The sequence below is a fragment of the Primulina huaijiensis genome, chromosome 1 (assembly GCF_012295235.1).
Source record: "Primulina huaijiensis isolate GDHJ02 chromosome 1, ASM1229523v2, whole genome shotgun sequence".
Lineage (NCBI taxonomy): Eukaryota > Viridiplantae > Streptophyta > Magnoliopsida > Lamiales > Gesneriaceae > Primulina > Primulina huaijiensis.
In genome coordinates this window covers 14,894,814-14,966,902 of record NC_133306.1, presented here as the reverse complement: position 1 = coordinate 14,966,902, position 72,089 = coordinate 14,894,814, and the positions used below count along the sequence as shown (strand labels likewise).

General features: G+C 36.3%; 2 protein-coding genes across 2 annotated transcripts; one reads left to right on the top strand and one right to left on the bottom strand.

The window, feature by feature from the left end:
* Positions 1–37,070: 37,070 nt before the first annotated feature.
* LOC140971553 (uncharacterized) lies at positions 37,071–38,196 on the bottom strand. The gene is made up of 2 exons (XM_073433872.1): positions 37,897–38,196; positions 37,071–37,244 (listed from the first exon to the last, which is right to left on the bottom strand). The coding sequence occupies exons 1-2, from the start codon at positions 38,194–38,196 to the stop codon at positions 37,071–37,073; spliced, it is 474 nt and encodes a 157-aa protein (XP_073289973.1).
* A 10,391-nt stretch (positions 38,197–48,587) lies between these two features.
* LOC140971545 (uncharacterized) lies at positions 48,588–49,139 on the top strand. The gene has a single exon (XM_073433862.1). It carries the CDS (start codon positions 48,588–48,590, stop codon positions 49,137–49,139), a length of 552 nt encoding a protein of 183 aa, XP_073289963.1.
* The last annotated feature ends 22,950 nt before the right edge of the window (positions 49,140–72,089 follow it).

Here is a 72,089-nt window from a genome sequence, read left to right as displayed (position 1 = left end):
TGATATTATTTTTGGTTGGGTGTTTAGGAAATATGGTTATTGGATATTTATGGTTTATTATGGTAATGGATATTTCATATAGTTTGATGGTTGAGATTATGTGTAATGGTAATGTTTATTAAAATGGTTAATATATGGTCATTGTTTATGGTTATTGTTTTGGTATTATGTTCATAGTTGGTGATGATTAAAGAAATGAATGGGTAGAATACAAAGTTGATTTTGAGCCAAATAGGAAATGGAAGTGCAGAAACGGTATGAAAAATATGGCAGTAGTTGTGGTTTTTAGCATAATATTTTATGTATTGATCCAATTGATGTGAGGCTACTTTCATTAGAAAGATAATATATAAGGCTATAACTTTCATGTTTTGAGTTTTGTTCAAATCATTAGAAAAAATGAGCCAAAAGTGGCCCGAAGTGTGTCGTGTGTTTCGTTGTTCATGCACTGACACATGTTGGGAGAATGAGCATACCGTTTTACTCAGACCTTCAAATGACATGAGGCTAATTGGAGATGCAAGAAAACACATAGGGCTACAACTTTCATGTTGACCACTTTTGCAAATACAGAAGCCAAAATGAGTTTTTTGGCAGAACGTGGCGCGCATATGCGCCAGAACTCGCGCATATGCGCCGGGTGCTGAAGTTTAATGTTTGGGCAGAAGGGGCCGCGCATATGCGCCTGGAAAGTCGCGCATATGCGCTCGGCAGCCTGTATGAAAAATAAAACACGTTTTTTATGGATTGGAAGTCTTTTATACCCATTTCTAGATACTTCCTCACACTTCTCATTTCTCTCTTTTCCTTTGATCGTTCCCAACCCTTTTCTCTCAAAGTTTTCTTTCCTTCATTTCTCTACTCTAAGTGCTAGGATTTTAGTTGAATTCCTAGTGGTTTTTACCTAATTCTCAAAGATTCAAGGTAAGAACTTTTATATTTCTTGGAATTGGAAGGGTTTGAAGTGATGAAGGGTTAAGTTGAATTCTTGAATTCTTGGATTTATGGTTATTATTATGTTTATTGTTGTAGGATTCATTCAAGATCACTTTAGCCATCATTTACTTGTTGGGTTGTACGTAGAAGCTTTCTTTCAAGTGCTCACATGATTTTATATGTATCAAGCCATGTTATTGCTAATTAGCTCCTTTCATTGGTATATAGTTGATCTATATATTGTTATATGTTCATTGTTCAAGCATTTCCATTGAATTCATTGATCAAGGAGCTAATACACCATTGTGCCTACCAAGTGTTTGTTTTAATGCCTCAATGAAATTTCCTATGATTAAAGCCAAGGAATGACAGTAATTCATGCATGTCATTGACCAATTTCATGATTATGAGTATCTCTCACAATTTTGATATATTTATATATCAAAGAGATACTATCTACAGGTCACAGAATTATCATTTTCTTTCCTTTAATTCATGTCATGAAATACCATCTATATTGCTTTGTTATCTATTGTTCATTGAAGATTGTATTATTAATTGTTTATTGCTATGGATTTATTGTCCATTGCCACTGATTCATTGTTCATTGCCATTGCTATAGTCATGTTTTAAGCCAATCCTATGTATATGTATTTGTTATGTACAGCTTTCTACTTACTGAGTTTTATCTCATTCCAGTTAATATCATGTGATGCAGGTGATAAAAAGGATTGAAGCGGATTGTCTGAGGCCGGAGAAGTCATATAAAAGGCAATGGGAAAGATTTTATTTGGTCATGTCACTTTTGTTTTTGGTTTAGTGAACATGTGAAGTTTTAAAATATCATGTATTTTGCTAAATGAATGATGGGAAAAAATTTATGTTGGCTTTTGGCTATGTGTTGAAGGATATGATTGTGAATGGTTATGTATATTAGTTTTGGACATGTTTATGAGGTACATGGTATATTGTTCTTTCCCTTTCAAATGTTAATGCTTCCGCGTATGTTTTTCTTTTTAAATTTAAATGTCACGAGAGTGGGTTGTTTCAATTGGTATCAGAGCGAAAGTTCTTTGGACCTTATATGACTTCTTCTACCTAGGACAATCCGGTATGTTTCAATTGGTATCAGCAGTTTGTTGTTCAGTTGGTACATATTCCAGTCTGACTGCTTTCTTCAGAGCATGATCTCTGATGAAATGATGCCTGACATCAATATGCTTGGTCCTTGAGTGAAAATCTAGATTGTATGTGATGAAAATTGTGCTTGTATTATCACAAAATATGGGAGACTCTTTTGTATCGACTCCATAATCTTTCACTTGTTGTTGAATCCAGAGCAGTTGGGCACAGTAGCTTCCAGCAGCAAGATATTCTGCTTTTGTTGTGGAAGTAGCTATGGATGTTTTCTTTTTGCTGAACCATGAGATCATTCTGTCTCCTAGAAACTGACATGATCCACTGTTGCTTTTACGATCTAGCTTACATCATGCATAATCTGCATCTGAATATCCAACTAAAATGAAAGAAGAGTCCTTAGCATTCCATAAGCCCACATTTTGTGTGCCTTTAAGATATTTTAAAATGCGTTTGACAGCAGTAAAATGCAATTGCTTAGGATCTGCCTGAAATCTAGCACACATAGAAACGGCAAATACTATATCAGGACGACTAGCAGTTAGGTATAATAATGAACGTATTAAACCTCTGTAAACTGTCGTTCAACTGATATTTCACCTTGATCATTGTCTAGTTTGATTGATGAACTCATGGGAGTGGTTGCAGCTAAACATGCTTCCATGCCAAATTTCTTAAGCAGTTCCTTTGTATATTTGGTCTGACTAATAAAAATATCAGTTTCCAGTTGCTTCACTTGCAGACCGAGGAAAAATGTCAGTTCACCCATCATACTCATCTCAAATTTTTCCGGTGTTAACTTGGCAAATTTCTCGCATAATTTGGGTTAGTTGACCCAAAAATAATATCATCAACATAAATTTGAACAAGTAAAATGTGATCATTCTTTGAAAATTTGAACAAGGTCTTATCAACTGATCCAACAGTAAAATCGTGATCTGTTAGGAATTTTGAAAGTGTTTCATACCAAGCTCTTGGAGCTTGTTTAAGAACATATAAGGCTTTTTTCAAATGATAAACATGATCGAGAAAAGTGATTGATAAAACCTGGTGGTTGTTCAAAATAAACTTCTTCCTGCAACTGACCATTCAGAAATGAATTCTTCACTTCCATCTGGTAGACTTTAAAATTCTTGAATAATGCATAGGCAAGGAACATTTTGATAGCTTCCAGTCTTGCAACTGATGCATAAGTTTCATCGTAGTCTAGTCCTTCTTCTTGCCTATATCCTTTTGCTACAAGTCTTGCTTTGTTGCGCACAGCTGAACCATCTTCGTTCAATTTGTTTCTGTACACCCATTTTGTACCTATAATAGTTTTTTAAACTGGTCTTTGAACTAAGTTCCAGACATTGTTATGGATGAACTGATTTAGCTCTTCTTCAACTGCATTTATCCAGTTAGGATCAGCAAGAGCTTCATCAGTTTTCTTATGTTCCAGTTGTGAAACGAAAGCTGAATGAATAAATAAATTAAAATTTTGATTTCAAGTTCTTACCGGATCAGATGGATTACCTATCCCCAGTTCTGGAGGATGTGATTTCTTCTATCTGTACTCAACATTTGTTGCGTTCATTTCATCAACTGCTTCAGTTGGCAACTGAATATTTTCTTCAGTTTCAGTTGGAGCTGCATCAGTTGGCAACTGAATATTTTCATATTGTTCTACCAACTGATTATCAGTAACAAGTTCCTGTTCAACTGATTGATCCATCACTTCTGGTTCGAGTGTTTGAAAGATGTTTCGATTAGTGTGATTCTCTTCTTCATCATCATCCTCCAAACTAATATCTGTAAGGCAATCAGCTAGCTCAACTAGATCAATTGGCTTATCAGTTAGCACAGATTCATCAAATACAACATGAATAGATTCTTCTACATTCAAAGTGCATTTGTTAAAAACTCTGTAATCTTTACTAACTGAAGAATAACCAAGAAATATTCCCTCTGCAGATTTAGCATCAAAAGCTTTTAAATGATTTTTGCCATTATCAAGAATAAAACATCTGCAGCCGAATATTTTGAAATATGAAACCACACTTTTGTGTCCATGCCTGATCTCATATGGTGTTTTCAAATGATTATTAATCATTAATCTGTTCTGAGTGTAACATGCAGGTTTTACTGCTTCTGCCCAAAACCTCTGAGAAATACAAGAATCAGCAAGCATTGTTCTATCAGCTTCCTTAAGGGTTCGATTTCTTCGCTCAGCTACACCATTTTGCTGAGGAGTTCTTGCTGCTAAGAACTCATGATTAATCCTAGTATTTTCTAAAAGTAGTGAAATATTTTGATTGAGGAATTCAGTCCCTCAATCAGACCTTATTCGATCAATTTCAATTGATTTTTCATTTAAAAGTCTTTTGAAAAGCTTAATCAGTTGTGCAGCATTTTGGTCTTTGGATTTGAGAAAAATAACCAAGTAAATCTTGAATAGTCATCCACGACTACTAAAGTGTATTTCATTCCCCCTAAGCTCATGACTGGTATAGGACCAAAAAGATCCATATGTAATATTTCTAAGGATCGGGAAGATGATTTACAACCCTTGTTTTTAAAAGATGATCTTACTTTCTTACCAAACTGACATGCTGAACAAATTTTATCTTTTGAAAAATCTATTTTGGGCAAACCAGTTACAAGATCATGATTACTCAGATAAGCAATAGATTTAAAGTTTAGGTGGTTCAACCTCTTATGCCACAACCAGTTCTTAGAAGATTTGGATGCTTTAAAACAAACTGGTGCATAAGGTTGTTCAGTCCAACTGACTTTGTATGTGTTTCCACAACGATTGCTAGTTAGTATGACCTCATTAGTTGAGTCTCTAACTGAACAAGTATGTCTGTCGAACTGAACTGAGAATTTATTGTCGCATAACTGACTGATGCTAATCAAGTTATACTTCAAATTCTCAACTTGTAAAGCATCTTGGATAGTAAAATTACCATGGATAAACTTACCCTTATCCACAGTTTTATCTTTGGAGTTGTCTCTAAAACTGATGCTTGGACCAGTGTATTTGATCAGTTGGGATAGCAAATTTGCATCTCCTGTCATATAACGCGAGCATCCACTATACAAATACCAGATTGAATCTTTGTGTGTACATGTCACCTGCAGTGACATACAATATATAATTTTGGTACCCACATCTATTTGGGTCCTAAACTGATTAGTCTTTTAGGAACCCAGACTTGGATCAGTCTAACTGACTTTCCAGTTGCTGTGTTCCATATGGTGTTTCTCGGCTTGTGTGTGCTTGGTGTATTGTATGCAGATGAATCAATATGAACTTTAGCTTTGTTCAACTGGTTGTTCAGCCAATATCTTTTTTGAACTGGCTTACTATTATAGTAATTGGAGTAGCCATTAGAATAGTTCATGTAAGGTCCAAAATTAAGTAGACGTAATCCAACTGCATACAAATCTAGGAATTTTGAAAAATGAGTAATTAATTATTTTAATTGTTTAATTAATTATGTGACATACATGCTTATATGTTAATTACGATTTTATTATCATCATGCATAAAATTGTATTTTTAAGGATTATTCAAGTGACGATCGAGGAACGGGGACCGAAGGCTGAAAAACCTAAAATATTTTTATTAAATAATTGTTTTTAATTAATTAAAATATGAGTGTTGCTTTTTCTTTTTTTTGAAAAATAAGGGGTTTTGAGGTGATTTTATACGCCGGGACGTAAATTTTATCGGTATTGGTTTTTCAAACAAAATACAAGCTTTCTAGCAATCCGANATTAAATAATTGTTTTTAATTAATTAAAATATGAGTGTTGCTTTTTCTTTTTTTTGAAAAATAAGGGGTTTTGAGGTGATTTTATACGCCGGGACGTAAATTTTATCGGTATTGGTTTTTCAAACAAAATACAAGCTTTCTAGCAATCCGACTAATAAATTCACAAATTTATTTTACCAAAACTTTGTAAATATTTTAATTATGTCATAATTAGACTAATGGGCCTAATTAGATGGCTTAATAGGCCTAATAAACCTTGAAGGCCATTAACTAATATTTAAAGTATTAAAAACCACAAAAAACCCTATTCTCCGAGCATAAACAATCGGCCACCTAGTTTTAAAATTCTGAAAATTCTCTCAAGCACCTCTCCACACACACGACACTTCACACGATACTTTGAGGAGCAATTCGTAAGGTTCAAGCACAAGCACAAGCCAAGGTGTCCCTCCGTTCTTCGTCGTCAACGGATTTTCAAGCGTAAATAACGCAAAGGCACGCCATAATTCTTTCTTTTCTCATCTTTCACACCATAGTAATTATTTAAAATTGTTTTGCATGAAAAACATGGCACACAAGATGGAATTTTCGTAACTACATGCATAGGTGTCTTAAACTTGTGTTTTTGCTTCCCAAAATCATGTTTTTATATTGTATAAGGGGCTGCCATGATTAGGACTTGGTTAAGGATGATTTTCATGAAATTTAAAGGCCTAGAACTCACACAAAATCGCAGCAAACAAGGAACAAACAAACTGGAACCGTAGGTTGGGTTTAGACAATAAGGGCCGTGAGTTGTATGTCTTCATGGGTGTGGTTTTGATGCATGGGGCTTAGGGGCTCGACCAGGTCTTGAGGAGGGCTGGTTTAGGTTGTGGCTAGGTCCTTGGTAGAGCCCTAGGGGACTAGGACTCGTGGTTCAGGCTGGGGAGGAGACCCCGCTGGATGGGACTCTCCTTGAGGAGTTTCTGGTGGCTGAGGGATTCCAGGGGATGTGTCTCGGTTGGGGCTGGGCTAGGTGGTCTGGGTGATGGCTTGGGACGGTCCAAAGTGGGTCAAGGACGCTAGGGCTCGTTGGGGGCTGCTGCAAAGAGTCCCATGCAAGTAGGACTCTCGCACATAAGGGGGCGCGCAGGTGCTGTCCATGTACAGCACCTTGCTGCTTGGTTCAGGGGCTCGGGCTGGGGGTGGCTCGGGTCTGGGCTTGGTCTAGGGATGGTCAGGGTTAGGTAGGTTCGGTGGTGGCTCGGATGGAGGTGTCATAGGCTATCTAGGAGTCCTAAAACTAAAGGGAACCTCACGCACACACAGCACATGCAATTGGGTTCAATGACAGCAGGCTTTTTGAGGGTTTAATGGCCGGTTCAGGGGCTTGGGCCGGGTCAGTAGGGTGCCTAGATGGGTTGGCTAGGGTTTGGTTCAAGGTGGCTCGGGCGTGGCTCGAGTAAATTAGGAGATGGCTCTGCGGGTTCGTTAGTGTGTCAAAAACGAAAATAATAAAGCTAAAATTGAATCCAAGGGTCCACGGGTGTGGCTCATGACTTGGAAGGGTAGAATAAATCATAAAAAGGTTACATTAAAAATTTGGGATCAAAATATTGAGTTTTGGATTTATTCGGGATTTACAAATGGGAAATTTATGGAAAGTTACAATCCCCACTGCGCCAGTCCCGACGGATCCAATATCCAATAAATACATCTATTCATTTCACCCTTTCAATCGCCGCACGAAACGTTAATTAACGAGTTAATTGAAACGCCTAGTTTTAGGCTCTATAAAATTATGAATAATTAGGTTTAAGCTTAAATAATTATTATAAGTCAAAGTTTTTAATTTGGGAATTTTATATTAAGGTTTGGGTTAATTCGTGATTAAAGTGCATTAATATGTCACATTTAAAGATTAATTTAAAAGTCATCGATTTAAGCCAAATAAAATTATGGAAAAATTCATGTAAGCTTAAATAATTATTTGGGACATGTTAGAGTCAATGAATTCAAGAAAAAGTCAAAAACGAGGAATTTTACGTCTAGGGGTAAAACGGTCTTTTTACACCTAGAAATTAGTAAACGTCATGGCAGTGCCCTAAATGCTATTTTTATGATATTATGATTAGTTTTAAATGTTTATGAAATGTTCATGATTAAATTATGATTTTTAAATGTCTAAGGGATTTTTATGATTTAAAGAAGATATTTAAAATACATGTTGCATGCTTGGTTTCAAAAAGGAAAAAAATGTAAAGGCTATTCATGATTTTTCTAAAGTAATGAGCATGAAAAATGTTGAAGGAAGTGAATTGATTGTGACTAATTCGTTAATGGTGGGGATATCGTGAGGGTTATGGTTTCAGTGGGAGCCCGACGATCGTGTTTCCATCATTGCGAATATGTGGTAATAGTTATGTGGTAACGGATTTGTGTTAACGATAAAAATGGGAATTTCGTGAGGGGAAAAGACCCTAGAGGGAGCCCATTTATGGGAGAAGGCCCCAGAGAGAACCCCGACGATCGTATTTCTATTCGAATCATGATAGGCCAAGGCTCAGTTGACCGGTGAGAGTGTTGCTGATGTCCCCGCCGCCCAGTACTGTGGTTACATGTAGATGGATCCATCGACTCTTATGATCATGATCAGGAAAGTCACAATTAACGATCTGAATTCAACACAGGAAAAGGAAAAGGAAAGAGGAAAAAGAAAAATGTTTATGATCATGTTAAAATGTTTTTATGTCATGATAAGGAAAAAATGAAAAAGAGTAAGATTTATTTATGCATGTCATGAAATGTTATTTTTACCTAAAAGTATTTTCACTGTTGCATGTGGTTTAAATGTATTATTTGTTATAAAGATTATGGTGTGTTGAGTCTTTAGACTTACTAGGTGTGATGGATGCAGGTGAGTTTGAGGGAGGTCTTGACGGATGAACTGACTGGACTTAAGGTGCACACAACCCGAGGACCAGCGCTTCTACTTAGTCCCGCACTTATGACTTATGAATCATGATTTATAATTAAAGATTTTAAGACTAGTTATTTATGCTTTTTGAGAGATTTTTGAGAGGTTTAGTATGAGCTATTCTTTTCAATTTATTGCTTTTTAGAGTTGGTAAAACAGTAGACGATTTCATTTTTATGACTATTTCATTGATTTCTAAAAATGCTAGTTGGTTGATGTTTTATTTTAAAGAGAAAAATATTTTATAAAAATACTTTGTAAAGGCCGAAAATCATAGAGGAAAAAAAATTTTCTAGTACTTTTAAGGCAATAAAATGGGCAGGACGTTTCAGTTCAGGTATTTATTCCTGAACTTTTTGGTGACTGACTTTGTGGGTAAGTTGAAATTTTTGGACCAATACCATACCTTCTAGTCTTGTTCTGATTTTCAATAGGCTTTACAACTGGTTTACTTAGCTCAGGTTGTTCTTGTACCACATCTGATCTTACAAAGTGAATATATTTCCCTTTTCTCATGTTCAGCTTTGGCTGATTATCACTAGTGGAAGTTTCATCTTGGTTGCTGAACCTTAAACCAGTTTTATCAGGAACTGATTTTTGTTTATTTTGTATTTCAAGCTAATGCAACAGATGATATGTTCCAAGCTTGAATAAGCTCGGTTTGTTTTGAATTATCAAGCATCAACTGCTGATTCATTGATTGATTCTTGCTTCTTCAGCATTGAGCTCAACAATCTCCTGTTTAAGACTCAACAAATCAACTGTTTCATCAGGTTCAGTTTTATTATCTTTGGGATCAGTTTGCTTTGCTATGGCCTTCTCAAAAGATAAGGCAAGCTTGTGATACTTATTAACCATGTCATGAAGTGTAGAAATATGTTCATCTCGTGTGAAGTCAGTTGAGTTAAAGTCGAATACCTGTTGACTAATTGACTCCACTTCTGTGTCATCAGCCATTAAACACTTGACTTCCTCCTTATCATCACTGGAGAAGCTCAAACTCTCAGGTTCTGACTCCTCACTGTCAGTTTCTGCCCACTTTGATTTGCTTTCCTCAGCTAGAAGCACCTCATGTTTCTTTCAGAATGATTTTTTTATCATCCTTGGTTCTTCTTTTTTTTTTTCAGTTGGGCCTCTACTATCTTTCTTTGGCTTAGGACAGTCAGCAATAAAATGACAAGATTTGCTACCGTTGTAGCAAGCATTTGGTTCATCCTTTGAGTTGCTTCTCTTGTATTTTCTTTGAAAGTTTCCTTGGCTTTTTCTCATGAATCTTCCAAACTTTTTGACAAACAATGAAATTGCGTCATTACTCAGCTGATCAGCAGATTCGTCAACTGAACCATTTGGTTCAAGTTTGACAGTAGTTAATGTAGTTGTTGCAGCTTGTGTAGAAGGTTCTCCTTCTCTGGTTTGTAGTTCAAACTCGTAGGCCTTTAGATCAGCAAAAAAATCATGAAGTTCGACCATTTTAAGGTCCTTTGATTCTCTCATTGCCATAGTCTTGACATCCCATTCTTTGGGAATACCTCTGACCACTTTCAATGCCACCTCTTTGTTTGAATACACATTTCCAAGTGCATTCAGCTCGTTTACAATACCACTGATCCTTTCATAATATTCATGCATGGATTCACGAACTTTAATCTTTTTATTATCGAATTTTTGAACAACAACTGATAATTTATTCTCCTTGGTTTGCTCATTGCCTTCGCATAGCTGAATCAGTTTCTCCAATATCTCTTTAGCAGTTTTGCACATTTTGATATTGCTGAAAGTGACTTTATCCAGCGTTTTGTATATGATGTCCTTAGCCACATTGTCCAGGTTGGATTTCCTCTTGTCTTCAGTTGTCCATTCCTCTCTTGGTTTTGCAATACGTTGTGGTGCCCTTTCAGTTAGGACAACAGCTGTATTAGCTTTTAAAATTATCATGGGTCCGTTAGTGATAACGTACCACATTTCATCGTCTTGTGCAGCTAAATGAGCCTGCATTTTGATTTTCCAATCATCGAAGTCTTTTTTGGAAAACATAAGAATCTTGTTGAATGAAGACATGGTAATCAGTTTAGTGTATAAAAATATTTAAGTACAAGATTCAACTGCTTTGATACCACTTGATAGGATCGGTTATGAGGTGAAAGAGTGTTTACAAGGGGGATTGAATAAACACTTAACAATTTTTACAGCTATGTCAAATATTGTGTCAGTTTAGTGATAAACTGATACTCGGGAATCTTGTCAGTCGATATCAGTCAGTTAACAAGTAATGTGCGGAAATAAACTGACTGAAAGATAGAATATAAACTGAAATAAGAACACAAAGATTTTATGGACGTTCGGAGATTTCAATCACTCCTACGTCACCCCCTTCTATCACAAGGATAGGATTTTTAATAAAAGACTTTGATCGATATAAATAATTGCAAAGACTCACTTCAGTCTGGGACTTAACACTGCCAAACTGAAACTCTTAGTTTACAAAGATTTAGCACAACTGATCTCTTTAAAATCAAGTTTTACAACAGCAAAGGTTTGTTCTAGAAAGGTCGAAGTATAGCATGAGTGCTATCAGTAAATACGATAAGTGTGAGCTTTGAATCTTAGTATATTTCAACAGAGTGATTGCAAATCAGTCGGATGGATGTTTTGTTGCTTCTTCTCTACTATTTATAGGCTTCTCTTCAAACGATAACAATTAATATAATTTGAATATTTTTTATCCATTTTTTGCCACGTCAACATTCCTCTGACATTAGTACAATGCAGCTTTTTCTGAAATACGGCACTCCCACTATTAGTTGCAGTCTGCTTTGTACTGTTGTCGGTTGAACGTCCTTATTCTTGACGTTTTCAGTTGAAAGATCAGCTGATAAGAAATAGTTGAAAAGCTTACAATTGTTTGTAGCAACTGATCAGTCAGTTGTCTGCGTAGTTCAATCCAGATGGTTTAGTTGCCCTTGAATATCTTCGCATTAATCTACAGTTAAGGCAACTGTCAGTTAACATATTTTGATAAGTTACCGCGACTCTTCTAGATCAGTTAGTTCGATCTAATAAACGTTCAGTTTGTCAAAACACCGAAATTTAGTTTCCTACACTCCCTCTCAGGAACTGAATTAAAAACTCACCCTAAAAAATATAATCGATTACGCGTTTAATGAAGTTTTAGCATCATTCAAGCAGTTTAGACAACAAATCTTAATGTAGCAGTTCAGTTACATGAAAGCTGACCGGGTAAACATGATGTTTATTTAATCAAATACGCGTCCCTTGTATCATACATTTCTGTACACCAGAAATGTAAGGGAAATTTCTACTACAATAGCAAACTTTTAATAACATCAAATATCAGTTAATTTCTACATAATAGAACTGAATATACTAACAACTGGTCGCCTTTAATGCTTTGAATGCTGCATCGATCTTGAGTCTCTTTGCCAAAAGAGTAGCTAATTTGACTTGAACTTGATCTCTTTGTTGGCTAACTGGTTGAGCCGACTCAAAACTTGACTCAACTGATGCTGAACCTCATGGATCATCTACTTTGATCTGATATGGAAATGAAGCGTTGGTATACATGAAATGTCCACTACTCGTTTTTTTTTTTAAAGTACTACAAATTTTTTTTTTAACTTCCCTACCATTCGGCCGAACCATCTAAAATACATAAAAATATTTTTGACATCATTTTTCAAATAAAGCAACAAACTATTATTTGAAATCAAAGGAAATAGTTTAAACACAAAACCAAACCTAAAAAACAATAATTTGAAAAATATAGCCAATATTATCACTTCTCAAAAATCTCTCAAAGCATAAATAAAAAGTCGTAAAATCTTTAACGTAAATCGTAAGTGCAGAAAAATAGAAGCGCTGGTCCTCGGGTCATGTGCACCTTCAGTCCAGCAAAGTCAACCATCAAGATCTCCAACATCATTATTATCCAACTCACCCGCATCAACCACACCTAGTGAGTCTAAAGACTCAACACACCATAATATTGATAACAGCATAATACATATAAAGATCACACACAACAGTGAAAAATACATGTACTTAAAATAACATTTCATGAAGATGCATAAACTTGGACATAAACACTTTCACAAACATTTTCATATCATCATCAACATGCACATATTCATATTATCATCAACATATTCATATACATATTCCATTTTCCTTTCGTTGAATTCAGATCGTTAATTGTGACTTTCGTGTTCGTCTACATATTGGGCGATGGATCCATCTACATGTAACCACAGTACTGGGCGGCAGGGACATCATCGACACTCTCACCTCTCAACTGAGCCTTTTGCCTACGTATTAATATAACATATTGTGTACATGGAAATACGATCGTCGGGCTCCCACTGAGACATTCTCCTTCACGATATCTCCAACATATCATCTTATTAATCACAATTACTTCACTTCCTTCAACGTTTCGTATTTTCATTACTTTATAAAAATTAAACATGCATGTAACGTTTTCCCTTTAAACCAAGCATGCAACATATCTTTTAACGTTATCGTTTCATCGTAAAAACCCATAAACATTTTAAAAATCATATTTTAACATATAAAAATTCATAAACATATAAAATAATCATATTAGCATATAAAACAGCTTTCAGGACACTGCCATGACATTTACTAATTTTCGGGTGTAAAATTACCGTTTTTCCCCTAGACTAAATATTTCACGTTTTTGACATTCTCTTAATTTCAACGACTCTAACATGTCCCAAATAATTATTTAAGCTTAAATTAATTTTTCCATAATTCTATTTAGCCTAAATACTAGCTTTTTTTTATTAATCCTTAATTATTTGTTTTTATTGTGTTTTAATCCCGAATTAATTCAAATTTTAATATAAAATTCCCAAATTCAAAAATTAGGCTTTTTATAATTATTTGACCCTCGTGAACCATGACTCGATCCCCATGAGCCATGTTTCGATTTAATTTCCAAAAAGAAAACCCTAGTCCCTCGACCCAAGCCCACCTCCATGATTTTCTAGAGCCAAGATCGAGCCACCCCGAGCCGAACTCTTCCCAAAATCTCTATGGACCCTACTGGACCTTCTGGACCCCTAGTACCTAGCCCTAACTCACACCGAAGCTCCCTGCACCATACAAGTGCCGCGACAGAGAACCCTTCTAACACTAAGACACTTGCAACTCGACTAGGACCCTTGCCCTCCAGCCAACACCTATCACAGCCTCTTGTGAGCCCTCTCAAGACCCTACAGACCTAGCCTCGTCCCTGGCCCCAGCCGCGAAGCTCCATGCCATGCTGCTACTCTCCAGTGGCTTGGGGAAGAGTCCTTGTGTGCTTGGACTCTTCCCTAGCCATCTAACTAGAGTCCTAGCGTGGCTAGGACTCCTCTCCTGACCCAACCACGTCCTAGCCTAGCCTTGGTCAAGCCAAAACCAAGCCATGCATTGGTTCACCCCATAAACCGAACCTTGATATTTAAATCATGCAACTTTGATACCAGCTTGTTCTATTCTTGTGTACAGCCTTTTCGTGAGTGATCTAGGGCCTTATAAATTTTGTAAAACAATCCCCTTTCAATTCCTAATCATGGCAGCCCCTTAGGTACATGAAATTCCTGATTTTTGGATCAAATATCATGTTTTAAAACCCATGTTAATGCATTAAACGAAAATAAATAAAAGGATTACTTGTTTATCATTCAAAACATATTCAAGTTCTTAATAGGGTGTGATAGATGAGAAAATTGAAGAAATATTGTGTGTCTTTGCGTGTTTAACGCACGAATAACCATTGATGGATCGAAAAACGATGACACGAAGATGATGACTTGATTTTCCCTTGCAAATTTCGAAGCTTTCCCTTCAAAAATATGTGTGTGCCGTGACTTTGGAATAAAAAAGAGTCTTTTGGGGAAGTGGGGCGTGGGTTTACAATGGCACATGGTGGTGTTTTTTTTTTTTGTACTTTAAATAGTTAATTAAACACTAACCAAGCTTAGGCCCATTAGGAAGGTTAATTAAGCCCATTAGTGCTCAATTAAAATATTAAAAATTATTTTCAGTAGAAAAATTTGTGAATTTATTAGCCGGATTGCCAACACGTTCGTATTTTTGTTGAAAATCGAACACCGATAAAAATTACGTCCCGGCATATAAAATCACATCAAAACTCCTTATTTTCAAAAATAATAAATGGCATCAACCATATTTTAAATAATTAAAAAATATTATTTAATAAAAACTTTTTTTATTTTTCAGCCATCGGTCTCCGTTCCTCGATCGCAACTTGAATAACCTTTAAAAATACACTTTAATACATGTAAGTGGAAAAACTACTAAAACGTCACATAAACATGTCACGTAATCAATTTAGCAATTAAAATCAATTATTTAACAAATTTTCATATTCCATAGATTTGCATGCAGGTGGATTAAGTCGTCTTAATTTTGGACCTTACAATACTGCTGGTGATTAAACTCCACTTTAATCTTCCAACATCTCAACATAGCAGGGCTTTGTTTATTGATCAGCTAAACTGATAGGCTGACATCTGAAATCTTGTCTATTGAATTATTTTAGCTAATCCGCTGTCAGCTTGGACTCAACACCCTGCATGTAGCGCCCAAATTCAGTACGCGTATAACCTATGCATTTATTTTAAATTATTAAATCATTATTTTAAGTTTAAATGAGTAGTAGCCATGCATGATTTATTTAAATGCATTATTTTAAATTATTCAGGATTATGTGATGCACGTTAAAATATTTTCGAGTTTCATGTTTCAGACTTTTATTCGAGGCGGGATTGAGGAAAAGACCCGGTGACGATTTTGACAAATAAAATACGGTATTTTTTTTTAAAGCTAGGATGTGGCATTTTAAATAATTTATTTAGTTTTAGAATTGTTAAAACCCTTAAAGGTTTAGTGCTTGTGTATTCTTATTTTTATTGAGGGATTTTAATAAGTTTAATATTTTATTTATGTTTAAATAGCAAGTTAATTATTTTATTAAACCAAGATTTATTTCCCCTTAATTTCCTTCTAAACGCACACACACACACATGTTTACACACACTAAAACTCACGCTAACACACATCACACACACATATTCAGTTTTCATAATTTTAAAAGATTAGAACTAGGGTTCTTGAGGTAAACGGCAGCTGCCCCTTCCCTTGTCAATTTCCAGCAAGTTTTGATCGATTTTATTTCAAGAAAACGTGCCACGTTCGTCCCGAATCAACCTCGCTTCTATCTCAGCTTCGGTGACGTCGTTTCGGTAAAATTTGATACCAAAAGGCACGTATAATCTCTCTTTTGCTGCGTCGATCATGTCATATTATGCGTTGCGTTATTTTATGCGTAAAATTCATGTATGATGTTCATAGTTTGAGTGGATAATTGATTAGATCGATTTTGAAGGAAAATTTTTATATCTAAATCACGTTTTTACTGTTCTTCTTAAAACTGCGAATTTTCGGTTGAGATTTTGAGAAAACTTTCAATACAAAAAATGTATAACTTTTTCATACCTTAGATTTGATATAAAATTCGAGTTATTTGGACAAAAATTGAGTGAGTTATGGCATTTTTCGTGGGACTGCTCAAACTGCGTTTTTCAGTAAATTACGATGTTGATGCGTTCTTGAAGCTTATTTGTTGCAGGCTTTGTTGGGAATCCACGGGTGATCGTTGCTGCATGTAGGTATGTTTAGTTCGATGTTGGGATGATTTTTGGTGTCTCTTTTCGTGTCGTTAGGCACCAAGTTGAATCAAGAGTCGAGGAAGAAAATGGTGTCGAACTTCGAGTTGTGTCGTTAGTTGTTGATTGTCACACGTGGGAACAATTATAATGGCTTACTTTGGTTTGGTACAATGTCGTGACGTCTTAGGACGGGTCTCGAGGTGTCGAGTCACGGTTGGGTGATCGAAATAGGAAGAGGAAGCCACAAGCACATGAATTCTCGTAGGTACGCATTCACATTAGCTACACGGACCCCTACACAGACCAGGGAACGGGGTCCGTGCCTTTGTTTCTTTTCGGTGTCAAAATTCGCGAAGCCACCCGGACCCCTACACGGACCCTAGCACGAGGTCCATGCCCTTTCTTCTTTCCGAGTATTCTTTCCACCGCACTTAGACGGACCCGTATACGGACCCGGTAACGGAGTCCGTGTACTCACGTTTTTGGGAAAAGTTTAATGTTTGCTTTGGGTTTTGATGTCATGGTTTAGTGCAAGGATTATCAAGGTCGACTTAGGGGAAATTTTAGAATGTCCTAAGAAATGATTGAGTTTGAGAGTAACCATGATAAGTACATCTAAGCTATGCAAGTTAAGTATGCAGTTTCATGTTAGTACGTGCAGCAACGATGGCCCCGATCGAAGTCCAACGAATCCCTCAACGCCAAGTAAGTATGTATGACGTGCAAGAAAATATTTTAAGTTTTTTAGTTTTGCTAAATGTCTTGTGACCAAATTATGTTTAGGATTGGAAAGCGTTAAATTATGAACGGGGACCGATCCGTCCGTTAAATTATGAACGGGTTTAGATCGTGATTGGAAAGCAATAAATTATGAACGGGGACCAATCAGCCCGTTAAATTATGAACGGGGATCTCATGTATGTGGCAGTGGATACGTCCCTGTCAGCTCAGTACTGTGGTTTAGTCTGATCAGGCGTTTATTATGTATGGGTCACTTTCTTTGAATCATGCCTCTACGAAAAATGATGAAGTTATGTATGTTCAAGTATGTTCAAGTATGCAAGCATGTTAAGAAAGTTTATGTTGACGGCATGTCTAATTATGTACGTACGTATGTTCAAGTTCATTGTGCAAGTTCAAATTTCAAGTATGTAGGTCCTATTTTAAAGTTGCATGTGGTTTTATTATGTATTACTTGTTATTCCAGTTTATACGTGTTGAGTATTTAGACTTACTAGACTTGATCGATGCAGGTGAGGATGTCTATGTGGAGACAGGAGGTGGCGACCAAGGAGCAGGCTTGGACTGAGCGGGAGGCTAAACCCGAGGACCGCCCACGTCATTTTTAATATTTTTATGCAAGTTTAAATTTACTCTGATTTTATGTTTTGATGCGAGATGTTTTGAACAAGCTTTTCTTTTAACAAAATTTTTATTGGTGATGGATGATTCCAAAGATATTTTTATGAACGATGAGTTGACGACCGTATGGATGTTTATATTTTAAAAAAAATTTAATTCTTTCGCAAATTTTAAGTAGAAAAAAGTACGGTACGTCTCACTGCAGGCCGCTAGATCATTAAAATTGAGATGTTGTCCACTTAATGTTAGTTGTTGAGCCAAAACTTTCTCCTTTCCCCCTAAACTCATATAAAATTTTTAAGTGGATTTTGAAATCCATTTTAAATATCATTTTAAAACAAATTTTAAAAAATCAGCTTTCAAATGTCCTACTTTGTAGGTGCTTTAAACACAACATTCTCCATGAGCTTCAATATCTCGTGTTCTAAGAATGTTTACACCGATTAATTAAATCGAATTTGATTAATAATCAAACGAAAAACACTCGAAGTAATCCTTCGTTAAGAAAAAGTGATATATTTTATATACCGTCCAACTGAATAACTAAAAGATTAAGAGAATCAATTGTTGGCATATATAAGTTCAGTTATGGTGAAAGCTGAACTGATAGATGCTCTAACTGATCAAATCAGTTTGAAAACAATAGTTAAACAGTTAAATTTTACATGATATGTTTATGGATATTCAGAGACTTCAACTAATCCTACGTCATCCCTTCTACCACCTCGGGTATGATCCACTAGAAGGCTTTGATTTATACAATTGATTTGTACAAACCCACTCAACTTAGGACTTACCCTACTGCCTAACTGAACTCTTAGACTAGACTGAAGGCCCACCTTCCAGTCAACACTTGTTTAACGCATACACAAGTTTTTATGTCTTTGTGCAAGACTATATTTGAGTGATGGTGTGTGTGTGTGAGAACTGATGTCTGAATACAACACGAAAGTTTTCTCTCACACTGAGGAAATTTTGCTTCTAATCTAAGCTGATAACACGATGAAGTGTTCCCTCTAGGTTGATTGCTTCTTATAAGCTGATATGTAATATGCGTGCCCCTTCTTGTTTTTCTGCACTTCTGATATATTGGTCTTCACTGATCTTCTATTTATAGGCAGGAAACTGATCGTACAGTGAGACTCAATAATTGTATCCGTTGCAGCTTGAATTCGTTCTTTGAGATTCGTGTCTCGACTTTTCTGACATCTATGTTGGAACATTTTGTCTTTAAGTGTTGCTGCAACATCCATTATTGTACCATTGTTGTGCATAGCTGGAATCCACTTGGGTAAGCTTATCTTGATCTGCAACTGATTGATTCCTAACTGATGCTCCTAACTGGTCATCTAAACTGATCTTCAATTGGGCTAGTCAAATCAGTTGACACGTCAGTTGAACTGATTTCACTCTTTCAGAGATGGGCTCTTCATCATTTGAGCACTTCATCAGCTGGCTTTTGAAGAACTTCTGCTGAACTGCTTGTCAGCTGGACAATCAGTTGAACTGATCTTTGATACTTCAGTTTAGGCAATCAGTTGACACTTTCAGTTTGCTTCTCGAAAAATTCAATTTTGGCTCAATTAACTGATCAGTTCGAAGCCTGATCAGTTTCAACATCCTGCGCACTTCGATAATTCATTAGCAACAAAATAACAAGTTTTGTTAACATCAAAATCAAGATTGCGAACATGAAATGTTCCAAAACCCTTTCACAAATCCTTGAACCAAAAATCCTCCCAAAATCCTCTTAAAGTTTCAACCACTTCAAGCAAGGAAGAGATGCTACATTCATCCATTACAGAGTAGCCTAATTGCTGCCAAAATCGTGACCCAGGTGCTGCCCAATTTTACCCAAAGGGCTGCTCGTGTTCGACCCAAGTATTCCCAAGTTCGGCCAATGTTCCCCCAAAATCCAAACAAGTTCGAAACGCACTAGTTCGATCATGTAGCTGACATATTCCTATGTCCCAAAAGGATCGTGCAACATATATCAACATTTTATGGTGTTGTTCTATCCAGAAATCACGTTCGAGTGCTACCCAAACCCTTGTCGAGTTCTGTCCGGAATTTTCATTGGATCCATAAAAGTTTTGATCAAGATTATACTACAAGTTCAAAACAACTGTAAATTGGCTTATATATGTTTTAAAGGCTTATGTATGTGTTAAAATTCGATCATATACTCTATATTTCGCTATGAATCGTTTGCTTTGCATTTGCATATTTTGCTAAGTTCTATTAAGATCCTATTCATTCTGTCTGTTTCATTCCAATTTGATCTGTTTTATCCGTTTATTTCATCCCAATGAGATAATTTTGTTTGATGTGGTTCAAATGATGGTACATTGGGAAATACTGTGAGGGAAAAGGCCCAGAAGGAGTCTCTCTATGGGAAAATACCCCAGAGGGAGCTCGGATGCGGGAAAAGGCCCTAGAGAGATCTCATTTACAGGAGAAGGCCCCAGAGAGAGCCCAAGATCAATCATAGAGCATTATCATTATTATAAGATTTGTGTTCAGTATGTGATTCGAATTTCATAAGACATTGTCATGTTAAGATTTTGTTCTGTTTGATATGGTATGATCGATATAAGTTTTGAACTCCGTCTGTACCGTTTTCGTCTTTTGTTTTTAAAAAATGATCCTTTTAAAGATATATATATGTATAACTTGTTATTCTGGTATTCGATCGGCCCTCACTTGCTAAATGTTTCATAAAACACTTACCCCCTTAAGTCCCTCCCCAGATAATAATGAAGAACAAGTGGAAGAGACGGAACAATATCAATTTTGAGGCTGGTGAAAAAATCCGGAGTTATGGGGACCAAGTCCCTGATTTCATGATTATATTTTTTTCGCTTACGCATTTCACACTTTTCTTTTTAAGAAAAACTTCCGCATTATTCGTATTTCACATATATAAAGACAATGTTCTTTTATGAATTAGACTGGTTTTTGACTATTTGCTACGAGGCTTATTGTTTTCAATGAAATTGTTAAACAATGTTGGATGTCACTGACACCTCGCTCTCCGTGTGTGACATTTAAGTTGTATCAAAGCCACCAGGTTCATAAACCGGCTGGTATTTTGATAGACAAAATTTGATGAGTCAAATTTTGGCAAAAGCCTCGTTTCTTATCCAAATCATTATGACAAATCAAACTCATCTTCCATTGTTTAGATTTTCAAATTCGATCTACTGCCAATTTTGGGTATATTTGAATGACTTGTATCATTGCAAAGAAATCTCCAAACTCGATCTCATCAATTATTCCCGACTTTCAATCTATGCAGGAATTTTCTTAACTTTTTCTTTTTGGAAAATCCCACGAAAATATTTTGTTTGAATCAAATATTTACGAAAGTGTAAACTTTGATGTTTGCCATTATTCTGAGCCTTGTCATCAGATTTGTCTAGGAGATGGACGCCCCTCATACTCGTGCTCAAGCCGCCCTTCGCATGCGTCAGCATACCATTAACAACCAAACCCAAGAGATTGCAACCTTAATGTCCTAACTAGCTAGAGAGAAACAAGAGAAACAAGAACTCATGAAAATTAAGAACTTGCTTCAAACTGATGTACAACGTCTCACCTATCACCTTGATCGAGCAAAGAACCAACTCGCCCTAACCCCGCGTAACTCATCTCACGTGGTACGACTAGTTGCCCTTAATCGAGAGTTGATAGAAAGTATTGAAACTCATAATGACCTTGTTAACCGCTCTCAACATCAGTACGAAGACCTTGCTAGAAAGCAAGAATGTTACATCGCCAAGATTCATGGTGCTATTGATAGACTGCAAGAACAAAATAATTATCAGCACCTTGTCGTGGAAAACATGGAAGAAGAAGAACCTATGGATGTTGTAAGGCCGGAGATTTTACCATTTTAATCCAAGATTATTTAATTTATGAATTTTGGAATGTTGAATTAGNTGCTACAGTTTGGTCAGCGCACCCGCGGTACATGACTGAGCGCACTNATTGTATATCAGCAAGAACCGAGGAAAAGCTACAGAGATTTGTCAATATCTTTCGTACAATAGATTGGTGATTTTACGAGATTCGGTTATCCGATTTTCAATTCGAATACATTTCTGTACTCCTCTTGTCAACAGCTACAACTGGAAGTAAGTTTTATTGAGTTCTGTTATCATTTGAAATTATGATATTGGAGGAATTATTATGTGATCATTATTATGTGTGTTGGGAATACTAGACATCGTAGAATCGAAGTCAGATCGAAGAACAAGTTGATTTTTGAATTGTTATGATTTTCTAATTTTATCGATTGAAATTGAACAGATTTGGATTATGGATTGATTACAGATTGTAACGGATATGGGTTATGGTTTGTAATTGATATATGTTGCTATTGTATTGACGGGGATATCGGGATTGTGCCGTTATTCTGTTGATTTGAATTAAATTCAGATTAATCAGATTCAATATTGAATTGGGAGTGGAATGGTGATATCATTATTCTCGATATGTCATTTCAGATTTACAGAGACAGTCTTGAGTTCAGCACTTATATTGCTTCAGACCGAGACTACGAAAGAAAGGTATAAGTCAATGTCGAACCCGGGAGAATGACTCGAGTTAGATATAACTTGAGTTTTCCTAAACCACATAATTATTGTTATTATATGCATTGATTTGAATTGATATGCTTGTTCTATTGATTTATAGAAAGCATGATTAGACGATTGGTCTTGTGACAGAGGTGGCAGACTATTATAGAGTAGTCACTGGCCCATTGCACATTGTCACAGAGGAGTTATTGGCGGAGGTGCCAAAGCCTTTGACGGATAGGTCAAGACACTAGATGTTTGGTTTATATCGATGTTTGATCAGGAGTGGATTTACTTCTATTACTGAGATTCGATATAGTATGCCAACGTCTTGAAACCGGGATCCCTAGACTAGGAATGAGTCTAGTCTGAGCTGTAGAGTCACGAGTTAATTACAGTTTTATATCGATTTATGTTTTCAGATTTAATACATGTGATTGATATTTGTTTCATGCTTTTATATAGATTATATGATTGCATGTTTTGTTGATTTATACTGGGATGTATTTCTCACCGGAATTATCCGGCTGTTGTTGTGTTTGTATGTGTGCATGGCAAAAGGTGGGACAGGATCGGAGTCAGGAAGAAGATGAGAGAGATCGTGATTAGAGTGGAGATTTCGAACTTTGATGTAAATAGGGTTTGGAACACTTGACATTTAGTTGTTACACCTTAGTTTGAGTTTGATGTTTGTTGTACAAGACTTGTACTATTATACTGATATGTATATTAGATGAATTCCCTTACGTTACGCACTTTAAAAAAAATTGTAGACCCAGATTAATTATATTGATCCAATTATCCCAATGGCGATTAAGAATATGATTAGCGTCCGGGTCCCCACAACAGGTGGTATCAGAGCCGTAGGTTCCATAACTATAGGTTCCTTAGACTGAGATAGAAGCTAGTGAGCGGGGTAGATTGAGTTTTCTTTCCTGCTTTTGATTGCTAGCATGATTACTACTTTTATTATTACATATTTACCTGATTTGATTGGTAAACTGTATTAATAGAGAATGAATCAGAACCGATTCTTGATCAGCAGTAAGATGATCAGAGGTGGGACTGAATTGAAACAGGTTTGTTGTATTGGGTTACTAATCTTTTTGATAATCAGGTATGCCTCCTCGAAGAATCCCAGAACAGGGCAGTACCTCTGCGAATCCGATGGATGTGACAGCAACACCAATGGAAACCTTGCTGAAGAGATTTCAGTCGTTCCATCCACCGACTCTGAAGGGTACTGAGACTTCAGTTGATTGCGAGAGTTGGTTAGATGACATTGAGATGCTGTTTGACTCATTGGATTATACAGATGAGAGGAGGGCGAAACTGATCGGGCACCAGTTGCATGACGTTGCAAAGAACTGGTGGATTACAACGAAGAGAGCATTAGAGCATAGAGGTATGAATGTTACTTGGAATGTATTTAAGACTAAATTTTATCAGAGATTCTTTCCAGTGTCATATAGAAAGGACAAAGGCGCAGAATTTGCAAATTTGAGACAGGGTCAACTGAACATTGAGGAATATGTGGCCAAGTTCTCTACATTACTACGATTTGCTCCACATGTGGCCGAGAACGACGAAGCTGTTGCTGATCAGTTCATCAATGGCCTAAATCCTGAAATCTTTACACTGGTGAACACTAGACGACCGATCAACTTTGCTGATGCCCTGAACAGAGCAAAGGGAGCCGAAACTGGTCTGATTAGACAGAAAGGCGCTTCGTATGTCGCACCAGCACCGAGACCACAACAGCCATCCTCATCTCAGTTTCCACAACCTCCTCCCAGATTTGAGAGTGGCAGTAGCAGCAGTGAAAAGAGAGATCAGTTGAAAGCTCGAGGGAAACAGTTCAAGAGATCTGGAAGCAGTTCAGATCTGGAAGCAGTTCATCCAGTTCTAGTGGCTCATGACAGACTGCCCAGAGCCAGAGTTATACCGGAGCTTATTGCAGCACGTGTGGAGGGAGACATTCCACAGAGCAGTGCCAAGGAGTGTTTGGCAGTTGCCGTATTTGCGGACATCAGGGACATTTTGCAAGAGTATGTCCCCAGAGAGGTTCTCAGGGATCCCAGGGAGCAGAGTCATCTGGATCAGTGGCTCAGACAGGGAGACGACCATCAGTTGTTCATTCTTTCCAGCCAGCACCATCTACCCAGTCACAACAAAGGCCAGGAGGAATCCAAACAGTTAGTTAGCCTCCTAGACAGCAGGCCAGAGTTTTTGCTTTGACTGAGGAGCAGGCACAGGATGCACCTGATGATGTCGTTGCAGGTAACTGTTCTATTTCTGGTTATCCTGCTTATGTATTGATTGATACTGGTGCATCGCATACATTCATATCTGAGAGATTTGCATTGATGCATTCTTTGCTTGTTGAGTCATTATCTACTTTAGTATCTGTCTCTTCACCTTTGGGGAGAGGTCTTGTATCAGTTACTTCTGTTAGATCTTGTGTGCTACAGTATGATGGTCATGAGATTGAGTTAGATTGTATTGTACTTGGGTTTTCTGATTTTGACTGTATTATCGGTATTGATATGTTGACCAAGTACAGAGCTACCGTTGATTGCTTCCACAAGATTGTGAGATTCAGACCTGACATGGCTGACGAGTGGAAATTTTACGGTAAGGGTTCTAGATCTAGAATTCCTTTGATATCTGTTATGGCTATGACTCGATTGTTACAGAAAGGAGCAAAGGGGTTCCTTGTCTATTCAGTTGATTTACTGAAATCGAGTCCATCATTGGCGGATTTGCCAGTGGTTTGCTAGTTTGCTGATGTCTTCCCAGATGAGATTCCTTGTTTGCCTCCGATTCGAGAGATAGACTTCAGCATTGAGTTGATGCCAGGTACAGTTCCGATTTCCAGAGCTCCGTACAGAATGGCACCGATTGAGTTGAAAGAGTTGAAATAACAGTTGGAGGACTTACTGGCCAAGGGTTACATCAGACCTAGTGTATCTTCTTGGGGTGCTCCAGTATTATTTGTGAGGAGGAAAGACGGTTCTATGAGACTCTGTATCGATTACCGACAACTGAACAAAGCAACGGTAAAGAATAAATATCCCTTACCTCGCATTGATGATTTGTTTGATCAGTTGCAGGTTTCATCTGTATATTCCAAGATTGATTTGAGATCTGGATACCATCAGCTGAGAGTCAGGGATTCTGATATCTCAAAGACAGCATTCAGAACCAGGTACGGACATTACGAGTTTATTGTCGTGCCGTTTGGTTTGACGAATGCACCGGCTGTATTTATGGGATTAATGAACCGTGTGTTTCAGAAGTATCTCGATGATTTTGTGATTATATTCATTGATGATATTTTGATTTACTCCAAGAATATGATTGAGCATGCAGAACATTTGAGAACTGTGTTGAAAATTCTGAGAACTGAGAAATTGTATGCTAAACTGTCAAAATGTGAGTTCTGGTTGAGACAGGTAGTATTTCTGGGTCATATCATATCCGGAGATGGTATATCAGTTGATCCCAGCAAGGTTGAGGCTGTGATTTCTTGGCCGAGACCGACATCAGTGCCAGAGATTCGCAGTTTTATGGGTTTGGCAGGATATTACCGTCGGTTTATTAAAGATTTCTCGAGCATTGCCAAACCGATTACTCAGTTAACTCAGAAAAATGCTCCGTTTGTGTGGTCAGAAGACTGCGAGTCCAGTTTTCTGGAATTGAAGAAAATATTGAACAGTGCACCGATACTGACAATCCCCTCAGGTACTGGTGGATTTGTTGTATATTGTGACGCTTCTCACAGAGGTTTGGGTTGTGTTTTGATGCAGCGAGGCCATGTCATTGCCTATGCTTCGAGACAGTTGAAGCCACATGAAACTGGCTACCCAATTCATGATCTTGAATTGGCAACCATTGTATTTGCGTTGAAGATATGGCAACACTACCTCTACGATGAGAAATTTGAGATCTATTCTGATCACAAAAGCTTGAAATATCTGTTTTCACAATCAGAACTGAATATGAGGCAAAGAAGATGGCTTGATTTGCTGAAAGATTTCGATTGTGAAATCAAGTACTATCCGAGAATGTCTAATGCAGCAGCTGATGCACTGAGTCATAAGGTATGTTATTTGTCCTTATCGACAATAGGTGTTTCAAATTTGATAGAAGATTGCTGTTTGTCTGGATTAGCATTTGAAACAGATTGTCAGCCTCTGAGATTGTATGCTATTCAAGTTGAACCAGAGCTGATGTTGAGAATTAAAACGGCTCAAGAAGTGGATCAGAATGTGCAGAAATCGATTGAGATGGTCAGATCAGGCCATCGATCAGAATATCAGGTACGTGATGATGTACTGTATGTGAATAATCGTATTGTTGTGCCAGATGTTCCAGATTTGAGACAGCGGATATTGTCAGAAGCGCACAGCAGTTGATTTAGCATTCATCCTGGTGGCAGAAATATGTACAATGATTTAAAGACATAGTTTTGGTGGAAACAGATGAAATCTGATGTCACAGAGTTTGTGTCAAAGTGTCTGAATTGTCAACAAATAAAAGCAGAAAGAAAGAAACCAGGAGGTCTACTGTACAGCTTGTCTATTCCTGAATGGAAATGGAATCACATTTCCATGGATTTTGTGACGCAGTTACCGCGATCCTCCCGAGGTTGTGATACGATTTGGGTCGTGATTGACCGATTGACCAAATCAACATGCTTTATTCTGTATCAGATGACATACAGGTATGACCAGATGGCTGAGATCTATGTCAGAGAAGTGGTCAGATTGCACGGAGTGCCGAAGTCGATTGTATCAGACCGTGATCCTCGGTTCACTTCGCACTATTGGCAGAGTTTACAGCAGGCTCTAGGTACGAAGTTATATCTGAGTACCGCATATCATCCATAGAATGACGGACAGTCAGAGCGGACTATCCAGACATTGGAAGATATGCTGAGAGCCGTGGTGCTTGATTTTAGCACTAGTTGGCAAGATGCATTGCCACTTTGTGAGTTTTCGTACAACAACAGCTATCAGACGAGTATTGAGATGGCACTGTTTGAAGCATTGTACGGCAAGAAATGCAGATCTCCTTTGTATTGGGACGATATCTCTGAGGTACCTGAGATTGGACCTGATATGATCAGAGATATGACTGAGAAAGTGAAACTGATTCAGAAGAGAATGAAGACAGCTCAAGACAGACCTATTTCACCTTTCAGAGGAGTTGTCAGATTTGGCAAGAAAGGAAAGCTGTCTCCACGATATATTGGGCCGTATGAGATTCTCGAGAAGATAGGAGATCGTGCCTATCGACTTGCATTACCGCCTTCTTTATCTGGAATACATGATGTCTTTCATGTATCTATGCGGCGGAAGTATCTCCCTGATGATTCTCACATTATTCAGCCAAATGAGGTCGAGCTTGATGAATCTCTGAGTTACGTTGAAAAGCCGATACAGATTGTTGATCGTAAAGAAAAACAACTCAGAACGAAGATTATTCCACTTGTGAAAGTGCAGTGGACTCGTCATGGCACTAAAGAAGCTACGTGGGAGACTGAATCAGATATGAGACAGGAATTCCCAGAGTTATTCCACTGATGTGAGTTTCCTATTTCAGTTTCTGTTATTTCTGATTCGATTGCCTGTGATATGATTGCTTGAGATTTCGAGGACGAAATCATGTCTCAGAGGGGGAGAATTGTAAGGCCCGAGATTTTACCATTTTAATACGAGATTATTTAATTTATGAATTTTGGAATGTTGAATTAGATTCCATAGTTTTTGTAATTAATTAGATTGAAATGGAATTAAAAAGAGTTATTGAGGACCAAATTGCAAATAGTTAAGACTTCAGGGGCCAAAGTGCAATTATAGAAATTGAATATGACACTTGTCTTTGCCATGTTTGCTGGAGATATATAAGATTCATTTCTTTCATTGTATATCAGCAAGAACCGAGAAAAAGCTACAGAGATTTGTCAAAATCTTTCGTACAATAGATTGGTGATTTTACGAGATTCGGTTATCCGATTTTCAATCCGAATACATTTTTGTACTCGTCTTCTCAACAGCTACAACTGGAAGTAAGTTTTATTGAGTTCTGTTATCATTTGAAATTATGATATTGGAGGAATTATTATGTGATCATTATTATGTGTGCTGGGAATACTAGACATCGTAGAATCGAAGTCAGATCGAAGAAAAAGTTGATTTTTGAATATTTATAATTTTCTAATTTTATCGATTGAAATTGAACAGATTTAGATTATGGATTGATTACAGATTGTAACGGATATGGTTTATGGTTTGTAATTGATATATGTTGCTATTGTATTGACGGAGATATCGGGATTGTGCCGTTATGCCGTTGATTTGAATTTAATTCAGATTAATCAGATTCAATATTGGATTGGGAATGGAATTGTGATATCATTATTCTCGATATGTCATTTCAGATTTATAGAGACAGTCTTGAGTTCAGCACTTATATTGCTTCAGACCGAGACTACGAAAGAAAGGTATAAGTCAATGTCGAACCCGGGAGAATGACTCGAGTTAGATATAACTTGAGTTTCCCTAAACCACATACTTATTGATATTATANACATGTAATAGGATGCATTAGGACCACATTTGTCCATTGGTTTAACTCCATGCTCGCTGGAAAGCAAGAAAATGACAGCAACTCCCCATTTGGTCCATTTGTGTTTTCGAAAATCGGATGTTGCTGTCATCAGGGATATAAATCTGATCATGGCTGCTACAAGGCCTATAGCCATGGTTAGATCACTCCCCTAGCATGTCTAAGACGTGACTAAGTCGCCCTTTTTGTGGCTTGGTCCATGGTGAATCGGTTTTACAATAAAATACTCAAGAACAGTCCCAGCCCTTCGGCTTTCTCTTTTGACAGCATGAGTATGTTTCGAAAATGGTGGAGTGGTGTGGATCTTGGTTGGCCTATGGCCCTTAGCCAGGGTTCATACCATGCCCCTAGATGTCTAGATTGTGCCATGGTCAATCAAATGACCACTGGAACGACGCGAGACAGCAAACGAAACACAACACCACACACGCATGTAGGGTGCTCTCGGGTGAACCTTTTCTGATGTTTGCTGGAATATTTCGAATTGTGGCTGGCCTAGGGCCCTTTGCCATGGTTCAAATCATTCCTTGGGATGTTGGTAAGAGGTTTTGGTTGGTGGTTCAAGCCCCAATGGCCATTAGCCTCCCAATCGACGCAAGAAACCAAAGCACAGCTACTGTATTTTTGGACAGCAACTTGCTGTGACGGTTCAGTGGCTCGTTCGAGTTCTCGGTTGGCTTTTAGCCTATGGACTTGGACTGGACAGTGCCTCATCAAGTTAGGAAGGTCATGTTTTTTGTCGTTTGTGATTCGGATCGTTTTTGAGGTCGTACGAGAATTTACGGTGCGATGTGCCAAATTGACTCTCGAAAGAGCGTTTCATGTTTTGGCCTCCATTTCACCTAGATTTCGACCCTCACCATTTTTGGAGCATTATTTCATCATTTTGGGCGTATTTTAATCATGACTACATGTTAGTTCAGTGTTGGTTCGGGTTGGTTCGGGGTCATGATTAAATACGGAGTCTTTGGACGTAATTGTCGCACTTTCGGGTTTAATTGCATAGTTGCGCATTTTAAAACTATTGCATATTCTTTATGGCATATTTAGGTTGCAGCGAGCTTGAGAGCGATCCAATCCATTGAGTAAAATTATGACAAGATATTTAATTATGTTAATTAATTATATTACGTGCAAAAATGTTCATTTTGAGATTTATGCGATATTGCTTGTGGTCACTTTACTATCATGATTAAGTCCAGTCGCCAGTTACCGGCCCGGTCGCCAGTTACCGGTCAGTTCAGTTGTTTCACCCAGTATACTGTTGCAGTAGTCTGATCAGACATACATTATTAAGTCCGGTCGCCAGTCACCGGCCCGGTCGCCAATTACCGGTCATTTCATTTCAGTTCAGTTCAGTTCAGGGACCACTTGCGTAGACCATAATCTCACCAGAAAATTATTACAGTTATTTCATGACAGGGCTCCAAGGAGCAAACATTTTCATTGTGATTTTCAGTTCAGTTATGCACGTATTATAATTGCTCACGACAAGTTATTTTCACATTATGCCTCATGACATGATATTTTTATCTCATGCAAAACTTTACTATTTATTTACTTGTTATTTACGATATATACATGTTGAGTCTTTAGACTCACTAGACTTGATTGTTGTAGGTGCTGATGATGTCTGGATCGAGGGCGGGGACCAGTGAGCCAGCTCGAGTCGGCAATAGTAGGACCCGAGGACCTCAGTTCAGCATTGATTATTATTTTTATTGTTCAAACATTTTTTATATCGTTGGATAAACTTTTTCTGTTATTTCGCAAAGATGTTAATTTCTTCCGCTGCCACTTTGAACATAACACTTTATTTATCAGTTCAATTACGAATGGGGAAATTTTATTTATTTTAAAAAAAAAAAGAAAATTTTTAAATTATCCGCAATTTTTCAAGCACGGATTTTTAAGCCTTTACACCTTTTCTCGTCTATCACATCGTATTTTCATTTTAAATTTCGTTGTTATGAAAAGCATTATGTTCTTATGATTATTTTCGAAATATTGCATATGCTTGAGAAAAACTTATGGTTTGATGTTCCAAAAACTTATGGTTTGATGTGATCTAATGAGGCTGCCATGATTAGGGGTTGAACTTGTGTTGTTTTTACACGTTTTAAAGGGTTCTAGGACACATAAATCGCAGCACACGTAAACGAACAAGAAGCAACGAATTATTGTTTGGTTGATCACAAAGGGTTCGGTTAAGGTGCTCTTCACCGAGAACTTGGCCAGGGCTGGGCTGGGGCTCTGCGAGAACTAGGGTTAAGGGTTTGGAAGGGTCCTAGCATGCAGGGAAGAGTCCGCGATCGCTAGAACTCTTCTCGAGCATTTTGGGTGCGGACCGCGATGGGGCGGCTGCATGGAGGGTTCAGGCGAGGGCTAGCTGGTCTAGTCTTGGTCACAAAGGGTTCCAAGGTTGGTCCAGAGAGTGAGGGCTCGGGTGGTGGCCTGGGCGAGGAGTCCTAGTGAAGCTAGGAGTTGTGGGCGTGTGTAGGAGTGGCTCGCGCAGGTCCTTGTCTTCGAGCAGAGGGTTGCAGCGACTTAGGGGCTGGGGCATGGGGTCTTGGCTAGTCAGTATAGTCAATAGGTGGTCTGGAAAGGGGCTGGATCGGGGTGGCTAAGGTGCGGTTTGATGGAAACGAAGGATAGCTCATGGGAAAAGGGTTAGGGTTCGGTTACAAGAGTCTAAGGGCAAAAAAGGTTCTAACATGGCTCACGGGGATCGAGTCGTGGTTCACGAGGGTTAAAATATTATAAAAAAAAGTTTAATTTTTTAATTTATGAATTTTATATTAAAATTTGAAATTTTTCAGGATTAAAACGCATAAAAAAAACGAATAATTAATGATTAATTAAAAAATCTTGTATTCAAGCTAAATAAAATTATGGAAAAATTTATTTAAGCTTAAATGATTATTTGGGACATGTTAGAGTCAATGAAATTAAGAAAAAGTAAAAAATATGAAATTTTACGTCTAGAGGTAAAACGGTAATTTTACACCTGGAATAAAAGTCATGGCAGTGCTCTGAATGCTTTTTTATATGCTATTATGATCATTTTAAATGTTTAAGGATTTTTATATGCTGAAATGGTCATGTTAAAGGTTTATGGAATTTTATGATTTATTCATGGAAATTATGACTTAACGATAAAGTTAAAAGGATATGTTGCATGCTTGTTTTTAAAAAGAAAAAAAGGATATTAAATATGATTTTTATAAAGTAATGAAAATATGAAACGTTGAAGGAAGTGAAGGAATTGTGACTATTGATGATATGAGGATAAAAATGGGTATATCGTGAGGGAAAAGGCCCAGAGGGAGCCCATTTATGCGAGAAGACCCCAGAAGGAGCCCGACGATCGTATTTCCATTCGATGAGGATATGTCAATGCTCAGTTGACGAGAGAATATCGTTGATTTCCCCGCCGTCCAATACTGTGGTTATATGTAGATGGATCAATCGACTTTTTGAGGATGAGAAAAGTCATAATTAACGATCTGAATTCAATAAAAAGGAAAATTTTTATGATCATGATAAAAAGACACATGTTATGAAATTTGGAAAAGGAAAATGTTGATGTTTATGTTATCCATGTCATGAAAATGTTATTTTTGCATAAAAAGTATTTTCATTGTTGCTTGTGATTTTATACGTATTATTTGTTATAAAGATTATGGTGTGTTGAGTCTTTAGACTCACTAGGTGTGATGGATGCAAGTGAGTTTGGTGGAGGTCTTGATGGTTGACCGGACTGGACTGAAGGTGCACATGACCCGAGGACCAGCGCTTTTATTTTTCCGCAATTATGATTTACGTTTACGATTAAGTTAAAGATTTTAAAGATTTTTTATTTATGCTTTTGAGATATTTTTGAGAGGTTTAGTATGGAATATGCTTTTCAAATTTATTTCTTTTTAGGTTTGGTTAAATGTTAGACGATTTGACGTTTTGAACTATTCTTTGGATTTTTCAAATACTAGTTGGTTGATTTTATTTTAAAATGATGCAAAAATATTTTGTATATATATATATGTATATGTATCGTCTGAATTTATCAAGAGCTTTAAAAAAAATTCTAGTATATTTTAAGCAAAAAAAAATGGCAGACGTTTCAGTGGCTACAAAAGGAACCCTAAGGGATGAAAATGGAAATTATTCAGCAGCCACCATGGTTTGGAAGAGAGAAAAAAGCTTGGGGCAAGGCTTGGAGTGAATATTTGAATATTTCCAGGCACCGTTCTTCGCATTTTCGTCACGACTCATATTTCTAGTTTAATTTCTTCTTGTATAAACATTGTTTGCTTATTTTAATCATGACTTCGTGTAGCTAATTTTCATTATTTGTTGGGATTTAGGGGGATCCTACCCCGAAACCGACTTTAGTTAATTCACATATCGACTTCTGATTTATTATTGATTGTGCTATTGTTTTCATTGCGTTGTTGAAGCGTAGGTAACTTTAATAACGATTTAATATTGCGAGTGAGTTCGAGAGCATAGCCCGTGATAGGAACGAGTAGCATAATCCGTGGATTTACAATTTACATAGAAATATGAAATAGTCCGGTAGGGCGAAAGCTAGTGGAATTCATAGAACGACATGCAATTCTCATTTGATAAATAATTAAAGAGATTTAATTACTTCACTAGGTAGAATTAGTTTAGCATATATAGCTCGAGAGGACGTGTTCAATTGGATAGGAAATCCTGTCGGATGCGTAGATCACTGTTGAACGAATTAAGTAAATGACGAGGGGTAGGTGAACCGAGATTCCCAAAAAATTCATTTATCATTGAATATTTAATCAATCATTTCGCTTATTTATTTCATCATTTAAGTTGTGAATCATTTCTTTGAGTTTTTATTTAATCATAGTAGTATAAACAATCATTCAAATTATCGTTGCTAAAGATTTAATAACTGGAAATAACAATTGCGAAATACAGTCTCTAGTGGAACGATACTCGTACTCTCGAACACTATATTATTACTTGACATCATGCACTTGCGATTATTTCGACTTGAATATTATAAATTTTTACTTAGGATTTTACGGTGCAAGTTTTTTTCGATCAATAAGACATCATTCGAGTCCACAAATACTTGATTTTACCTTTGAAATACTTAAATTAGATTATTTGAGGATGTCAAAATATATATTTTGAAGCTAATATTGAGTGGTCTTTGATGATGAGATTTGTGAATTAAAAATGTGGTATCTAAATTAGTACAAATAGTACATAATTGGATCTCACATATACTTGATTTTACCTTTTAAAAACTCAAATTTGATTATGTCAAAAATATAGTTTGAAGTTAATATTTTTATGGTGTCATTTTAGAAGTAAAAGTGTGATATTGGTACAAAGAAAACCTAATTCGAGTTACAATTAGTTGATTTTACCATCTAAATACTCATATCCAATTATTTGACGATGTCAAAATATATAGTTTGAAGATAATATTGAGTGACATTTGATAATGACATTCGTGAAGTAAAAATATGATACATAATTTAATAATAATAGTATCTAATTTGACCATGTATATTATCGAGTGGCCTTTGGTAATGGCACCAACAAAAGCTATTAACTCCAAACTATATTCTTTTTACATTCGTGAAGTAAAAATGTGATACCTAAAAATGTGACATATTAATTATTTGATAATGACATCCGAGGATTATAAATGTGATATCTAAAAATTTGACATTAAAAATGTTTAATTTTACATCCCCACATAATCGAATATGAGTATTTATGGGGTAAAATCAACTATTTGTAACACACATTAGGTTTTCCTTGTACCTATTTGTGTATCACAATTTTACTTCATGAATGACACCATAGAAAATATTAACTTCAAACTATATTTTTGACATCATCAAATAATCAGATTTGAGTTTTTAAAGGGTAAAATCAAGTATTTCTGGACTCGAATTAGGTATTATTTGTATAAATTTAGATATTACATTTTTTGCTTCACGAATATCATCATCAAAGATCACTCAATATTACCTTCAAACTATATATTTTGATATGAAAAATTAATTGAATTTTAGTATTTAGGGAGTAAAATCAAGTATTGATAGACTTTAATTTGATACTCTTTCTACCAATTTAGGTATCACATTTTAAGTTCAAAAATGACACGTCAAAAGTCACTCAATATTCCTTGAAACTATATTTTTTTTGTATCCCAAAATAATAAATATTGAGTCTTAAAAGGTAAAATCAAATATATATATGGGATTGAATTAGGTACTATTTGTACCAATTTAAATACAACATTTTTAATTCACAAATCTCATTATCAAAGACCACTCAATATTAATTTTGAACTATATATTTTGACATCCTCAAATAATCGAATTTTAGTATTTAATGGGTGAAATCAAGTATTTGTGGATTCGAATAATGTCTTATTTGTATTAATTTAGGTATTACACTATTACTTCACAAATGTCATCATTAGTGCCATTTAATATAACTTCAAACTATATTTTGACATCTCAAATAATTGGATATGAGTATTTAAGGAGTAAATCATGTATTTGTAGACAATAATTAGATATTGTTTGTACCAATTTATGTATCATATTTTAACTTCACAAATAACACCATCAATAGTCACTTAATACTACTTGAAACTCAAGTATTTTCTTTACATATTTGAAGTAGTCAAGTAGCCAAATCAAATATTTGGAACCTTAAAATATGTATTTTATCAGTCAAAATAAGCACTTTTCCTAAATCTATGATGAGTGCGAAAATGTGTTTTTTCAAAAATTAGATGACATAAATAAGTCATCTGAACACATTTTCAATGAATAGACCAACAATTAGTGAATTTATGATGATCGCTCGAAGATCCAATATTTTCTTACACATTTGGAGCATTCAAAGAGCCAAATAAAGAATTTGGAACTCCAAAATAGGTACTTTGTATGTCAAAATAAATACTAATCTTATTTAATGATGAATGATCAACTTTGTTTTTTTCATAAATAAAATGACATGAATAAGTCATCATAAAGCATTTTTCATGAAAAGACCAACAAAGACTGAATTTGTGGTGATTACTCGAAAATATAATATTTTTTTATACATTTGGAGTATTCAATGAACGAAATCAAGTATCTGAAACCTCATAACAGGTACTTTGTGTGTTAAAATAAGTACTCACTCTTATTCCATGACAATTGAGAAACAATATTTTTTTAATTATATTTTAGATAAAGAAGATACATGTAATTTTTGTGGATAAAATAATATATCTATTTAAATAATAAAAAGGCAAAAATGTAAATTTAAGTTTGTCAGGAGTTAAAACTAAAATTATAACATTTTCAGGTACTGATTCTTAAAAAATTGTGGTTAGGTACTGAATCTTAATTCAAATATTGGCAGAGAGATTTTTCATAAATTTACCGATAATTTTTTTATGGAAACTTGATGCATATAGGCCGAGATGTGTCTCTATCCGTGAGTTTGGTATATATATAACGATTATTCTGTTTTTATTCAATAAATTTTGTTAATTAATTTTATAAAATAGTATTGGAAAAGGTATTATCGCTGATCAAACAAAAATATATTTTATTTAGTTGAATTTATAATTTTTAAATTTGGAATCGCGTTTCCTCCCAAGAATTTAGTGAAACGGTTGGATACATTTTTCTAATATTTTGCACATTTATCTAGCTCGTATATGTCAACCTTATCAATTAATGAATTCCATGTTCCAATGGCGATCCAAACAACAAATAATTGGATGAATCATATAATTTTTTTTACTATTTAAATTAAGTTAGGATTTGAAATTGATATTTTAATATAATTTAAATTTCTTTTAAAAATATTGTCTAATATGAAACAATATACAATAAATTCAGTCTGAATATATTATAATTTAAAAATTAGAGATTACATATTTCAGACAGTTATTGAAAAATGGATATATACAGAAAACAAAGAGCTAGCGGAGGCTGTTCTTGAATTCGTCGAATGTGAGTCCTTTCTCAATGTATTTAATATCCGAAGGATCAAAAGGACCTCTTATTCTGTCTATGCTTTTGATCACCGCCGTGGCTGGAATAACACTTCTTGAAGGATCTTGAGGAGTTTTAGAACTCAGGCATGAAGAAAATCCCTGCCACACAATTTATCATTTTCAATTTAAAAAGAAATCTAAGTAGTCAGCAATGTGAAAATTAATCTGTTACCGAAGTTAAAGTTATATATGAATCTGAATATTAAATTTTTTTAACATCTATTAATTATATTTTATATTAAATTAAATACAATTTATAGAGTTTAAAACAAAAGATCATAGAGTTATATATGCATCTTCCGTCAAATAGGTTATAGTCATGTACTTGTAATTATATCATAACGATCAATTTTAGTTTTCTCATTAAATTATATGTTTAAATCACTAATAGTTGAGGGTTTTTTAAACAACGTAATTATGAAAATTTAATAAAAATATTAGTCTTTTAATTACACGAATAGATAAAAATGACTAAAATTGATAATTGCAACATAACATAATTACATACTAATTAATATTCATATTTTGCTTAGAAAATAATCTTATAACCAGCAACACTCATTTGCTCCTCAATTTTTTAATCATAAAATAGAATCTTCAATTTTAGAAATTTTTTTCATAACACAATATGTAACATAACATCGAGACACAGCCGGTAGCCAAATTGTGTCAAAAGAGATCTTTTTGCTCCTAACAAGTTCTGTTTTTGTTCGTAAAATTGCTAGCTTCCTGGTACGGAATGAATATATACCTTGAAAATGAGAAGCTGAAGCTCTCTATCATCCACAAGAGCAGTCACGAAGAGAACTTCATTTTGAACTGATTTCGTGTAAGACTCTAGGATTGCTATTTCAATATTGTTGTGTTCGTAGTCTTGTTCATCATAAATTACTCTCCGTCTGGCGCCGCATTGGGTTCCAAAAATTGGCCGGGCTTTGATTTTTGATGCATTTTTAGAAGAAGTCGTTGGCGGGACTTGAGTGTGGTGTTTTGTCGACAGAAAGGGCGAGAGATATTGATGAGGAACCCATCCAAGGAACTGCTTTAGCATCAGAACAAATATAGGTGGGAGTATAGGGGAAGATAAGGTTCAGACAAGAAGACAAATTTTGGCAAGTATTTATAGATGTGCAAACAATTCTTCTTCACACACTTTTTTTTGGACCCTAAGAATGAATGTAGGCGACTCAATGGCGGAGTAGGCTTGAGGTCACCTGGGCTGTAGCCCGGGTGGGCCAAAAGAAAACAAAATTAGTTTAATGTATTAATTTTTCCCTGATATGTATTTAGCCGAGTGGCCCAATTATCACTATTTTTTTTTAGCCTACGACAACGTTTTTTAAAAACCGTTGTCTATGAGCGTTTTTTTTTGGACTACGACAACGGTTTTTAAATTGTTGTCGTATAAGCGTTTTTCTTCAAGCTACGACAACGGATTGTAAAAAACTGTTGTCTTTCAACTGGTTTTTCTACAAATTTTGTTGTTAATATTAGATTTTGCGACGGCCTAAGTAAAATCTGTCGCTAATTTTAGCAACGGTTATACTATACCGTCGCTAATTTAAATATTGCGACGGTTTATGTATACCCGTCGCTAAAATTTGCGACGGTTTTAAGTAAAACTGTCGTCAATGTAGATATAGCGACGGTTTTCCAAAAACGGTCGCTAAATTTCTTCAAAAAAAAGAGATTTTAGCTTCAGTGCACTTGGCGTACCGTTTTCTTGTATCCAAAACGCAATTCAAGTTTTAAATTTTTAGTTTTGTACTTGAAACTTTTCTTAGACGTCGTATGTTATTCAAACATCCATAAGATGTTTAGATTGTATACATGTGTGTTTTAAACACTGGACTCCAAACCAATCCGTGATTAGCGGAAATGACCCTTCTTGTAATTCTATTCAAATGGATCTCCGTTTTTTGATCGTTAATGTGGGTCCACGATCGAAAACTCTATTCTTTGTTTAGATTTTCTCTAGTAATCGCAAAGAATTTTGTGTTGAAACTGAATCGTCCGAATTTCTAAAATTCGTCGGCAGTGCGACGTCGTTGGGACACAGCGGTGACGGAAGTGTTGGCCAAATTTTTTTTTTTCCTCAAAATTCCTTCAAGTGGCCGAGAGCTTTTTGGTTGAAAGGAGGAGGAATTTTTGTGTTGTTTTTTTAATTTTATGTGTTATCAACATTTGATACAACATTTATTGAAACTACACAAGTTGTTTACCACTAGGATTCATAATCATAGTCTCACCAATACTCTTAATTTTCATTGATTAAAATTTTCATATTATTATTATATCATGTATTTATCAACTTTTTGATAATGAATGATATATTTATATTATATTAAATATCTTTATATAAGCATTAATATATTTATACATGCACATTTAATACACGCATAGATATATTAATTAAAATTAAATAATCATTAATTAATTTATTTATTTAACTTATTAGTTAATTAATTCCAGACCCTTCTAGAATATTTCATTAGAATTTTGTACCCATCAATAGTCACCACTATTAATACTATTATTTACTTAGTAAATTCTAAATTACTAAATAAATAATTCTTTACTTATTATAGCCATGATTGACGATCTGACAGCCCCAATGTACCAATGATACAAATCTTGTTCATATAATGAAAATTGAAAATTTCGAATACCAAAATTTTTATTGTTGATATTCGGCAGCTGCTAGTTTTGTAAACTCCTTCACCAAAACTCATTCACAAAAACAGGAAGTTCCACTCTCCTTCCTCAATCAGCAACTAAGCTAACTTCCAACTCTTACATCTTATGGAATCAACTTATAAACTCTTTTTAAGCATTCAGTTTGGTCTTCATCAAACTACAGTCGTCAACTTTATCTACTTGAACTTTGACTTTCACAATGGGAACACATAATCCGACACTTGTGCAACTCTTAATGGTTCAGATATACAGCTAGTTCTGGGTTCACATATCCATGTGATTCAGAATACCATTTATTCTTATTCGAGCATACCCTAATTTAGTCTCATTCTTTTCATCAACACTTTGATGAAGAATGTCAGAACTCATTTCTGATTTCACAAATCAGTTCATGGTAAGAGCTTTTAGCAGCATCGCTCCATGATCCCCCAGATATCCCTTACAAAGCCTGCAAGAACATTAAGTTATGGTTAACATATAGTATGGTCCATTCATATCATATATCCCAATCGAATATGCAACTATTGATATATCGAGAGTTGCGGAAGAATTCGATAACAATGTGACATATCTTTGAGTACTAGCAGTGACATTGTATGTGTAACTAGGAAAACACCATTCTTTAAAACACATTTCTTGCTCAGGCCAGAGACTCGTTGCATTATTAACTCATCAGATCACATAAGATATCTTCACCAATAAGCAAAGAGTAAATCCCCGACTACAATGCATTTTCTCCTACGTATTTCGAAACTACATCCAACCTGACCACCTGATAACCCTCAATAAAGTCAATAAACTGATCAAATTACATGCTTGTACGTAGAGCCCTTACATTGTCCCAAGTCAAAGGACTAATGGTGTACAACCTTAACCGTGGACTATTCCACTTGATAATTGTGAACCACTTGGGCATTCCGATGGAGTGTTGTTCAGTGAGTTATCAAATGATCACTTATCTATATGAATGGACATTTCAATACCTTATCCAATGAAACAAGATATTTTCATCACAGATGTTATTCTCAAGCTCAAGCGACCTTAATCCTTATTTTAGGCGACTGGTTCAACTAGGAACCTTTTTAGAATATATGGTACACTTTTAAATGTGTTAAATCTAGGAAATTCGAGCTATGTAACCTGAGTGCATGCAATCTAGGGTTTTTATTTAAAATATGTGTTTTAATATTTTTATGCATTTTATTGCATGATTATTGCATGGATAGTTGTTACTTCATGGATATATTAGAAGTTTCATGCATTAGGATTTTTAGTTGCATTTCATGCTAGAATGAGTAACGGAGACTGGGAATAATCAGGAAAAATATTTTTATTGAATAATTATTTTTAGTTATTTAATTTATGGTGTATTTAAAGGAGAATTTCTAAAATGAGCCTTATTTGAGTATTTTTACTCGTTAGGTCGTATTTTAAACCGGTACACAAATTTTTTTGATTCGGAAGACTTTTTGAGGGTTCGGACAATATCTTCAAAAACTTACCAAAACAAAATATTTTTCGGAAGTGCTTTTTGGCTTAATGGTTTTATTTTAGTGCTTAATGGATCCAAAACCTTTTAACCCTTTTAAATTTTAATTAAAACCCATTAGTGTGTTAATTTTCTACTTAAACTTTACAAACTAAACCCTAACCCTACCCATAATACACGTCGCCCATCCCCTCCATCAGCAGCCTCTTTTCGAAGGAAAACCAGAAGCAACTCATGAAATCCTCCATAGTTTTCAAGAAATCTTCTTCCTCGCTTCTCCGGTGCAAGTCCTACGCGCATACCTTCGAGTTTCTGATCACAAAACATTAAGGCACGCCATGTATCTTCTTTTTCTCATCATTCACACTGTATATATGCTGATATGTGTGTCGTGTATGAAGACTGCTCGGTCCTTGCATGGTAAAACATTTTTGACTTCGGTTTGTCATGAAATACGTATGTTTATGCATATACTCATAATTTTTCTTTGTGTTCATGCAAAAGGCTGCCGAGTCATGACCTAGGGGCTGTACACGTCGAGGAATATGGTGTCATGGGGCTGGAGTCTGTTGGGGGTCGAGAACTAGCGAAGGCCGTAGGGTATTTCTTGGTTACGTGAGTCGGGGGGGGCTAGATAAGAGGATATGAGCGAGCCGGAGGTGCAAGGGGCTGGTAGGATGTGAATAAGTCGTGGCTAAAATTTGGGAAATTTTGGTTAAGTTTCGGGTTGATTCGGGTTAAAACCGAGACCTCGGTCTAAGTTCTAAAACGAATTGTGTAAGTTCTGAAACTGAATCGACTTTACGTCTATGAAATATTTATAAATATGTTTTGAAATATTTTAAGGAGTGTGGTTGGCTTCGGGTCGAAATTTAGAGGTCCAGGGGTAAAATGGTAAATTTGGGTTTCCAGGGACAAAATGGTCATTTTGTACCCGGGTTGAGTTTTTAGTCCTGACAGCATCTTAAACATGATTTTACATGGTTTAAAAGTTTATTTTATCACATATATGACTTTTTATGTAATCATGAAAAATTATATTGCATGCTTGATTTTAAGACAAATTTACGTATATGCATGATTTTATAAAGTGATGAATATGATGACATGTTTAAGATGGGAGTTGGTTGTGAATAATACAATAACACGATGATATCTAAGGTCAGGGTTCAGTGGACGGGTAATGATGTCGCTGATGTCCCCGTCGCCAGGTATCACAGTTACACGTATTTGGATCCATCGACTAACACGATGATACGAAAGTCACAACTAATGAACATAATTCATATTTAGTAAAACGAACACGTATATGCTGATATGATGTGATATATTATGAAAATATTTATGCTTCGACTGGTGATGATTGTGCATGCGACTTTTGGGATCATGAAATGAATTTTTATGACAGTACTTTTCACTGTTGCTTGTTTTGTATATGTACTTGCTATAACGTTACAGGTGTGTTGAGCCTTTAGACTCACTAGGAGTGAATGATGTAGGTGAGCCTATTGATCAGGAGATTGGAGGTGACGAAGACTGAGTATGCAGAGGTGGATGTGCGCACACGAACCCGAGGAGCTTATTTCTTCCGCACATCATGTTTATGAGATATGAGGGATTTGGATATTTTCACTCATTCTTTTTACTATGTTGATGGCTGTCAGGATTTCTGTATGTTCCGTATTTGATTTATTTTTAAAACGTAAGCTTGGGGGATGACGATTTCTAATGAATTTTAACAGCAGTATTTATGTCTGTTAGTTGATCACTTGTATTTCAAAAATGTGAATTTTCAGCAGTATTGCATGCATGCATTCAAATCTAATTTTCGAGAGTTATCTTTCAAAAAATAAATAAAAAATTATTGTATTATTTTAACTTGTAGACGTTTAATGATCAGTTTCACGATCTTACATTTTGAAGCAGATCTAATGATACCAATTATATATTCAAGGAATTTATTAATGCAGCTTGCATAGTATACAAATAAATTAAATGTCATAATTAAATGTTGAAACATTTCATGTTTGCAATCTTGATTTTTGTAGAACCCAAAATCAGTACACGTAAAACCAATGCATTTATTAAATTGTTAAATTATTTATTTAATTTTAAAATGATTTTTAACGATGCATGATTTATGATTTTTGCATTATTTTAAATTATTACATGTTTATTTGATGCACGTTAAAATATTTTCTTGAATTTTATGTTTCATGTGAATATTCGTCACGGGATCGGGAAAAGAGACGGAGACGATTTATGAATAATGTGGCATTTTAACTCGAGTCAAGAAAATTGATATTTTAAGCGATTTATGAAATTTTAATCATTTTAAAGCCTAGTCTATTTTATTAGGTGATCTTAAGATTTTAAACTTTTCAAAAATACTAATTTGAATTTGAGAATTTTAATCTTGAAAATTTAGTATTAAATTATTTTATTAAACCTTTGAGTGAGATTAAATAGTTAGATTAGTATTTTATTTATCATGTTAATTGGTTATTAGTATTTTTATTAAACTAATTAGCTCCCTAATCACACACACACACGCTACGCACACACACATCGGCACACACTACACACACACTTACATGTTGCAAATTGAAGAGAAAAAGTATGGTCTTAAGTTTTCTTTTTGTAGCCACCATCTCAACCTCTTTCCCTTGCAAATTTATGGAGATTTACGCCCCTTTTTTCGAGCAAGAATCGTGCAGCAAGCATCTCCCGGTCATTTTCCGCAATCCACCGCATTGGTATTCGTTATCTTCGTGCGTTTTAACTCAAAGGCAAGTATATTCTTTTATTTTCTGCATCGATCTTATCATAATAAATATTTGGATGCATATTGTGTGTAAAAATCCATTTATGTTATGTAAAGTTTGAGCGATGATGTTTGAAATGATTTTGGAACAATTTTTAGACCTCAAAAATCGAATATGTTGTCATTTCGAATCCTGCGAATTTTCAGTCGGTTTTCTGGAAAACTTTTCAAAATATAAAACGTAGTACTTTTTGAAATCTTTGATTTGACCGTAAATTCGTAATTTTAGGACAAGAGACGAGTGAGTTATGATTTTTCTCTTGTGACTGTTCAAACTGTGTTAAAAATGTGTTTTTCTCGAAGATTTCGAGTTGCGGGCTTTGTTGGGGATTGTTCAGCTGGGCAGCGCCCGAGCAGTAAGATGTTACCGTCCGAGCGCCAGGTCTTCTGGATGGGACGCGATCGAGCGAAAAGATATTACGGTCCGAGCGCCAGACATTTTGGAAATTTTTTAAAAAAAGTAATGTTTTAGCACGTGCAGTAGTCGTCCAAGCGGGATCCAACGAAGCTCTCAATGCTTTATAAGTATGTTCGACGTGCAAAAGAAAATGTTTTATGTTTTTGAGGTATACAAATTGTCTTGTGACCAATTATGAACGGGTTTAGAAGCCGGAGAACGTGTCCGAGGACCTCTCCACCTCGATAAAGCATGACCGAGTTAGAATCAAGATTGGGAAATGGTAAAGCATGATCGGAGATCTTATTTATGTGTGAGTGGATGCTCGGTCGAAAGACTGTGATGATTTCTGCCATCTCAGTACTGTGGTTTAGTCTTATTAGACGCAATATGTTATGGGTCAGTTTTTTTGAAACATATCACTACACAAAATGATTATTTTTATGCATGTTTAAGTATGTATGATGCAAGAACATCTATGAAAATATTTATGAAATGATAGCACGTCTATGCTTATGTAAGTATGTTTATGTAAGTATGTTCAGAGTTTAAGTATGTATGGGCTACTGTTAAATGCATGTGGTTTTATCATGTATTACTCGCTATTCTCAGTTTATACATGTTGAGTCTTTAGACTCACTAGACTTGATCGATGCAGGTGAGGACGAGTATGAGGAGTCGAGAGGCGGGGACCAGTGAGTTGGCTCGGACGGTGCGGACGCCTAACCCAAGGACCTCTGATGTTTTCAAGAATTTTTATGCACGTTAAATTCATTTACTTTCATTTTCATGAAATTACTTCACGTTGTTTTAAACAAGTACTTGTTACAAGCTCTTTTACATTTCAAATATTTAGACAATCATTTTATTTGTATTTTATTTTGAGAGATTATTACTTATTTAATAAAAATTTTTATTTTTCGCAAATTTTAAGTAGTTTAAAGTTACGGTCAAACTATGTTAAAAATGTGTTTTTCTTGAAGATTTCGAGTTGCGGGCTTCGTTGGGGATTGTTCAGCTGGGCGGCGCCCGAGCGGTAAGATGTTACCGCCCGAGCGCCAGGTCTTCTGGACGGGGCGTGATCGAGCAAAAAGATATTACGGCCCGAGCGCCAGACATTCTGTAAATTTTTTTTAAAAAATAATGTTTTAGCATGTGCAGTAGTCATCCAAGCGGGATCCAACGAAGCCCTCAACGCTTTATAAGTATGTTCGACGTGCAAAAGAAAATGTTTTATGTTTTTGAGGTATACGAATTGTCTTGTGACCAATTATGAACGGGTTTGGAAGCCGGAGAACGTGTCCGAGGACCTCTCCACCCCGGTAAATAATGATCGAGTTAAAATCAGGATTGAAAGCGGTAAAGCATGATTGGAGATCTTATGTATGTGTGAGTGGATGCTCGGTCGAAAGGCTGTGATGATCTCTGCCATCCCAGTACTGTGGTTTTGTCTTATCAGACGCAATATGTTATGGGTCAGTTTTTTTGAAACATATCTCTACACAAAATGATGATGATTATGCATGTTTAAGTATGTATGATGCAAGAACGTTTATGAAAATATTTATGAAATGATAGCACGTCTATGCTTATGTAAGTATGTTCAGAGTTTAAGTATGTATGGGCTCACTAGACTTGATCGATGCAGATGAGGACGAGTATGAGGAGTCGAGAGGCGGGGACCAGTGAGTTGGCTCGGACGGTGCGGACGCCTAACCCAAGGACCTCTTAAGTTTTCAAGAATTTTTATACACGTTAAATTCATTTACTTTGATTTTCATGAAATTACTTCACGTTGTTTTAAACAAGTACTTGTTACAAGCTCTTTCCTGACGTTTTCCCAGATGACATCACAGGCCTTCCACCTTTGAGAGAGGTGGAGTTCACCATTTACCTTGTGCCAAGCACTGTGCCAATCTCTAAGGCACCGTACCGTTTGGCTTCAACTGAGATGTTAGAGCTCAAACAGGAAATTCAGGAGCTCGAATTCATCTGCCCTAGTTTCTCACCATAGGGCGCACTGGTGCTCTTCGTATAGAACAAAGATGGAAGCATGAGGTTGTGTATCGAATACCGAGAATTGAACAAGGAAGGATCGAGACTTATTCGATCAGTTACAGGGATCTACAGTGTTCTCTAAGATAGATCTACGTTCTGGGTATCATTAGATGAAGGTAAATGATGCAGATGTTCATATGACAGCCTTCAGAACTAGATATGGGCATTACGAGTTTTTAGTGATGTCTTTTGGACTGACGAATGCTCCAGCGATTTTTATGGACCTAATGAATCGATTATTTCAGCCCTACCTAGATCAGTTCGTCACAGTGTTCCTTGACGACATTTTTATATACTCGAATATCCATGAGGAACACAGTCAGAATTTGGGTACAATTTTTGAAACGTCTGCTTATTCGTTTTCTTTAAAAAGTACTAGAAATTTTTTTTTCTTCTTAATCTCTATAATTAAAAATATACATATATATAAATATTTTAAAATATCTTGTCACCATTTTAAAAATAAACATCCAACTAACATTTAAAAATCCAAAGGAAAATATTTTATAGCATAAAATCGTCAAACGTTTTACCAAACCTAAAAAGCAATAAATGTTGAAAAAGTGTAGCCCATATTAAACCTCTCAAAATCTCTCAAAAATCATAAAATGTCGTAAAAATTCTTTAACGTAAAATCATAAACTAAAATGTGGAAAATAGAAGCGCTGGTCCTCGGGTTATGTGCACCGACAGTCCAGCAAAGTCACCTATCAAGTCCTCCAAGATCATAATTATTAATATCACCTGCATCATATACACCTAGTGAGTTTAAAGACTCAACACATTATATCTTTGATAACAAGTAATATGTAATACAGTTCACATACAACAGTGAAAAATACTTGTACTTAAAATATCATTTTCATAATAATGCATAAACTTTAATCATAAACATTTTCATATCAACATATTCATTTCAACATTTTATTATATTCATATTTATATTCGTATTCGTGTTTGTTGAATTCAGATCGTGATTGTGACTCGTATTCTTAATCGTATCAGGCGATGGATCCATCTACATGTAACTACAGTACTGTGTGGCGGGGATACTAGCGACACTCTCACCGGTCAACTGGGCCTTGACCAACGTATTAACATATTCGTATTCATATTCGTATCAGTATCCAAGAAAACACGATCGTCGGGCTCCCACTGGGACCATAACCCTCACGATATCTCCAACATGTAATAGTCACAATCCCTTCACGTCCTTCAACATATTATCATCCCTTAATAAAAATCATGCATATACGTATCGTTTTCATTTTTGAAACCAAGCATGCAACATATCTTTTAAATATCTCATTTACACCGTAAAAATTATGAACATTTAAAAATCATAATTTAACATATAAAAATTCATAAACATCCATAATCATTGAAAATAATCATATTAGCATATAAAATAGCATTTAGGACACTGCCATGACGTTTACTAAATTTCTGGTGTAAAAAGATCGTTTTCCCCCTGGACGTATAATTTTACGTTTTTGATTTTTTCTTAATTACTTTGACTCTAACATGTCCCAAATAATTATTTAAGCATAACTTAAAATTTTCATTATTTTATTTAGCTTAAAACCTAGGCTTTTTAATTAATTCGTAATTAATCGTTTTGAAGGCGTTTTAATCACGAAAAATTCCAAACTTTAATATAAAATTCCTAAATTTAAAACTTAGTCTTTTTATATTATTTTAGCCCGTATGAACCACAACTCGACCCCCGTGAGCCATGTTTTGATTTATTTTTCAAATTAAAACCCTAACTTGACCCTTATTAGTTAGCACCGAGCCATGTCTCGAATCCCTCGAGCCACCCTCGAGCCATGTTGAACCAAACCCTGACCAACACCATTAGGCACCCTCTTGGACCCTAGGAGCCCATGGACTAGCCCCCAGCCACAAGAACACACCAGCCCAAGTATGATTTTAGTTGATTAGTCGATTGGATTTGATGGTACATTTGTCGCATGAATGATATTTATTTTAGGTATATCTATCTATGCATTGCTAGATTCAGGAGCTACACACTCATTTATATCCGAGACGTTTGTCAAGCGACTGAAGATTATACCCGAGGATTTGGATTTGGGCTTTAGAGTTTCTATTCCTTCTGGTGATCAGATGGTTACTACCAGTATTGTGAGGAATCTGGAGCTTCGTTTACTGAAGAATGCAGTTCCGACAGATCTCATCGTACTCCCGATGCCTGAGTTCAACATCATTCTTGGCATGGATTGGTTATCTTTAAATGGAGCTTCGATAGATTTCCGACAGAGGTCAGTATCTATTAGATCGCCTAGCGGGAAATCTTTTGTCTTTGAGGCAGCAAGGAACAAGAAAATGTCGCACATTATTTTCTGCATCTGTGCGAGGAAACTTATGAGACGAGGTTGTCAAGTTTTTCAAGCGAGTATTATTTCAGTATCTGTTCATGTCAGTCAGAAGCTAGTAGAGGATGTTAAAGTTGTCAGAGACTTTCCTAGCATCTTTCTTGATGACGTTTCTAACATTCCATCAGACTGAGATGTTGAATTTTCTATTGAGTTGATGTCGGGTATAGTGCCAATTTCTAAGGCACCCTATCGTCTAGCACCAGCCGAGATGAAAGATCAAATTCAGGAGTTGCTGGACAAGGGTTTTATTCGACCGAGTTGTTCTCCATGGGGTGCACCGGTATTATTTGTAAAGAAGAAGGATGGTAATATGTGACTTTGCATTGAATATAGAGAGCTGAACAGAGTCACCATCAAGAATATGTATCCCTTACCTAGAATCTAAGACTTGTTTGATCATATGCAAGGAGCTTCGATTTTCTCGAAGACAGATATTCATTCGGGATACCATCAGCTGAAGATGAAGGAGTCAGATGTTCATAAGATGGCTTTCAGAACTCGATATGGGCACCATTAGTTTATGGTGATGCCATTCGGGTTGACCAATGTGCTAACGATCTTCAAAGATCTCATGAATCACGCATTTAAGCCGCATCAGGATCAGTTTATCATAGTTTTTATAGATGATATTCTTGATGAGAGAATAGCACAGTCAGCACTTAAGAAAGGCCCTACAGTTATTGTAAGACAGAAAGCGGTTTGCTAAGTTCAGCAAGTACGAGTTTGGCTCGAGAGATTGGCGTTCTTTGGCCACATTATCTCTAGAGATGGAGTTGAGGTCGATCCCAGCAAAGTCGAGCCAGTTAGACAGTGGCCAGTACCGAAGAGCGGATCGAGATTGTCAGCTTCTTGGGTCTAGCCGGCTACTATCAGAAGTTCATTCAGGGACTCTCTTCTATTGTGGTACTCCTGACCGCCTTGACGAAGAAAAATGCGAATTTTATCTAGGAATCAAATTGCCAGGAGAGTTTCGAGAAACAGAAGAAAGCTTTGACTTTAGCGCCAGTTCTAGCGATGTCATCAAGGAAAGGAGAGTATGTTCTTTATACAGACACTTCGAAGCTTGGTTTAGGCATAGTCCTGATGCAGAATTATCGAGTGATAGCATATGCGTCTAGACAGGTGAAGGTTCATGAGAAGAATTACCCGACTCATGACCTCGAGCATGCAGCAGTATTATTAGCTCTGAAGGTCTCGAGACATTATTATATGGGGAGAAGTGCAAGATTTTCACTCACAATAATAGCTTGAAGTACTTCTTCACCCAGAAAGAGTTGAACATGAGGCAACGGAGATGGTTAGAGATGGTGAAGGATTACGACTGCAATATTAGCTACCATCTGATAAAGGCTAATGTGGTCGCAGACGCTTTGAGTAGAAAGACAATTGTTATCGCTCAATTGACAGTTCAGAGACCATTGCAGGAAGAGATTCAGCGGTTCGAGCTTGCAGTATATGCTAGGAGCGATGCTCCTAATCATGCTACTATGACAGTTCAGTCGACCCTGAGGGATAGAATCTGTGAAGGTCGATCTTTTGATGAGCAATTACAGAAAAGGAGACTGAGAGATGAATCTAAAGGTCGGAAGCTGTATTCGGAAGAGGATGACATAGTTCAATATCAAGATCGGCTTTGGGTTCCTAGTGGTGATTCACTGAGATAAGTTGTTATGAAGGAAGCCCATAATACTCCGTACTTCATTCATCCTAGAAGTACAAAGATATATAAAGATTTTCAGACTTTATATTGGTGGCCAGACACGAAATGAGACATCTTGTGTTTTGTGTCCGAGTGATTGACATGCTAGCAAGTTAAGGCAGAGCATCAGAAGTCAGGAAGGAAGCTTAAGCCACTTCCTATTCCCGAGTGGAAATGGAAAAATATCACGATGGATTTTGTAGTGGGATTGCCAAGGACTATCGGGGGATTCAATGTCATTTGGGTGATAGTTGATCATCTTACGAAATCAGCGCACTTTCTACCTATTAAGACAACATTCACCACGACTCAATATGCAGAGTTGTACATCCGAGAGATAGTCCGATTGCATGAATTCCAGTGTCTATTGTTTCGGACTAAGATCCGAGATGCACATCGTCTTTCTGGAAGAGTCTGCATTCAGCTATGGGAACGAAGTTGTTGTTCAGTACAACATTTCATCCTCAGACTGATGGTCAGTCTGAAAGGGTGATTCAGATTCTGGAGGATCTACTCCGAGTTTGTATGATCGATTTCCAAGACAAATGGAAACCGAAGTTATGTATAGTGGAGTTCACCTATAACAACAGTTATCAGTCGTCTATAGGTGTTTGTGAAAGTAGCACCTATGAAGGGTGTTATGAGATTTGGCAAAAAAGGGAAACTCAATCCGAGGTTCATAAGACCGTTTGAGGTTCTAGAGAAGATGGGAACATTAGCTTATTGAGTGACGTTGCCACCGATGCTAGCTAGAGTGCATAATGTTTTCCATATCTCGATACTGCAAAAGTACATGTCAAATCCTTCACATATACCTAATTATGAACAGATGCAGTTTACTCTGAATATGACTTATAAGAAAAGGCCTACACAGATTCTAGAGAGGCAATAAAGAGGATTCGGAATAAGGTCATTCATATGGTCAAAGTCAAGTGACTAAATCATTCAGAAGAGGAAGCTACTTGAGAAACTGAGACCGACATGAGGAGTCGTTACCCGGAGTTATTCGATAAGTCTTAATTTCGAGGACAAAATTTTATTTAAGGGAGAGAGGAATTGTACGGTCCAAAATGCGATAACGTAATCCAATTGTAGGCAAATCTAGGAAAAATAGAAAATACTTAATTAAACTATTTTAATTTCATTAATTAAATGTTATAGGCATGTTTATATGTTTAAAATATGATTTTCTATTAGAATCACAAAATTGTGTTTTAAAGGTTATTCAAGACGCGACCGAGAAACGGAGACCGGGGACTGTAAAGGAAAAATATTTTTGTTAAATGATTATTTTTAATTATTTATTATATGGTATATTTAATATGTAATTTTCGAAAATGGTGTCTTTTGAGATGTTTTTATATGTCGAGTCGTATTTTAAACCGGTAATCGATTTTTGACTAAAACAAGGACTTTTTGGAGGCTCGGTTAATATTTTCTAAAACTTTCCTAAACGAGATATTTTTCTTACATTTTAATGGGTCTTTTATACAAAAGTTATTCGGCTCAATTGTCTACCTTATTATTTATAACCAAAGTCGATTTTTCCCAAGCCCTAATTCCCCAAAACTCATACACACAACACAAGAGTCCTAGGGTTTCTCTCCCTAGGACACACGCACACACACCTACATGTTTTAGCTTCTTCACAATGGTTTTGAAGGAAGAAAACACAGAAAATACGGGGAATAAAACACAGCAAAGTCTTCCCCGTCTCTCCGGCAACGTCTCTTCGCGTCTAGAATTATTTATTCGTGTGTGAATCACGCAAAGTCACCCCTTATTCCTTCCTTGCTCATTGTTCATACATTATTATGTGTGAATATATGTAACATCTACCGTTTTAAAAGTGCGAAAATATATTTTTTTTTAAAAAAAACTCACATTTGGAAATTAAGCATTTAAAAAAATTGCATGCATGCAGTCCTACTTAAAAATATCGTTTAAAAATAATAATAAGTAATTACCACTAAAAATATAACGGAGCAAAACGAGTAAAAATCCTAACATCAAAAAATAACATAAAACAGTGTATAAAATGCTCATATCCTCTCAATAACATAAAATCGTAAATGTGCAGAAAATCATGATGTCCTCGGGTCGTGTCGCCCCCCAGGTCTGCCGACTCAGAGTTCAGCACCTCCGGTCCCCTAGCCATCAAACTCACCTGTATCACAGACGCCTAGTGAGTCTAAAGACTCAACACACTTGTACCATAAATAACAAGTACATATACATGGCACACAGCAGTGAAAAATACCGTACTAAACATATCTTTCATGAACTCTAAAAGCATAATGTAAACGTGTCAAAACAGCTCATCGTTAATCATCATTCATCATTCATCATTTATCATTTTCATTTGTGAATTCCTTTCATTAGAGGTGACTATCGTACATCATCATTTACGATAGATCAATCATACATAAGAACCGCGGTACCCGGCAGTTTTCGGACATCAGTGACTGGATTACCCATCCACTGTGCCTAAGCCTCATCATTATTTACATATACGTCTTATGCATTTACATATATTTCGATAGCCACAAATAATTCTCATAATTCAAAACATCATCATTTTCATCACTTATAAAAATCATGCACAAATATATACAATTTTCTTTAAATCCAAGCAGGCAACGTATATTTTCATATATCTTAAAAATCGAGACCATGATGCATAAACATTTAAAATATAGTAAATTTGTGCTCAGGACGCTGCAAGGACCAAAATCTCACCCATTTTGCACCTAGAAAACCCAAAATTACCATTTTTCCCTTGAACCTCTAAAATTTTACCCGAAACTTACCGAACTCCTTAAAATGTCCCAAAAAATATTTATACGCATTCTTAGATGTAAACTCGAGCCCAATATCAAACTTATTCGATTCTTTTTAAAACTTGGACAAGAGTCCCGGTTTTAACCTGAATCAAACCGAAACTTCCCCAAATTTTTCTCAACTTTTTACCACACCTAATAAACATCTAAAAGGCTCTAAAAACCTCAGGACCAGACCTCTAAGCCCTTCAAACAACTCTTGGAAAGCTGCTGGATTTTTTTCACCACCTAGGAACAAACCCTCACTCCCTCCACTTGAGAATTCTCACCCCTAGCTCACACCCAAGCGACTCAGCCACAAACCAGCCCACCCAAGACCAAGACTATACTCTAATAAACCCACTAGAATCATGGCTACAGCCCCATGCATGCTGGACATCACGATCGGTCGTTAGACTCCAAGGAACCCAACTTGCGGCTACTTCCGACTCCTCGATCAACCGTGCTTGGGGTTGGCTCCAGCACGTGCTAAGCCCTTCCAAGCCTTGTCTTAGACCCACCAAGGTCTGGTATATGGCTTGGCTAGGTCCCTGCATGGCTAGCTGACCCCTGCACTCTAATTATCCCAAGAACCGAGCCACCCCATTGAAACAATACTCTCGGCCCTTCCCCCTGCAGCGATCAGCAACGGTTCTAAACCCCAAGACAACCCCTTGACACCATTTACAGCCCTTAGCATCGGGAACTAGCAGCCCATACAAAAAAATACAGAAAAAAATGTGAACAACAAACATGGATTGCAAGAAAAGCACATGAAACCCGAAATCTCTTATGCACATGATTGGATCGAAAGTTTTCATGCAAGAAACCCATTCAGCAGCATATAAAACGAATGTGATGCCAAAAAAAATGATACAATGCGTGCCTTTGATGTTATAGACGCTAGGATATCGAAGAACGAGTGTCGGAATAATTTCTTTTGCAAGAATTTGTTAAGGCCGAAGCTTCCTTGAGAAATTTTTGCTGAAACCGAGAGAACAAATCTGAAATAAAGGGGTGTCGGCTGGTGGCGTGGATAATATTAGGTTTAGGGTTAATTAGGTATTATTTAAATAGTTAGCAAATAAACTAATGGGCCCTAAATTGCTAATTAATAGTTCAAAAAGAGTTTTAAGCCCAACAAGATTAAAATTAGGCCCATTAAGTCCAAACATATCCCCGAAAAATATTTCGTTTTGGTAAGTTTTTGAAAATATTAGCCGAACTCTCAAAAAGTCCTCCGATTCGCTAAAATTTGCGTACCGCTGAAAAATATGCTCTGGCGGGTAAAAATACCCAAAAAAGCCGATTTCTTGAAAAGTACATTTAAAACCTCTTATATTCATTAATAAAAATTAATCATGTAATAACAATAATTTTTCCTAAAAATTCCCCGGTCTCCGTTCCTCGTTCGAGCGCGAAATGCTGCTTAAAAATCTTTAATACACGAACCTCTAAAATTTCATGAAATAAATTCTATCATGCAATAATTATGCATAAAATGCATAAAAATAATTAAACACATAAGTTAAAATAAAACCATAGATTGCATGCATTCAGGTTACGTGAATTAAATTCCTGGACCTTACAATATACATGTTCGAATGAAAAATATGATACCCTCTCATTTATTTTCATTTCTATGGATTTCACATTGAATTTTTTACATGATCTTGATGGTTCTTGTTAAAGGGAAGGGGCTGCTAGGTTAGGAATGTTAGGGACTCGATTTATAGGAGGTTTAGGGACCCTTAGATGCACAGGTTAGGGTTGGAACAAGACGAAGAAAGGGAACACACGGTTGGGGTTTCTTGAGGGCTAGGGCTCGCGTTGGAAGAGAAAATAGAAAGGAGCCAAGCAGGGACTGTGCGGGTGAGGGGCTGGGCTCGTGAGGATCCTAGCATCTAACCATGGTGGTCCACACAAGTTTGGAGAAGCTTGGTAGGGCAGGAACCGCAAAGCTTGGCCGCGAAAGCCGTGTCGCGCGCATATGAGAGGAACAATGCACGTCCTCATGCTTGGCTCTCTAGGGCTGGTCCAAATGGGTCCTAAAGGTTTGGTTTTGGTCCTAGGAAGGCTGGTTGGGGTCTGGTCTCGTCGGTTAGGGGCTAGGATTGAATGAACTTGGGAATTGTTTAGGGCTAGGGCTTGGAAAATTTGTGCAAAAATTTTCAGTAGCTTTATAAGCTTTTCCAAGGGTTCTAAATGATTTGAATTGGGTTTAAAAGGGGTTGATTAAGTGTTATTAAGCTATGGTGAAAGTTTGGTTAAGATTTGGGTTGATTCGGATTAAACCCGGAATTCGGTTCATGTTTTAAAATGAATTATGAAAGTTAGTCAACAAGCTTAAGGTTGCATATAATAAATTGCTATGTGAGTGTTTTAAGATGTTGTGGTAAGTTTGGATAGAGTCGGGTCGAAGTTTATGGTCCAGGGGTAAAATGGAAAATTTAAGGTTTTAGGGGCAAAATGATCATTTTACACCCGAAAAATGTTATGAGTCCTGGCAGTGTCCCGATAACTAAAATGAATGTTAAAATGTTTATTTTGAAAGGTTGTGTATCTTTATGATGGAAAATGATAAAGGCTAAAAGACGTATTGCATGCTTGGTTTAAAAGAAAATGATATTTATGCATGTAGTTTTATAAAGTGATGGAAACAATGAAAAATGTTTTGAATGAAGTGACTTGATTGTCACGGTAAAGAAATGGGGATTCGTGAGGGACAAAGCTTAGTGGAACCCATTTGCAGGAACCCAAAACCGAATTTTCATAGGCCAATGCACAGAAACGGAAAAGCGATTGATGGTGTCCCAGCCAACTATAGGACAAGATGAACGAAAAAGTGGTTATTGTTGCCTCGCCGCCTGGTACCATGGTTACAGTTGATATTGATCAATCGACCGAAGGATGAAAGGATGGTCACAATTAATGAACGGATTTCACCCAAAAGGAAATGTATATGTATATGTATATGATGAAAAGAAAAGAATATGATGAAAGAAAAGATTTAACTTTATGCATGTCATGATAAAACTATTTTATTAAAAGTATTTTTCACGGTTGCATGTGGATGTATACGTATAACTTGTTACTATGGTTAAGGCTTGCTGAGTCAATAGACTCACTAGGTGTAAATGATACAGGTGAGGATATTTCTGTTAAGACGGGAGGGTGGGATGATTGAACTGGCTGGACTGATGGTGTACTAACCCGATGACTTTTGCTAGTTTTTCCGCACAGTTATTTTTTACAGTACTTTAAAGATTTTCTTGACTTTTGGAAATAAGAGTGGTTTTTGAGAGGACTTTAAATTAAAACGAGTTAGAGACGTTTCATATATCACAATGTTATCGAATTCATTTGCAACTCTCAATATACCAATGGTTGCAGATTCGATCGTGATATATGAGTTGAAGTGACCGTACTATACGCTAACCATAACTTAAGGTTTTTGCAGGTATTATCAATGATATGGGCTGATGCTGCTAGACGTTCTTACCATAATCTAATGGGTGCGATCAGACTTGAGTTATGATATTCTTGATCGAAGGGTTGATTAAAAAAATGAGGATAATCAGGGTAAGCTCGAATAAGAATAAATGTTATTTTAAATCACATGAATTTTTAAATCCACGACAAGTTGTATCCATAAACCATTGAGAATAAAACAAGTATTGGATTTTGTGTTCCTAGTGCGAAAGTCAAAGTTCAAGGAGTTGAATTTGGCGAATCTAGTGGAGATCAAACATATTTCTTATAAAAGAGTTTATAAGTGGATTCCATGTAATGAAAGTTGTGGAAGTGAGCTTAATTGCAAATTGAGTGAGGAAAGTGAAGCTGTCTGTTTTTAGTAAAGCGTTTCACAAAACTGACAGGGACTAAAATTAGATCATTGAAAATTTTGTCTTTCGAAATTTTCAATTTTCATTATATGAACAAGAGTTATACCTTCAATACATCGGCACAGTCTGATTGTCGATCGTCGATCAGAGTTATAATGAATTCAAAATTATTTATTAAATGAATTTAGAATCTACTAATTAAATAATAATGTCAGTAGTGGTGACTACTATATGTACATAGTTCTCGTTGAATATTCTAGATGAGTATAAAATTGATTAATTATTTATCAATTAATAAACATTTAATTAAAAAATTATATAATAGTTATTTAATTTTACATATATGTCTATACATATATATAGATATATGTGTGTATAGATGTACTAATACACACACACACACACACACAAGGAAATTTTGGTCACCCTTCCACCATCGTCGCACCGCCTTGAGGTAGTCGGATTTATGAAATTCCGGCGATCGAATTTCGAAGCTTAATCTATATGAGAAATCCAGTCTTTGGTCGTGGACCTTATTTAAAGATTGAAGAAGGAGGAAGATATGTTTGTTGGCATTTACTAGAAGGACCAACTCCGCTAATCTCGGACTGGTTTGGTGTCCAGCGTAAAATAAGCAAAATAAACAGTTCTAAATAGTCAATGAATGTTTTAATTTATATGATGCCCAAAATACATTTTGATCATCAAATAAAAATTTTTAAACTTTCGTTATGCCTTGGATGTGAGGAAACGATATCCCAACAACCTTCAGAGTTAAAAGGTTATAAATGCTTTGAACACCTCTTTAAAATATATTTTGTTTCGATGGAGTCACCTTCTTTGAAAGTGCCTCCTATTACGCAGATTCTCATCTTGAGTAGAGTAATATCATAAAAATGGGAATATTTCACACAATTCATATTTCACAATTGCATTTGATATTCCTCACATCACTGATCTGTTGGATCTCGGTTTTCTATGTGCCCAAACGCAGCGGAAGTTTAAAATTTTATTTTATTTTGACAATCAAAATATGTTTATATTTGGACACTCGTATGGTTTTATCATAAACATTCATAGGGCGTTGGAATATCATACCTTAGGTGAATTAACACTTGACTCCAACTACTCCGGTATTAGCGGACGTAGCTCTTGTTGTAAATCCCTACGAACATTCTTCGATCTCCTAATCCGGTCCACGACTGGAATATTTGTTCCTCTTCTAAATTGCACTAGAAATTTAGAAAATATTTTCCGCAGAGATAAAACACGGAAGAAGAAATTAATTTCTTGCAACAAGAAAGAAAACTTTGAGAGCAGCACGTTTCCCTTGGGAAGAGCCGAAAGATTTGTTGTGTGTAAAAAAAACTTTCGGATCCTCCTTTNTGCAAGTTTTTAAAACTATGGTATCATGAATATTTTCATATTACATAAATCAATACCATATTTTATAAAAACTTAATGGGTCATATTTTAACTCAATTAAAATATAATTAAATTATTAAAGCCTATTTAAACTTTAATAAATTAGCATGATGGGCTTATACTCCTACAAGCCCATGATCCATGCTCCCATTATATTAACATCATCATAATCCCGATCGATGTTCCAACATCATCGATGTGACAATTTCAACTTATTGTTATTATGATACACACTTTAATTTCGAGATCACCAATGTCTAAATAAGGCAGGTGCATTTCCTTTGACTATTTTAGCAGTCATGCTATCAAAATTTCTATAAGCTTTTATAAACTTTATTTATAAGCTTATCGATTGATCATATCAAACTTATTTCTTATAAATTCAACTCATTGAATTTATTATCTCAACGTTTTCTATAAATTCAACTCCTTGAATTTATTATCTCAACGGGAACAAAATAATCCAGTACTTGTGTGACCCTCAATGGTTCAGGGATACAGCTAGCCGTGGGTTCACAACTCTTTGTGATTCAGGACAATTTCCTTTATTCGGGCTTACCCTAGTTAGCCCCATTCTTTTCATCAACACCTTGATCAAGAATGTCAGAACTCATTTCTGATTGCACCCATCGGATCACGGTAAGAGCGTCTAGTAGCATCGCCCCATGATCCCCTAGGTATCACTGATAGTGCCTGCAAGAACCAGTCGATTATGATTAGCGTACAGTACGGTCCCTTCATCTCATATATCCCGATCGAATCTGCAACCATTGGTTCATCGAGGGTTGCATATCAATTCGATAACTATGTGACACATATAATAGTGGCATCGCATGTACTATTGGAGAACTCCTTCTCCAACGTACATCTCATACTCTGGCCAGAGATTCCACGCACTATTATTTCATCAGATCACATAGGATATCCACACCCGTAGGTGAGCGGTGAATCCCCGACTACAATGCACTGGCTCCTATATGTGTCGCAACTATACCCAACCTCGCCACCTGATGACTCTCCTGGAGCCGGTAAACGAGTCAAAGCACAGCCCTAGCATATAGAGCCTCAGTGTTGTCCCGGGTCGTAAGGACTAATGGTGTACAATCATAACCACGGACTTATCCTCTCGATGAATGATAACCACTTGGAAAGTCCGAGGGAGGGTTGTTCGGTATAATCATCATATGACTACCCATCTGCATGTTTGGACATCTCTATGTCCTTACCAAGAAACGCAGTACACAACATCACAGATGCTAGTCTCGAGCTCAAGCGACTTTTATCCCTGTTTTAGGCGGCTGAATCGACTAGGAACGAATTTAGAATATGCAGTGTTTACAAATGAGTTTCAACATCGAATTACGATTCATTTGTATTAAAGCATAATCAAGGACTTTATCTATGCTGCTTGCATGTGTATACAGATAAAGTATAACGAAACAATTAAAAGTAAATTATATTAAAATAAAGATTGTTTATTACACTTGAGTCAATAAATTCCCCAGCCAACCGTTGGCTTACAGGGCATCTACTCTAACAATCTCCCACTTGCCCTAGAGCCAACTACCCATAAACTTTAATCCCATTGCTTCGCGATGCTTTTCAAACAATGGTCCTGGCAAGGGCTTTGTAAGTGGATCAGCAACATTATCTGCAGAGGCGACTCTTTCAACTGATATATCTCCTCTTCCCACAATCTCCCGGATGATGTGGAACTTCCTCAGTATATGTTTGGATCTTTGATGAGACCTTGGTTCTTTTGCTTGCTCAACGGCACCAGTGTTGTCGCAGTACACCGGGACTGGATCAACTCCATTAGGAATGACGCCCAACTCTTGGACAAAATTCCTCATCCAAACTGCCTCTTTGGCTGCAGCTGATGCAGCAACGTATTCAGCTTCAGTGGTGGAATCCGCAACGTGTCTTGCTTGGAACTCTTCCAAGAGACAGCCGCACCATTAAGCATGAATACAAAACCAGAGGTCGATTTCGAATCATCTACGTCACATTGGAAGCTAGAATCAGTGTAGCCTTCCAATTTCAATTCTCCACCCCCATAGACCATGAACAAGTTCTTAGTTCTTCTCAAGTACTTAAGAATATCTTTCACGGCCTTCCAATGCATTGGACCAGGGTTCGCCTGATATCTGCTTGTAACACTCAGAGCGTAAGCAACATCATGACATGTCGATATCATACCATACATGATACTACCAATAGCTGACACATATGGAATATGTGTCATTATCTCTATCTCTTCATCAGTTTTGGGACACATGGCTTTAGATAGAGTAACACTATGACACATTGGTAAGTATCCTATCTTGGACTCTTCCATAGAGAATATCTTCAGAATGGTATCGATATAAGTGACTTGGGTGAGTCCCAGCATCCTCTTCGATCTATCTCTATAGATCTGTATTCCCAATACATAAGATGCTTCACCCATGTCCTTTATGGAGAATTTACTTGCTAACCATACTTTAGTTGATTGCAGTAATCCTACATCATTCCCAATTAGCAGTATGTCATCGACATAAAGTATTAGGAATGTCACTGCACTCCCACTAACTTTCTTGTACACACATGGTTCCTCACGATTCTTAGCAAAACCAAACTCTTTGATAGTGCTATCAAATCTGAGGTTCCATCTCCTTGACGCCTGCTTGAGACCATATATTGATCTTTGAAGTTTGCATACCTTATGCTTACTTCCTACTGATGTGTATCCCTCAGGTTGAGACATATAAATTTCTTCTTTCATGTCTCCATTGAGGAATGCAGTCTTTACATCCATTTGCCATATCTCATAGTCATACCATGCTTTTATGGCTAGTAGTATTTTAATGGACTTAAACATAACAATTGGTGAAAAAGTTTCCTCATAGTCAACTCCTTGCCTTTGAGTATAATCTTTTTGCAACCAGTCTTGCTTTGAAGGTCACTATCTTCCCATCCGCGCCAAGCTTTATTTTGTAGATCCATTTGCATCCTATGGGAACGATTCCCTCAGGTGGATCCACTAATGTCCAGACTTGGTTTGAATACATAAAGTCCATTTCTGACTGCATGGCTTCAAGCCATTTGGTTGAATCAGTATCAGATATTGCTTTTTTGAAATTCATTGGATCACATCCAACACAAGGCTCATCATGGCCTTGTTCATGAAGAAGTGTATATCTTGCAGGTAGTCTAATAACCCTATCAGACCTTCTAGGAGCTTGTACTTCAATTACTGGTTGTTGGGGATTAGATTCAACTACTATAGTTGAGGGAGTATCTTGAATTTCTTCAAGTTCTATCATCTTATCTTTTCTATCTAATAGGAACTCCCTTTCTAAAAAGGTGGCATTTCTTGAAACAAACACTTTTGCTTCATTGGGATGATAGAAATAATATCCAACAGAATCCTTTGGATATCCTACAAAAGTAGCACAAAGTGGATCTACTATCCAATTTGTCTCCCACTGTCTGCTTCACGTAAGCAGGACATCCCCATATTCTGAAGTAAGAATATTTGGGAGGTTTTCTCATCCATATCTCATATGGTATTTTATCCACTGCTTTAATATGGACATTATTCAACAACATTGCCGCAGTTTCAAGCGCAAAGCCTCAAAACGATGTAGGCAATTCAGTGAATCCCATCATGGATCGAACCATGTCCAACAAGGTTCGATTTCGACTTTCAGAAACACCATTCAATTGTGGTGTTGCTGGTGGAGTCCACTGTGAGAGAATCACATTCTCTTTTAGATAACCCAAAAATTCAGCACTCAAGTATTCTCCACCTCAATCAGATCGAAGTACTTTAATACTTCTTTCTAGCTGATTTTCTACTTCAGATCTGAATTCTTTGAACTTTTCAAATGTTTCAGATTAGTGTTTCAATAAACATACCCATACCTCGAATGGTCATCAGTAAAGTTAATGAAGTAGGATTGCCCAAATATTGTGCTAACATTTAGCGGGCCACAAACGTCTGTATGGATCAAATCCAGTAGACCATGCGCACGTTCCACGTTTCCATCGAATGGAGTCTTAGTCATTTTTCCTTTTAGACAGGACTTACAAGTAGGTAGAGAATTTATATCTGACAAGTCAAACATGTCTTCTCCCACTAACTTGTGCATCCTTCTTTGGGAAATATGACCTAGTCTAGCGTGCCATATTTGTGCGGGATTTGGATTATCTAATTTTCTTTTGTTTGTTGTTGGAATCATGTTTACTTTGACATTCACTTATCATTTTAAGAACATTTCTGACGTATATAATTTCTTATGTCCAGACTTCTTGCAGTGAAAACAAATATGTTCTGACTTATCGGGCTTTGTGGGCCTTTTAAGTGTCCTTCGGAGTTCGCCTCTTATTGTTTTTATTTTTCCTTGTGAGGGATAGAACATTTCTTTCCCTTACCTTGTGGGCCATTTTTCGTCTGACGAGAGGCCCATTAGAAAAACAACAATTTCTTGTTTTATAGTGATCTCATAAGTTATAAGTGTATTGACTAGCTCTTCAAGGCTATCATCTATCTTATTCAAATTGAAGTTCACCATAACCCCGTCAAATGAGGAAGAGAAAAACAACAAATTGATGTTATCTAGTAACTCGTTAGGAATCACATATTCTCGGCCCACCACTTTCTCAATAAGCCCAATCATATGTACACCACGCTCATGGACCAAAGCCCCATCTTGCATTCGTGTAGTCATGAGCTTTTAAAAATGGTGTACATCACTGTACGAATTTCATGCACCATGCAACTCTTGCATGTGTATTCGAATGTCAGCAGAATTCAATCATTTCCTCAAACTGTCCCTACAGTTCATTTGACATAGAAGCGAGTGTATGTCATTTTCTCCGAATTTAGAACAATTTTCCCAACCAGTCTTGAAAATTAGATTCGGTTAGCTTGTTAATAACAAAATTTGATTATGTGACGAAATCGAAAATATACTGATATGGAAACAGAATAATAGTTGCTGATTATTTTAAAATAATTTTAAGATATAAAATATGGATTTTATTTTATAAATCTCCCTCCCACTATTTTGACATTTCCACCACCCTCTGATGAAAAAGGGAAATCGTATTTCCTTAGTGGGCACGTAGAGTCCAATTAGCCAATTATAATCCCGAATAATATCAGCCAATTATAATTTCTAAAAGGTAGAATCCAATTGCATCCCTATGCAACCTCCGCGTGTTTTGCCTCACGTTTAATAAGGACCCAATAATATGACGCCGTTTATTTTCGCGTGTCAAACCAACCCATCAATATTGAATTGTAGTGGACGGTCGCCATGAGTTCCCCCAATAATATGAGCCGAAGTCACGGGAGTTCCACTCAATTCACATCATATGTCCGGTGGAAGTCACAGCTTTCCGGCGTCCAGGCCTCCCCAATAATATGAGCCACACACTGTCCGCGGGTAGCGATCAACATGCAACCACGGTTGATGGAAGGCAAGGAAAAATTAAACTCTTTTAATTTTTACTTTTTCGGTTTGATATAAATTTTGAATCATATTCAAAATGAGGGATTTTAATTTTAAAATTGTCTCATCATTTTAATTTAAAAATCGCGTGCCACGAGTTTGTATGTTTGCCGGATTCATGCAACTATATTATCTAATAATATACATACATGCATACTACTATATATCGCATATATCATAATATGACATTCAACAATAAATAAGGATGATCGATCGCCAACACTATTAGATCCATGTGAGCCATACATGGATCCAGGTCCAAAACCTAGGTGAATGCAGGGATGCAAATGCAACTATTACAAAAGCTTCCAATATTTTACATGTCTTCATCTTGATCATCGGGCCCACCATCTTCCAGTCTTGATCTCCCACTATTTCTAATAATTACATTTGAATAGCCATGGCACATAAGGGATACATCTCATGGGGGTGGGAACGGGCCATAAACCAGGCCCACTTTAATAATATCAAATATTATAAAAATGAATAAAAACAGTAAAATATCCTAACATACACCTAACACATTGGTCAAGGCTCTCGATCATCCTTCATGCATTTAATATCAAATATTAACATCAATTTAATTAAACAATTTAATTAATTGATAAATCATATATCTAATAATTTATCACAAACCACCACAATTATTAAAGAATTTAATAAATTAAATAAACCCCTTTATTTAATTTCCAATTAAATCAATAATAATTGATTTCTTGTAAAAACTCATTTTTACCATAAATAATTAAAATCATATTCTAATTATTTATTTCATAAGAAAATTATTAATTTTCCAAAAATTAATTTTTAAAAAGAAAAATTGAACCAATTTTCAAAAATATCAATTTTACCCAAAATTTTGAAAAATCAGAAAATCGCACCCTAGGCCCAAACAATTCAAGCCCATTATTCAACGCGCTTCCCGAGACACTCCCGGGCAGCCGCCCGCCCGCTGCCCGAACGTTTCGGGCAGCGGCAGCGGCCCTGTGCGCGCAGAACGCGCACTGGCTCGCGCAGCGCGCCGACGCCGCGCGCGCGCAGGCGTCCGGCGCTTGCGCTAGCGCGGTGCGCGCAGGCGTCCTGCCGTGCGCGGTCCTGCGCGCACGGACTTCCCGGAATAGTTCCGGGCAGATTTAAAATTTTTTTTTTTCGAAAATCTGGAAAAAATAAATTTTCATGGTGCTGAATTTTCTGAAAAATTTTCTTGTGTGGTTAGAAATAAATTATTCAATATCAAACCATACGATTTAGAAAAACCTTGGCTCTGATACCACTGTTGGATCTCGGTTTTCTATGTGCCCAAACGCAGCGGAAGTTTAAAATTTTATTTTATTTTGACTATCAAAATATGTTTATATTTGGGCACTCGTATGGTTTTATCATAAACATTCATAGGGCGTTGGAATATCATACCTTAGGTGAATTAACACTTGACTCCAACTACTCCGGTATTAGCGGACGTAGCTCTTGTTGTAAATCCCTACGAACATTCTTCGATCTCCTAATTCGGTCCACGACTGAAATATTTGTTCCTCTTCTAAATTGCACTAGAAATTTAGAAAATATTTTCCGTAGAGATAAAACACGGAAGAAGAAATTAATTTCTTGCAACAAGAAAGAAAACTTTGAGAGCAGCACGTTTCCCTTGGGAAGAGCCGAATGATTTGTTGTGTGTAAAAAAAACTTTCGGATCCTCCTTTTGTAAATAAGAATCAATATTCTTATCATTGTTTCTACCAAATCTTCGGTCCATTCCCCAAATCCCAACCAAAGTTATACATATTTTATTATTATAACTAATGATTGTTACCTTAATTAATCACATTAATTAAGTAATTAGATTTCAACAAATCCATAAATCAATACCATAATTTATAAAAACTTAATGGGTCATATTTTAACTCAATTAAAATATAATTAAATTATTAAAGCCTATTTAAACTTTAATAAATTAGCATGATGGGCTTATACTCCTACAAGCCCATGATCCATGCTCCCATTATATTAACATCATCATAATCCCGATCGATGATCCAACATCATCGATGTGACAATTTCAACTTATTGTTATTATGATACACACTTTAATTTCGAGATCACCAATGTCTAAATAAGGCAGGTGCATTTCCTTTGACTATTTTAGCAGTCATGCTCTCAAAATTTCTATAAGCTTTTATAAACTTTATTTATAAGCTTATCGATTGATCATATCAAACTTATTTCTTATAAATTCAACTCATTGAATTTATTATCTCAACGTTTTCTATAAATTCAACTCCTTGAATTTATTATCTCAACGGGAACAAAATAATCCAGTACTTGTGTGACCCTCAATGGTTCAGGGATACAGCTAGCCGTGGGTTCACAACTCTTTGTGATTCAGGACAATTTCCTTTATTCGGGCTTACCCTAGTTAGCCCCATTCTTTTCATCAACACCTTGATCAAGAATGTCAGAACTCATTTCTGATTGCACCCATCGGATCACGGTAAGAGCGTCTAGTAGCATCGCCCCATGATCCCCTAGGTATCACTGATAGTGCCTGCAAGAACCAGTCGATTATGATTAGCGTACAGTACGGTCCCTTCATCTCATATATCCCGATCGAATCTGCAACCATTGGTTCATCGAGGGTTGCATATCAATTCGATAACTATGTGACACATATAATAGTGGCATCGCATGTNATAGAGCCTCAGTGTTGTCCCGGGTCGTAAGGACTAATGGTGTACAATCATAACCCCGGACTTATCCTCTCGATGAATGATAACCACTTGGAAAGTCCGAGGGAGGGTTGTTCGGTATAATCATCATATGACTACCCATCTGCATGTTTGGACATCTCTATGCCCTTACCAAGAAACGCGGTACATAACACAACAGATGCTAGTCTCGAGCTCAAGCGACCTTTATCCCTGTTTTAGGCGGCTGAATCGACTAGGAACGAATTTAGATCATACATTGTTTACAAATGAGTTTCAACATCGAATTACGATTCATTTGTATTAAAGCATAATCAAGGACTTTATCTATGCTGCTTGCATGGGTATGCAGATAAAGTATAACGAAACCATTAAAAAGTAAATTATATTAAAATAAAGATTGTTTATTACACTTGAGTCAATAAATTCCCCAGTCAACCGTTGGCTTACAGGGCATCTACTCTAACATGATCTTCCCACATACGTTGAGGAAAACCATATCATGACATTAACAGATACGAATGAAAAAAGGTTCAAAGGGCTAGAAGGCACTATCTCAAAGCATGACCAGCATCCCCTCAAAGGTTGGATTCAAAGGTTGATGATAGCACATCCGCCATTCTTGATAATGTCTTACCAGGTAACCTTGACATTTCTGTTGGATCTCGATTTTTTCTCGTGTCGAAACGCAGCGGAAGATTTAAAATTTTTTTATTTTATTTTGACAATCAAAATATATTTGTTTGAGCTCTCGTATGGTTTTAATTAAACATTCATAGGGTGTTGAAATTTTATACATTTGGTGAAATATTCACACGGCTCCAACTACTCCGGTATTTGCGGACGTAGCTCTTGTTGAAAATCCCTACGAACTTTCTTTAAATCTTCTTCTTTAATCTTCGAATCAAGTCTACGACCAGATTACATGTTCCTCTTCTAACTTGCACTGGAAAGTATAGAAGATCTTTTCGTAGAGATAGAACACAATTTTGTTTAAAACCTTTTAAAGCACAAAGAATTGGAAGAGCCGAAAAGTATTCTGAATCTCATTCTTAAACTTTCGGATTCCTCTTCTTGTAAAATAAGAATCAAATTCTTATTATTATTTCTAATCCTTTATTTTCTTAATTAATCTCACTAATCAAGTTAATTAAGGATTCTAAATGCATCTTCTTATCATTGCAAATCTCGGTTGATGGAATTTTGGAGACTTTCTCCATTTTCTAAAGATTCTCTACCAAAGCTTCGGCCATCTCATCCAATTAATTAATCAAAGTAACACATATATTATTAATTTAATTAACAAATTATCATTTCTTTATTTAATCATATTAATTAAGTTAATGAATGTCAAACAATCTTTGACTTACTAGAATAGCACACCACTAACCATGCAAATATTAATTTGCTTTGTGTGTAAGATTTTTAAAATTATGGTATCATGAATATTTCCACATTACATAAATCAATACCATATTTTATAAAAACTTAATGGGCTATATTTTAATTTATTAAAATATAATTTAATTATTAAAGCTCATTTGAACTTTAATAAATTAGCATGATGGGCTTATACTCTTATAAGCTCATGATCCAATATCCCATTACATTAATCTCATCATAATCCCGATCGGTGATCAAATATCATCGATGTGACAATTTCAAATTATTTGTTATTATGATGCACACTTTAGTTTCGAGATCACCAATGTCTAAATAAGACAGGTGCACTCCTTTGACTGTCTTTAGCAGTCATGCTCTCAAAATTTCAATAAGTTTTTATAAACTTTATTTATAAGTTTATCGATTAATCATATCAAATTTATTTCTTATAAATTCAACTCATTAAATTTATCATCTCAACGGGAACAAGTAAATCAGTGCTTGTGTGACCCTCTATGGTTCGGGGATACAGCTAGCTGTGGGTTCACAACTCTTTGTGATTCAGGAAATAATCCTTTATTCGGGCTTACCCTGATTTGCCCCATTCTATGTATCAACCATTGATCATGAGAATGTCAGAAATCATATTTCTGATTAAACCCATCGAATGATGGTAAGAGCGTCTAGTAGCATCGCCCCTTGAGTCCCTAGGTATCACTGATAGTGCCTGTAAGAACCAGTCGATTATGTTTAACGTACAACACTGTCCCTTCATCTCATATATCCCGATCGAATCTGCAACCATTGGTTCATCGAGGGTTGCATAATAATTCGATAACTATGTGACACATATAAATAGTGGCATCGCATGTACTATTGGAGAACTTCTTCTCCAACATACATCTCATACTCTGGCCAAAGATTCTACGCACTATTATTTCATCAGATCACATAGGATATCCACACCCGTAGGTGAGCGGTGAATCCCCGACTACAATGCACTGGCTCCTATATGTGTCGAAACTGTACCCAACCTCGCCACCTGATGACTTTCCTGGAGCCGATAAACGAGTCAAAGCACAGCCCTAGCATATAGAACCTCAGTGTTGTTTCGGGTCGTAAGGACTAATGGTGTACAATCATAACCACAGACTTATCTTCTCTATGAATGATAACCACTTGGAAAGTCCGAGGGAGGGTTGTTCGGCATAATCATCATATGACTATCCATCTGCATGTTTGGACATCTATATGCCCTAATTACCAAGAAATGCAGTACACAACATCACAGATGCTAGTCTCGAGCTCAAGCGACCTTTATCTATGTTTTAGGCGACTGAATCGACTAGGAACGAATTTAGAATATGCAGTCTTTACAAATGGGTTTCAACATCGAATTACGATTCATTTGTATTAAAGCATAATCAAGGACTTTATCTATGCTGATTGCATGGGTATACAGATAAAGTTAAACGAAACCATTAAAAGTTAAATTATATTAAAATAAAGATTGTTTATTACAACTGAGTCAATAAAATCTTTAGCCAACAGTTGGCTTGCAGGACATCGGCTCTAACAATTTCAAAACCAGTAGATGAACTCGATCTTCTTATTCCCTCAGGAAGAATGCTAGATCATGCATAAAACACCCTTTATCTAATTCTTTTTAATATAACAATCCATAAATTTTATGCCTTTGTCATTCAAATTTCTAATGTGGTTATTCCTAAAAATGTTCATGAAGCTCTAAGAGTTAAACAGTCGTCCAGAGCTCGGTTTGAAAGATTCACTACTTTTGTTAGAGGTCAAGTATACACTCAAGAGCAAGTTGATTATACATTATTCATAAAATCTACCAGAGATAAGTCATCTATGTTGATTGTTTATGTGAATGATGTCATTCTAACTGGAGATGATATACAAGAAAGTAACAAATTGAAACAAGAACTTGCAACATGCATTGAAATCAATGATTTGGTCCGCTTAAAATACTTCTTGGGATGAAAGTGACTAGTGCAAAGAAAGGGATGGTAGTCTCACAAGGCAAGTACGTCCTAGACCTCTTAAAAGAAACGAGTATGAATGGTTGTAGAATGTCAAGCTTGCGGAAGTAAAGGATGGCACACCAGTTGAGATAAGGAGATATCAAAGGCTAGTTGGAAAGTTTTTGTATTTATCCCACACACGTTCACACATTGCTTTCGCTGTAGGCATATTCTCCATACAAAGAACATCTTGAAGAAGTGTGTGGGTGAAAGGGGATCGGTTACGGTTCCGGTTGCGCAACGGAAGTTTAAAAAAATGTTTTTAACAAGAACAAAAACCGAGCACCCAACAAAGTGTGTAGCAAATACGAAAGCTCTTGATAGGTAGACAAATCTACAAGCTTTCCAATGAGCACACTTTGCTCAAAATCATGCCAACCACCAACAAGCTAGTTCCCCTCTAATTTTGCACTAGAAAAATTAGAAGATTTTTCTTTGAGAAGACATTTCATTCCTCAACAATTGAAGAAGAAAAATTGAAGAAAAAGGGAGAAAGTTTCGGCCAACTAGTGTGTGAGGAGAGAAGAGATTTTTCTTGGTTGTGTGAAAAAGTAAAAAAGCACTTTTTAAAGGCATGCTTGCCTAGTTTATTGAAAAAGTTACCTCCAACCCTTCACCTCCTATGCATGCATTTTATTTGGGCATATAACAATTACAAAGCCCATTGACTTTTATTTAAATGTATCAAACATATTTGATACCATTTAAACTTTACTTGAATTTACTCAAGCCCACTAGTTGAATAATTATTTCTAATTAGGCTCTACAAGACTCAATGTTATTTAATTAATTCAACACTTGAATTAATTTAATTTAGTCCATAATAATGTTTATGAAAATTACAATTTTCAAAGTCATTATTTATTTGCCCAACTTTTAATTTAGGAACAATTCTACAAATTAAAAGTAACATTCCCCTCATAGAAGTCGTACTTCTATTTTTCGTTATGCTTATAAACTTCTTTATAAGCCGTTCAACACATTGAACTATTTTACTTCTCAACGGGATCTAGAAAGCTAGTACTTGTGTGGCCCTCAATGGTTCATTGATACAACTAGCAGTGGGTTCACATCTCCATGTGATTCGGGACTAAACATGTCCTTATATAAGCATACCCCAATTGCTCCATTCTTACTTATCAACTCTTTGATAATAAGAACGTCAGAACTCAAGTCTGAGAGTACCCAACCAATCATGTTAAACGCCTAGCAGCATTGCTTACATGATTCCCTAGGTATCAAATGATAGTGCCTGTAAGAACCATTCAATTATGGTTAGCGTACAGTACGATCCTTTCAACTCATATATCCCAACTGATTCGACAACTATTGGTATATCGAGAGCTGTCAAAGAATCGATACCATGTGTCATGTCGTAGTTGCATCGATGGTGTAATCTATGAAACCCTTTCATAATTACCACCATACTCTGATCAGAGATTTCAAATTACATATACATGAGATCACATAGGATATCCATACCCGAAGTTAAGCGGTGAATCCCCGACTACAATGCATCGACTCCTATATGTTTCGACAAAACACCCAACCTTGCCACCTGATGACCCCATGAGAGTTGGTAAACAAGTCAAAGTGCAATGCTAGCACATAGAGTCGCAATGTTGTCCCGGGTCATAAGGACTAATGGTGTACAACCATAAACT

Bases quoted from the DNA above. Each gene is read 5' to 3' on its own strand.
- LOC140971553 (XM_073433872.1), bottom strand. From the start codon at position 38,196: ATGCTAAAGCAGTTCCTTGGATGGGTTCCTCATCAATATCTCTCGCCC. The intron at 37,245-37,896 runs GTATATATTCAT...ATTGTGTGGCAG, and splicing joins TTCAGCTTCTCATTTTCAAG to GGATTTTCTTCATGCCTGAG.
- LOC140971545 (XM_073433862.1), top strand. From the start codon at position 48,588: ATGATATTTATTTTAGGTATATCTATCTATGCATTGCTAGATTCAGGA.